Source organism: Capricornis sumatraensis, chromosome 5 (genome assembly GCF_032405125.1).
Source record: "Capricornis sumatraensis isolate serow.1 chromosome 5, serow.2, whole genome shotgun sequence".
NCBI lineage: Eukaryota > Metazoa > Chordata > Mammalia > Artiodactyla > Bovidae > Capricornis > Capricornis sumatraensis.
In genome coordinates, this window is record NC_091073.1 from 33,543,183 (window position 1) to 33,615,271 (window position 72,089).

At 38.1% G+C, this 72,089-nt stretch overlaps 1 protein-coding gene across 1 annotated transcript; it reads right to left on the bottom strand.

Annotated features, from left to right (window-relative positions):
* Positions 1 to 18,595: 18,595 nt before the first annotated feature.
* Positions 18,596 to 44,870, bottom strand: MACC1 (MET transcriptional regulator MACC1). The gene is made up of 4 exons (XM_068973492.1): positions 44,756 to 44,870; positions 41,241 to 43,285; positions 37,391 to 37,579; positions 18,596 to 18,808 (listed from the first exon to the last, which is right to left on the bottom strand). Exons 1-4 carry the CDS (start codon positions 44,868 to 44,870, stop codon positions 18,596 to 18,598), a joined length of 2,562 nt encoding a protein of 853 aa, XP_068829593.1.
* Positions 44,871 to 72,089: the final 27,219 nt, after the last annotated feature.

The window sequence follows — 72,089 nt, forward strand, 5'->3', positions numbered from 1 at the left end:
TGGGCAGAGGTGCTCCCTCAGGAGGGAGTGTTTTGAGCCACTTATTGGGTCCCCCAGTCCTGGGTCCAAACCAGGGAGGATGAGCCACCTAGGCTGGTTGGCTGGGTCTAACAAGAGAGCTATCAGAAGCCTGGACTCCGCTGGTGAGGAGCACATGTGCATGCCATCTTGTGCCTGAGGCAGGCTGGAGATGGCAGACGGAAGACCGCTCCACTGGCTACTTGGTTCCCAGTGAGTGCCCTGCCACATGCCCGAGCCTGAGCAGAACGAAAGCTCCATCCCCACTTACTAATGGAGCAGCTCTACACTATACCTGGGGTGCCAACACAAGAGAAAGAGCCTGGCTGTGGGATACAGAGGCAACTGGACCTTGAGTGCAATCTAGGTAGAATGGGGTTGTAATCATTGGCACAGACTTAGGCAGTGCTTTAAAAGCAATCTGGAATACTGCTGGTGGCCGGTCCACCACAATCTGCCCCCTCATGAATACTGAGAGACCCTGTGGGCCCTGCCTGCAATGTGGCAAGACTCCACAACAGGGCGGGGACAGTGGAGACTGGAGGGCATGACCAGCTGTGAGGGTAAAGAAGACTCAGAGGTAAGGCTGAATGTAAAGCAGGTGAGGGCAACAACTGCTGGTACCTCCACAGATGGCACAGTGCAGGCAGCTTGGACCCCTGTGACTGACACACCGTAGCCCACGAGAGTGCCTGCATCGGCCCCTCAGGCTTCAGCACTGCTCTCCTCTGTGGAAAGAGTTCCACAAAAGGTGGTTAAACAGACACTGAGCAGAGGAGAAGCCCTGCCTCAAACTCAGCTCTGGATCTAGCCACTCCACCTCCAGCCCCACTGCCTATCAAGGTGATGGTACAGGCATAACCTGAGGAAAGACGGACATGCATTCACATCGTATCTAGCTCTTCAACCAAACGTACTTGGCACAAGCAGTCTCTATAAGGACACTCTGAGATAAGGACACCCCTTCATGTCTGCAGTGAGTAACTGTTTTACCTAAATTCATAGAGACAGAGAAAGTTTAGCAATGAAAAGGCAGAGGGACTGGTCTCAATTGAAACAGAAAACCATTGGAAAAAAATAGAAATAATAAAACTAATAAAAATTTAACAGATAAATAATTCAAACCACATCTAATAATAAGAATGCTAACTGAATTAGGGAAAAGAATAAATGAACAAAGAATTTAATAAGGAATTAGAAAATACAAAAGAAGACCCAATCAGAAATGGAGCATTCAGTAACTAAAATGTAAAACCTACTAGCAGGAATGAACAACAGACTAAATGATACAGAAGAACTGCACAAGCGATCTGAAAGTTAGAATAATGGAAACCAGCAATCAGAACAGCAAAAAGAGAAAACAAAAATGAAAACAATTTAAGAGATTTGGGGGATAATATCAAGCAAAGCAATATTTGCATTATAGGGATCCCAGAAGAAGACAGAAACTGGGTGATCGAAAATGTATTTGGTGAAATTATGGGTTCAAAGTTCCCAAACCTGAAGAAGGGAACAGGTATTTAGATCAGGAAGCATAGAGGGTCCCAAATAAAATGAACCACACAGACTCTTACCAATATATATCATAATTAAAATAGCAGAAGTTCAACAGTGAATTCTAAAGGCATCAAGAGAAAAACAAAGTGTCATAAAAAAGGGAACCCCCATAAGTATATCAGCTGATTTTTCTGTAGAAGATTTGCAAACCAGAAGGGAGTGATATGATATATTCAAAGTGCTGAGAGGGAAAAACCTGCTACCTAGGATAATCTGCACAGCAAGATTAGTATTTAGAATAGAAGGAAAGAATTTTTTTTCTCAGGCAAGCCAAAACTAAGAGTTCATCAATACTAAACTGACCCTAAAAGAAATGTTAAAAAATCTTTTCTAAGTAGAAAAGAAGTAAGAATCTATCAGAAAGGGAAAATCCCACTGGGAATGGCGAGTATAGAGTAAGGGCTGAGTATCAACCAATTAAAAAAACTAGTATGAAGATGAAAACACAAAAAGTTGTAAAAGTAACTGTGATTATAACAAACAGTTAAGGGATAAACATGAAGATATACAATATGGCATCAAAGACAAAACATAGGGAAGCAGAGTAAACAAAGTGGATCTTTTAGAATATGTTTGAACTTAAATGGCTACCAGTATAAAACACGTAGATATAATTACAGGTTAACACAGGTGAAATTCATGGTGACCACTACTCAAAAAGCTACAATAGATGCACAAAAACTAAAAAGAAATGAACACATGCATAGTACTAAAGAAAATCATCAAACCACAAGCGAAGAAACAAAGAAAGCTTACAGAGAACTACAAAAACAACCAGAAAACATGCGATAAAGTGTTGTAAATCCCACATCCATGAAAATATGCACAACATTACTAACTATTAGAGAAATGTAAATCAATTCACAACTTTCAGAATGGCTATTATCAAAATGTCTACAAATATAAAAAGTTCATGAGAGTAAAGAAAGGGAACCCTTGTATACGGTTGACGGAAATGTAAAGTGGCACAGACGGTATGGAAAACAGTATGAAGGTTCCTCGAAAGATTAAAAATAGTGCTACCTCATAATCCAGTAATTCCATCGTTGTGTTCAGTTTAGTTCAGTCCAGTCTCTCAGTTGTGTCCAATTCTTTGCGAACCCATGAATCGTACCATGCCAGGCCTCTCTGTCCATCACCAACTCCCAGAGTTCACTCAGACTCACGTCCATCGAGGCAGTGATGCCATCCAGCCATCTCATCCTCGGTTGTCCCCTTCACCTCCTGCCCCCAGTCCCTCCCAGCATCAAAGTCTTTTCCAATGAGTCAACTCTTCGCATGAGGTAGCCAAAGTACTGGAGTTTCAGCTTTAGCATCATTCCTTCCGAAGAAATCCCAGGGTTGATCTCCTTCAGAATGGACTGGTTGGATCTCCTTGCACTCCAAGGGACTCTCAAGAGTCTTCTCCAACATTACAGTTCAAATGCATAAATTCTTCGGCACTCAGCTTTCTTCACAGTCCAACTCTCACATCCATATATGACTACTGGAAAAACCACAGCCTTGACTAGATGGACCTTAGTCGGCAAAGTAATGTCTCTGCTTTTGAATATGCTATCTAGGTTGGTCATAACTTTTCTTCCAAGGAGTAAGCGTCTTTTAATTTCGTGGCTGCAATCACCATCTGCAGTGATTTTGGAGGCCCCAAAAATAAAGTCTGCCAATGTTTCCACTGTTTCTCCATCTATTTCCCATGGAGTGATGGGACCAGATGCCATGATCTTCGTTTTCTGAATGTTGAGCTTTAAGCCAACTTCTTCACTCTCCTCTTTTACTTTCATCAAGAGGCTTTTTAGTTCCTCTTCACTTTCTGCCATAAGGGTGGTGTCATCTGCATATCTGAGGTTATTGATATTTCTCCCAGCAATCTTGATTCCAGCTTGTGCTTCATCCAGCCCAGAGTTTCTCATGATGTACTCTGCATAGAATTAAATAAGCAGGGTGACAATATACAGCCTTGACGTACTCCTTTTCCTGTTTGGAACCAGTCTGTTGTTCCATGTCCAGTTCTAACTGTTGCTTCCTGGCCTGCATACAGACATAGCCTAAAACGAAAACACTAATTCAGAAAGACACATGCACTCCAATGTTCATAGCAGCGTTAATTACAATAGCCACGATATGGAAGCAATCCAAGTGTATGTCAACAGACAAACAGATAAAGAAATGGGGTATTTGTATATTATGGAATATTACTCAGCCCTAAAAGGATGAAATTCTGCATGGATGGACCTTTAGAGTATTATGCTTAGTGAGATATGTCAGACAGAGAAAGGCAATACTGTATGTCATCACTTAATGTGGAATCTAAGAAATAAAACAAATGAATGCATATACCAAAACAGAAACAGACTCACAGATACAAAAAACAAACGAGTGGATACCAATGGGGAGAGAGAAGCTGGGACAGGCACGATAGGGGTACGGGATTAAGAGATACAAACTACTATGTATGAAATAGATAAGCAACAAGGATATATTGTTGCTTATAGCCACAATTCCACATGGAATTATAGCCATTGTTTTGTAATAACTTTAAATGGATTATAATCTTTAGAAATATGGAATCACTATGCTACACACCTGAAACTAACATAATATTGTAAATCAACTATGTGGCTTCCCAGGTGGCTCAGTGGTAAAGAATTCTCCCGCCAATACAGGAGACAAGACTTTGACCCTGGGTTGGGAAGATCCCCTGGAGAAGGAAATGTCAATCTACTCCAGCATTCTCGCCTGGGAAATCCCATGGACAGAGGAGCCTGGCTGGCTACAGTCCATGGGGTTGCAAAAGAGTCAGAGACGACTTAGTGACTATAGTTCAATGAATTAATTGAATGTGCAAATGGTTATGCTTAATACTGGTCTTTATAAACAAAAATAACCACTTTGACAAATATCCTTCCCATATGCTGCTGCTGCTAAGTCACTTGAGTCGTGTCCGACTCTGTGCGACCCCATAGACGGCAGCCTACCAGGCTCCCCCGTCCCTGGGATTCTCCAGGCAAGAACACCTTCCCATATACTGCTCAGTAAATTTGCACTTTTTTTTAACCACTGTATTTTTTTTTTTTACTAAACTAAGTTAATAATTCAGTGCTTTGTGGTCAGAGAAACTGATAATTAAGTAACACACTTACAGGTATCATTCCAAAGATAATCCACATCAGAGTGGCAAGAGTTTTATCAGTTCTGGTCCTCAGCTACAACTGTAGTTAGCAAAGCTTGCATTCATTATCTCTCCCTGTCAACTTTTGCACCTTGTACTTACTTTCAGTTTTGCCCATTTCTCAAGACAATCCGTCTCCAAGTCAGTGACACATTCTTGGTACTTTCCATGTCTCCCTTCAGCTATAAAAATAGCCCATGTCTTTTTCTAACACAGCTTTAAGTATTGTGATTATTTGACCCTATGGTACAAAATGCCTGATAATGATTAAAAGTGTTATCCTTCCCAGTTGCCACTCTTATTTTCAGCAGTATCTTTCAGTGTTTTATACCTAGAGTGACCAACTGTTTCAGTATGCCTGGGACTTTCCTGGTTTCAGCAAAGAAAATTCCAAGTCTCAGGAAACCCCTCAGTTCCAGGCTTGTTTACCCTGATGTTCCTGAAAGGCCTGTGAGAAACAATGGTGGGGAAGACTTTTCACCCTTCACTTTTCTGCTGTTTCCAGCTAGAGATTTTTCTGCCGTTTCTCTCAAATCTCTGCCCAGGATGATGTACTCAACTCCCTCGGCAGTGCAGCATACCTCTTCTTCCCTCCCCACCCACCACACTTGTCAGGACAAATTTCCCAGATTTGCTCATTTTGCTTTCTGGGTGATCTAAGCCTCCCATTATTTTATTTTGCTCAATAAAAGATATTTGCTTTCCCAGGCATATGTGTGTTCACACCAAAAAGTCCAGAATCATGTCATAATCCTTACCCACAACACTATTCTTAGACTCTCTTCATGTTCTGCACCTGTAGAAAGAGCATTCTTTATGTGCAGCACTCAGATCCTAAAATGACAAGAAAGAAGAACCAAGGAAAATCATCTACAGGTATCTTTATCTACACCGATATTTTTCATTAGTTCTGACAAGCAGAATGTGATGCTACATCTTGCTTGAAATAAAAGGACAATGCAGTGAAAAGGTCCAGCTGTCTAGGTGTGCCACCTCACTACAATCTGCTCATTCTGTGACTCTGGAACATCCATCATTTCTCAGGCATCTATGATTTGCCTATGATAGAGAAGCAAGGCGCAACATTTTTATAAGACTCATTGCAGGATTATATAAAATACATTCAAACAAAGTAGCTGATTTCACTAAATTTTAAAAAAAAATCAGTTTTGCTATAGGCTGAATAGTGTCCCCTCCAAATTCATATGTTGAACTCCTAACCCCCCAGGGCTTAAGACTGCGATTGGATTTGGTGATAGGGCACTTTAAAGGGTAATTAAGATAAAATGAAGTTACTAGGATCAGCCTTACTCCAAAACTGGAAGCTATTAGGACACAGACACACGCACCAAGACAAAACCACGTGAAGACACAGAGAAGACAACCATGTGCACAAGACAGGAGATAGGCTAGGATACACCCTTCCCTCACAGCCTCTCAGGAAACCAACCCTGCCAGAGAGTTGATCTTGGATTTCTAGCCTCTAGAACTGGCAGAAAATAAATTTTTGTCGTTTAAGCCACCCATTTTATGGTACTTTGTTATGGGAGTACTAGCAAACTAATAAAATTTTCTAGTAGATAAATACAGAACATACTAAGTGGTCAAAATGAGCTCTCATTAAAAAAAGATTTAGAAACTTGCTCAAGGCAAGAACCCAGGGCATTGGATTAATTACTTACAGGGGTTTGCAGCTCTCACATTAGAACTTGGACTGTTATCCCTAGGCATATAGTAAACTTCTTAGCAGTCCAAATGGAAATAAATAGAAACGTTCTCTAAGAATATGAAAGTAGGACTTTAGATTCTTTTTCTTCCAACCTATCAGTGAAACCTCTTGAAAATAGCTTTAGGAATGTAACATCAAGTGCTCTCTCATCTTCTCCTGAATAACCTTGATCACTAATCTCTTATTTCTCCACAACCCACAGCATTTAACTTCATCCTAAAAAAACATAATATGATATTCCCTCCTGAAGAGCATTTCTCCACTCAAGGTAATTGATGACTATAAGTGAACATATATTAAACACATATTAAACAGAAACTTGTATTAAGAAGATGTTCATAGGCTCTTAAAAATGGGCCAGATGAATTGTGAGTTTTATCTTTATAAAGTTGCTCTGTATACAAAACAAGCAAAGAAATACACCACCCTTGCCCGTGTATCCCTTTTGTATCATTTTGGATTTTTCACTGCTGTCTTAGAATCATCTGATTTACTTTGTTCACGCTGCTGTTCTGCATTTCCCTTGGGCAGCATTTAGAGGTTATTACTGATTCAGAAGTAGAGATAAAGGTCTCCAAAGAAAAGTCAGATGGCTGAGAAAGAGAGAAATACTCCTGACCTTGGACTTGCTTTCATGATTTTCAGGGACTGTTCAAAGGATTTTGCCATCATTCCCCTCCCCCCCACCCCCCCACAGGCAACTGATGCCTGCCACTCAATCTGAACTACAATTTTCTCAGTCAGTCATTCTGGGAATTCCTCCTCTCTCTCTGTCTCCCAGTCAGCTTCTTTCTGGCAGCACTTGAGGTGCATGGACTAAGTTACAGATACTGCTTAAAAGAGAACAATTAGGAGTAATAGGAGAACTGCCCCGAACCTCCCGGGTCAGGTGAACTCAGAATCTTGATGGGGTTTTAGATGGCTCGGCCATGTCACCCATATTTTATAAAGTGGTATGTGAAGGGCAGATTGCTGGTGAGGTTTCACTTACTTAGCATTTGATTTAGTGCAGAAGTTTATAGAAGCGGGCCCATTGCCCAGTCTCGTGAGAAGGGCTCAAATGACTAGAGTCTTGAATTACACTCGAGGGAAAAAATTTTTCCTGGTATAGGAAATAGTGCTGAGGTTATATAACATCACATTTTAAATGGAAAATTGCTGTTGACATCCCCAGCATCCACCTCCTCCCCATTCCAGGAACAAAACTCAATTCTATCTGTTGACTGAAAACTCCCAAATCCAGTGGTTTGAATAGGGTGGCGGTGGGAGTGAAGGAAGGAGCAAAAGACCCAGGTCTGACCAAAGGTTCCCTGGTTACAGCCCTTAGTGATTGACTGAAAGATGAGCACAAAACCGAAAAACTGGCCTCATCAGGACTCTTCTACTGGGGTTATCCGGAAATACTTACTATTGCCCTACCTATCAAAGTCCACTAAGGAAAGCAGAACCATCAGCATTGATATACAATAAGGATTTATTGCAGTGACTTGATTTGATGCATATGTGAGAGCTGGTCAGAGTCTTGGCCTGGCTCTTTCTTCTGTCTGTGGCACCGAGCTTGAAGTTTAAGGTCAGGCTGAGGGAAAGAAAAGATAAATACTTGACTGAGGAACAGCAGGGACAACTAGACTCTCGTTTGTCTGTTACTGGCACAGTTGTTGGTCCCTCTCTGACTCCAAGCCTGCAACCTTGCTGCTGTGGATATTCTGCAGGACAAGTGGCACTCTGGCTGCAGAAGGGCAAGCCAATCACCTGCCCGTCACCAACAGGCTGAGTCGGGAGCTGCCGTGGAGTCATGCCTACATTCACCTTCCAAGAATCACAGTGGCTACTGCTCCACGGTGACCTTCCAAATCGTCCACAGATGACTCTTGTTACCAACCCTAACGGGAAACAGTCAGTTAGGAGAACTCGGGGAAACATCATTTAGTTTAGCCCAGATGACACATTACAAAGCCACCACAGTCTGAAACTAGAACGTGGAGAAATGTGAGACTGGAGCTGCCACAGTCATCAGGTCCCAGGAAGGGAGAGCCCAGAGTTGCTGGGCTGCTTTGTGGAGCCCAAGGATGAAACTAAGATAATCAAAGTCAGAGAAGGGTGAAAAACAGTCAGTTTGATCACACCCTTCGAGCCCAGAATCCTGGAATGCCTGAAACTACCCCTGGGGTTTTCAATTGTGAGAGACAATAAATCCTTTGTGCTTAAACCTGTTCAATAGGTTTTCTGACACCAGCTCCCGAAAGACTGCTAAATGACAGTCTTAACACAGAGCCACTGTATTTGCTCTAGTGAAGTTTCTTAATAGTTTCAAGGAACAGTTTTAAGTAGCATTAAATCCATCCAGAGGAAACCAAGCAATAGTTCATTTGTACCTTATTACTGATCATATAAAGAGAATCAATGAAATATATTTTCCATTTTTAAAAAGACCAGCAAAAAGAAGTTTCCATTGTCCCCGAATAGTCTCCTTTCATTAGACCATAATCAAACTGTTTCCTATCTTCCCTTCACATATTCCTTGCTTTCCACCATGATATAAAGGGGACTAGGTGAGCTCTGAATACACATTTTTCTGGAATAAAAGAGTATATTTTCCTCCTGTAGAATGAATTTTTCTACTATACAAAAAAAAAAAAGAGTATATAATTTTATTGTGCTATTTAACCTAATAAGTGTAAGGTCAACATCATACCAAACTTGTCAGTCACTAATTCTATTTAAATGACTTACTTTTGCAGAATCAGCTTAAGTCAAGCAGTAATATCATGGCTAAGTTTGACTTTCAACTTAAATATAATCATATTTATATAAATATGTTAAATATTTCAGCATATTCCAAGGGTTTAAATGTCAATTTACATATGAGAAACACTGAAAATCTGCTTCCAAGCCCCCAAAAAGAGTCTCAAATGTCTCTAAGAACAAACTTTTAAAAAGTAATTAAAATAAACTTTTAGCAAAGGATGAAATATGATACATTAATGTCAAGGTGAGGTTGCTCAGCTCATCACCTATTGTCAGAGTCACCATCCCTTTAAATGTGAAACTCCTCATTGGAAAGAGACTATCTATCTACCTTAACAACAATGTTTGTGATCACTTTGTAATTCTACAAAGAAAATGGGGCATGAAAATGGGTGTATTGATCACATTAGTTAGAAATGTTTACTTTTTCCCAAATGGGGAAAAATTAATTCAGCAAGACATTTAACAAGTGATGGGTCAGTAAAAAGAAGGCTTTCTCCCAAGAAGTTTTATAGAAACAGTGGATATATTTTGCAAAATCATCTTAACACACAATAAATTTCTCAAATTGTTAATCTTTTTATTCAAATGTGATTACATTTTAGGTGAGATGCAGAGATCTTTAATTAGTTTTCTAATAAAATTCATTTTGAAGCTTTTATGAGTTCATCAACAGTTCACTTTATATATGAAAATGGAGCCATTATATAATCTTTTTTTTTAATTCAAAAACTATTTTTCGATGAAGTAACATAAAAATTTGTTACCCAGAAGTAAGGTTTTCTGGTTTTATAAAAACTCCTTTATTCTTAGAGATGAAGGATGTGTAACACTGTGGTTCTCAAAGGAGCGTCTTTGGACCAGCAGCATCTCTATCACCTGAGAACTTACCAGAAATGCAGATTTTCAGGCAGCACCACAGACCCACTGAATCAGAATTGTGGGGTGGAGCCCAGAAGTTTATGGTCCAACAAGCCCTCCAGGTGATTCTGCAGTTGCTAAAACTGAAGAACCACTGCATAGAGGTTGCTTGGTCGAAGGCCTTTATAATGGGAAGGGAGCATGTTTTGACAGTGTGCTTTCGGTAGCTCTGAGCAAAACCATTGGTGACCTTCTCATACCTCTAGTCTAGTTTGTTCTGAATAGTTGATGGTTTTCAACTATTTAAAATAGTGCATGCTGTGTAACCTGAAACTTCAGGCGATGTGAGTAATAAATGACATAGTATCTGTGCATAGCTTATGTGTGTTATGCCTCACATGCAGGACTTTATGTTAATGTAGATAACTGATATTCAGACTATAAGTTTTAGTTTATAATTTTCCCTCATAGCAAAATAAATCTATAAAACCCATAAAATATCCCATTCATTATACATTCATAATGAGTGAAGTGAGTGAAGTTGCACAGTCGTGTCCGACTCTTTGCGACCCCATGGGCTGTAGCCTACCAGGCTCCTCTGTCCATGGGATTTTCCAGGCAATAGTACTGGAGTGGATTGCCATTTCCTTCTCCAGGGGATCCTCCCGGTCGGGAAGAGTTGGACACGACTGTGCAACTTCACTCACTTCACTTCACTCACTCTCTCATAGCAAAATAAATCTATAAACCCCATAAAATATCCCATTTACTAGCCATTCATAAATATTTAAGCCTAAGAGGACTTTAGAGACTACCCAGTTGGAGCCCCTTATTTTACAGATGAGAAAACTGAAGCCTGGGGAGGCTGAATGACAGGTCAAAAGTCTCTTAGGAAGTGATAGGAAAAAATTAGAAGCCACAGCTGCCATCCCTGGACTAGTATCTTATAGAATAAGCCTTTCATGTTGTACTCACTACTACAACAGCACTGCTTGCTCTGGAATTTTCTCCTTTGCCATAATTATTCAGTTCAGTTCAGTTCAGTTCAGTCACTCAGTCGTGTCTGTCTCTTCGAGACCCCATGAACTGCAGCACAACGGGCCTCCCTATCCATCACCAGCTCCTGGAGTTCACTCAAACTCACGTCCATTGAATCGGTGATGCCATCCAGCCATCTCATCCTCTGTCGTCCCCTTCTCCTCCTGCCTCCAAATCCTCCCAGCATCAGAGTCTTTTCCAGTGAGTCAACTCTTCGCATGAGGTGGCCAACGTACTGGAGTTTCAGCTTTAGCATCATTCCCTCCAAAGAACACCCAGGACTGATTGCCTTTAGAATGGACTGGTTGGATCTCCTTGCAGTCAAAGAGACTCTCAAGAGTCTTCTCCAACACTGCAGTTCAAATGCATCAATTCTTCAGCACTCAGCTTTCTTCACAGTCCAACTCTCACATCCATACATGACTACTGGAAAAACCATAGCCTTGACTAGATGGACCTTTGTTGGTAAAGTGATGTCTCTGCTTTTTAATGTGCTATCTAGGTTGGTCATAACTTTCCTTCCAAGGAGTAAGCATCTTTTAATTTCATGGCTGCAATCACCATCTGCAGTGATTTTGGAGCCCCCAAAAATAAAGTCTGCCAATGTTTCCACTGTTTCCCCATCTAGTTCCCATGAAGTGGTGGGACCAGATGCCATGATCTTCGTTTCCTGAGTATTGAGCTTTAAGCCAACTTTTTCACTCTCTTCTTTCACTTTCATCAAGAGGCTTTTTAGTTCCCTTTCACTTTCTGCCATAAGAGTAGTGTCCTCTGCATATCTGAGGTTATTGATATTTCTCCCGGCAATCTTGATTCCAGCTTGTGCTTCATTCAGCCCAGCGTTTCTCATGACGTACTCTGCATAGAAGTTAAATAAGCAGGGTGACAATATACAGCCTTGACGTATATTTAGAACCAGTCTGTTGTTCCATGTCCAGTTCTAACTGTTGCTTCCTGACCTGCATATAGGTTTCTCAAGAGGCAGGTCAGGTGGTCTGGTATTCCCATCTCTTTTAGAATTTTCCACAGTTTGTTGTGATCCACACAGTCAAAGGCTTTGTCATAGTCAATAAAGCAGAAATAGATGTTTTTCTGGAACTCTCTTGCTTTTTCCATGATCCAGTGGATGTTGGCAATTTGATCTCTGGTTCCTCCGCTTTTTCTAAACCAGCTTGAACATCAGGAAGTTCACGGTTCACGTATTGCTGAAGCCTGGCTTGGAGAATTTTGAGCATTACTTTACTAGCATGTGAGATGAGTGCAACTGTGTGGTAGTTTAAGCATTCTTTGGCATTGCCTTTCTTTGGGATTGGAATGAAAACTGACCTTTTCCAGTCCTGTGGCCACTGCTGAGTTTTCCAAATGTGCTGGCATATTGAGTGCAGCACTTTCACAGCGTCATCTTTCAGGATTTGAAATAGCTCCACTGGAATGCCATCACCTCCACTAGCTTTGTCTGTAGTGATGTTTTCTAAGGCCCGCTTGACTTCACATTCCAGGATGTCTGGCTCTAGGTGAGTGATCACACCGTGATTATCTTGGTTCTGAAGAACTTATTTGTACAGTTCTTCTGTGTATTCTTGCCATCTCTTCTTAATATCTTCTGCTTCTGTTAGGTCCATACCATTTCTGTCCTTCATCGAGCCCATCTTTGCATGAAATGTTCCATTGGTATCTCTGATTTTCTTGAAGAGATCTCTAGTCTTCCTCATTCTGTTGTTTTCCTCTATTTCTTGCTGTGATCACTGAGGAATGCTTTCTTATCTCTTCTTGCTATTCTTTGGAACTCTGCATTCAGATGATTATATCTTTCCTTTTCTCCTTTGCTTTTCACTTCTCTCCTTTACCCAGCTATTTGTAAGGCCTCCCCAGTCAGCCATTTTCCTTTTTTGAATTTCTTTTCCATGGGGATGATCCCTGTCTCTGTACAATGTCACGAACCTCTGTCCATAGTTCATCAGGCACTCTATTAGATCTAGTCCTTTAAATCTATTTCTCACTTCCACTGTATAATCATAAGGGATTTGATTTAGGTCATACCTGAATAGTCTAGTGGTTTTCCCTATTTTCTCTAATTTAAGTCTGAATTTGGCAATAAGTTCATGATCTGACACATAGTCAGCTCTGGTCTTGTTTTTGCTGACTGTATAGAGCTTCTCCATCTTTGGCTGCAAAGAATATAATCAATCTGATTTCGCAAGCGCCCCGGCTGCAAAGGACCTCACAGAAGCGTGGCCAAGAGGAGCTACCCCACATCCTAGGTCAGGGGCAGTGTCCGAGAGGAGCTACCCCGCATCCAAGGCCAGGGGTGGCAATTGAGAGGAGCTACCCCGTGTTCAAGGTCAAAGGCGGGGTCCAAGAGGAGCTACCCCACCTCCGAGGTCAGGAGCGGTAGCCGAGAGCAGCTATCCCGCATCCGAGACCAGGGGCGGGGGCCATGAGTGCCAGGCTGTGACAGCACAGGAGCGGCCCAGAGGAGCTACCCCATGCCTGAGGCCAGGGGCGGCGGCCGAGAAAGGCGACCCCACGTCCAAGGAGTGGTGGCTGCGAGGGTGCAGGAGGGCCGAGAGGAGCTACTCCATGTTTAAGGTCAGGGGTGGCGGCGGTGAGGAGATACCCCTCCTCCAAGGTAAGGAGCAGTGGCTGCACTTTGCTGGAGCAGCTGTAAAGAGATACCCCACGTCCAAGGTAAGAGAAACCCAAGTAAGATGGTAGGTATTGCAAGAGGGCATCAGAGGGCAGACACACTGAAACCATAATCACAGACAACTAGTCAATCTAATCCCACTAGGACCACAGCCTTGTATAACTCAATGAAACTAAGCCATGCCCTGTGGGGCCACCCAAGACGGGCGGGCATGGTGGAGAGGTCTGACAGAATGTGGTCCACTGGAGAAGGGAATGGCAAACCACTTCAGTATTCTTGCCTTGAGAACCCCATGAAAAGTATGAAAAGGCAAAATGATAGGATACTGAAAGGGGAACTCCCCAGGTCGGTAGGTGCCCAATATGCTACTGGAGATCAGTGGAGAAAGAACTCCAGAAAGAATGAAGGGATGGAGCCACAGCAAAAACGATACCCAGTTGCCAAGGTCCAATGCTGTAAAGAGCAATATTGCATAGGAACCTGGAATGTTAGGTCCACGAATCAAGGCAAATTGGAAGTGGTCAAACAGGAGATGGCAAGGTGAACATCGACATTCTAGGACTCAGCAAACTAAAATGGACTGGAATGGGTGAAGTTAACTCAGATGACCATTATATCTACTACTGCGGGCAGGAATCCCTCAGAAGAAATGGAGTAGCCATCATGGTCAACAAAAGAGTCCGAAATGCATTACTTGGATGCAATCTCAAAAACAACAGAATGGTCTCTGTTTGTTCCCAAGGCAAACCATTCAATATCACAGTAATCCAAGTCTATGCCCCAACCAGTAACACTGAAGAAGCTGAAGTTGAACGGTTCTATGAAGACCTACAAGACCTTTTAGAACTAACACCCAAAAAAGATGTCCTTTTCATTATAGGGGACTGGAATGCAAAGTAGGAAGTCAAGAAACTCCTGGAGTAACAGGCAAATTTGGCCTTGGAATACGGAATGAAGCAGGGCAAAGACTAATAGAGTTTTGCCAAGAAAATGCACTGGTCATAGCAAACACCCTCTTCCAACAACACAAGAGAAGACTCTATACATGGACATCAGCAGATTACTAATTATTACCCAGTACTAATTTCTCCATCACTCCTTCATGTACGTGTGTGTGTGTGTGTGTGTGTTAGTTGCTCAGTCGTGTCTGACTCTTTGTGACCCTATGGACTGTAGCCTGCCTGGCTCCTCTGTCCATGGAATTCTCCAGGCAAGAATTCTGGAGTGGGTTGCCATACCCATCTCCAGGAGAACTCCCAACCCAGGGATAGAACCTGGGTCTCCTGCATTGCAGGCAGATTCTTTACCATCTGAGCCACTAGGGAAGCCCCCTTCATGTGTGAACTGACACTATTATTCAGAATTGCAAAGCTACTAGATTTAAAGCTTTCTGGCCTCCATAGGCCTAGAAATGTATAAAAAGAAAAGGTAAAATATGTATGTAAAAGCCACAGATTTCTACAACAGTTAGTGAAATACTGAAATACTGTAGTGTATCCATAAGTCACTTATTTCATGTTGTGGTCTAGAAAATAAGCATGTAAGAAACCAAATTTCAACAATTATGTTATTCTGAAGAAAGTCTTTGGGTTAACCCCACCTCTTTAGAACTCTGGAATTCACTAAATTATACAGCAGCACGCAAAGGAAACTTCATATGGAAGGGGAAGAAGTTTGTAGATATAAAAAGAAAAAAAATCTCTTTAAACAGGAAAAGCCTTCAGAGACATAATTTTTATTATCTCTCTTTCCTTTATAGTGCCTAAAATATTCCTTAGACATGAAAAAATTATAGGAAATATAATTTACAACAGCACAGTATGAAAATTCATTTTGAAACTTCCAATTATGTATTGTATTGTATGATTTTGAATGCATTTCCTTCATTGTATTTACATATAACATATTCAAAGCTATTTAGCAGTAGCAACATTTCTTAGACAAACACCATCCATTAATGTAATGCATTCTGCTCCTTCCAGAGACCTAGTTATCCCCAGTTCCAAAACTTCATGTGGTATTTTCTACATTACAGAACATGGAAGTGTGCTGTACTCATGACTGGCATGAACAGTTAATGACACACTATTACTTGCACCTCCTTAATTGACTTTCATATTAAGGCTTTAACAGAAGGAAGTAGAGGATCTGTGGCTTACATAGAAAAATTACTACATTGCAAGCTGAGCACCAAACAAGAATCTCATCCTAATTCATCATTAGGCGAAAAGCCTGAGGAACTGAAAGAATCAGCTATGCTTTTTCCAGTTCCAAATGCTTGAAGAAGTTTTACATTAATGGCTTTTGATGCTTTTAATGATGTCAAGGATGGGATTTAATTGCCTTATTAATTCTCTTGATTTGCTGCCAAATGTTAAAGGCAATTTGTGATTACCGAGCTAATCTTTTCTGATTATGAAAATCCATTATAGGAAGAAAAATATAAAATTCAGAAAAGTGGAAATGATTTATAAAAATGTTAGAATATATTTAAAAGAACAGAATGTTTGGACATGGGTTTAAAATTCCTCTGAAAGGATTTGTTATGAGATTGTAAGATATCTTTGTGTATATTAATATTTAAACTGTTGTTTCATCCTTAAATTAGAGATAATACTGTTCATTTTTAAAACTCGTCTTAAACTTCCCAACCACAATCACAACACTCTGATGTGATAAACCTGAGTGATTTATTTAATCTTACTACCCTAATCAACTCACAAGATCTCTGTTGTCTCAGATCTTAGAGCCTGGAAAAACCCAGTTATTAATTCCTTATTATCCTTTCCCGAAATTCTCTGGTTTGCTGACATGCTAATAAGATTCCAAGAATGTTCTAAAGAAAGCAAAAGCAAAATCACCACTAAAAATGATTGTGTTCCGAACTTACAGATTGTTTCTTTTTTCTCCCTTCTCCCTGAATTCATTTTCAACTGAAATAAATTCTGTCCTTGAATCTGTGTACATAACTTCTTGGGCAGGCTGTATTCACTTATCATCAAATATAAATATTAAAAGCCTTAAAGATCTTAAATCCTAATTCAAATTACCTTTGCCAGCATACCAAATACCTCAGGGTGGGTGTATTAAAAGCTCTAAAATGATTCTTCTTTTACTTTTTAGCCAAATGGACATGTTTTATTCAGGATTCCTAAATAAAGTCCTTATTCAGCTCATCCACATTACCTTTGAAGACTTCTCTTTCTTTCCTTCACTCCTTCACCCTTCCCAGCCCTTCACCTTGGATACCTGCATCTCCTGAGCTCCCTTCCTGCTTGAGGTCTTCAGTGCATTGAGGAACTGCCCCCTCCACCCTCTCCAGACAAGAAGCAATGTCTGATCCTCCTTCAGGCTCATCATTTCTTTACCAGGGAAAACCTATGTGATCTCCCTGGTCCACATGATCCCACCCACCCCTCCCCTCACCTCTCCCCCCACCCCGCCAGATCTATATCTCTTGGCATTCCAGCCTTTCCTCTGCAGCTGGTATTGCAGATGCCATTTTAAATAAAATTAATTGTATAATTCTTTATTATTGCCTCTATCACTTCAGCAGTACTGAAGTCAGGGGGATCATGCTGTTTTTCTCCCATTATTAACCTCAAACATCTATGCATCTGCCACCAAGTGGGTACACACACTCTGTCAACTGAATGACAATAAATGAGTGACTGTCTAGAGCACATAAACAGAGGCAGGCAGCCAAAGGACTGGACACAGGAGTAAGCACAGACCATCCCTTATCATCTCTCTAACAGTTAGCATTTATACTTGCCTACATTTCTATACAATCTTTGTATTCCAAAAGATTTATAAAACATTCTGAAATACACACACATACACATGATTACATAAACATCTGAGCATGCACACACACACACACAGGTATCAGTGTTTCTGGTAGATAAGATGGCTGCATTCAGCAGCTATAAATCAGGCTTTTAAAAAATAACCCTCCTTCTTAAAAACTCTTTGACAGTTAAAAGAATTACTCTGCATTATGATCCTGAAGAAAAAGTTGAAGGATTAGCTAGACCTCAAGATGGAGGAAGGTGGTAAAAATTCCAGTTGGTGGATGCAGAAAACAGATTTCCAGTCATATCTTCCTTCTGGCACTTTCATGAGATGGTAGAATAGAGCAGACAGCTTAATTAAAAGGAAATAATTACCCAAAGTTTTAATATGCATTGTGTGTGTTTTTTTAAACTATATTCCCATGTGCTGTTTTCTTAAAAAAAAAAAAAAAAAAAAAACAGAGCCAGATTTTGCAAACAGAAAACCTGCTTCACACTGGCAGTATAGCCCTGACTGTCCTCTCCAGTCCTTAGTTTCTTCACATGAAAAATGGGAATAATCCTAACAAATGCCACTGGAAATAAAAGAGATCAGCTAGAGAAAGTATGTAGTCTGGTGCCTGGCCGCAGAGCATTGCTTCCTTCTCCTCTCCCTCTACCTGTCTGCTGGCAAAATTCCAGTGTTTTTATTGAGAGCCTCTGGATTATCTGGGTTTCTGTGTGATGTAATTATGCCGGCAGTCATTTGTTTTAACTAAAAGAAATTAAGCGTAACTTTGAAAGGGAGAAAGAGCTTTTTCTTTCTTTTCTCAACAATAAAGCAGCTTAATGTTTGCATGTGAAAGGGAGACACAAAAATACATATTTGATTATAAAAGCCATCCTTGGATTTTGTGTTAGGCTATGTTTTCACCAGGAAAAACTTTTTTTTTTTCTTAAAACCAATACTTTTATGAGATTCTTTTCCTTTCTCTCTCTCTCACACACACCCCTTTCTCCCTCTACTCCTTCCTCTCAAAACGTATCCTTCATTTCTATACTTCCTCACAAGTGGAGAATGCAGTTGCTCTCAAGACCTCTAAAGAATTTACTAGTATTAAAGCTCCAGTTAAGTCTCGCCACTGTTTGGTCACAGGGTTTTTCATTCTGTCCAAAGCTGATTGTAGGTCTTGTAACACATCTCTGTAGCTGTTTCCATAGTGAGCACTCCAAGTATAAAGAAAATCATAGGCAGGTTTCCACATCATCTATAAAGAAAAAAAATTAGACTAGTTTGTAAATAAGTCAGAGAGGAAAATAGATGCTTTAAAAAGGGGTTAAAAAGGTTCTTAAAATTTGAAAACAGAATACTAATTATTATATATATATATATATATATATATATATATATATATATATATATACACACACATATTTACACACACTTATTTAACGTCACAGATGATGCTCAGTCGCACAGTCAGGTCCAACTCTTTGTGACCCCATGGACTATAGCCTGCAAGGCTACTCTGTCCCTGGAATTTTCCAGGCAAGAATATTGGAGCGGGCTGCCATTTCCTCATCCAGGGGATTTTCCCAACCCAGGGATCAAACCCATGTTTACTGTATCTCCTGCATTGGCAGATGGGTTCCTTACCACTAGTACCACCTGGCAAGCCCAGTATCACAGAAAATATGTTTTAATAACTATCACTCCTGTTATATCCCTGTGTTTCTAAAACTCTAGATTTTAAAAACAGTGACCATAATAGGGCCTTTTTTTCTAGATTCATCTAAATACTGCTCATTTTCTTCATGTGAATTCCTTGTGCAATTCTTTTATTATAACAAATATTACTGATAAACTTTTCACTCTCTGACACAATTTTAAGGTTTAAGTCCTAACTCTTTTATTGTTATATATGTATCTGTGGTGATCTTTACCACACCATATATAACAAGAAGGAGCTAAACAGTATATCTAATGCTTTAAGTCACTGTATTTGAGCAAGTCTCAGTTCAGTTCAGTCACTCAGTCATGCCCAACTCTTAGCAACCCCATGGACTGCAGCACGCCAGGCCTCCCTGTCCATCACCAACTCCTGGAGCTTATTCAAACTCATGTCCATAGAGTCGGTGACACCATCCAACCATCTCATCCTCTGTCGTCCCCTTCTCCTCCTGCCTTCAAACTCTCTCAGCATCAGGGTCTTTTCCAAAGAGTCAGTTCTTTGCATCAGGTGGCCAAAGTATTGGTGCTTCAGCTTCAGCATCAGTCCTTCCAATGAATACTCAGGACTGATTTCCTCTAGGATAGACTGGTTGGATCTCCTTGCAGTCCAAGGGACTCTCAAGAGTATTCTCCAACACCACAGTTCAAAAGCATCAATTCTTCAGTGCTCAGCTTTCTTTAGAGTCCAACTCTTACATCCATACACGACTATTGGAGAAATCATAGTTTTGAGTAGACATACCTTTGTTGACAAAGTAATGCCTCTGCTTTTTAATAGGCTGTCTATGTTGATCATAGCTTTTCTTCCAAGGAGCAAGCATCTTTTAATTTCATTGCTGCAGTCACCATCTGCAGTGATTTTGGAGCCCCCCAAAATAAATTCTCTCACTGTTTCCATTGTTTCCCCATCTATTTTTCATGAGCAAGTCTATAAATAAGTAAAAATGTAGCTTCATGATCAAGTCAAAAGGAACACAGAAATATACTTCTCTACTTAAAAAATAATTTAATGATATATTTTAATAACCAAAAGAAGAATAGATATTCAATACTTCATTGCGCTTTCTCTAAAGCACCTACCCATACCAATGATCTCATTGTTTCCATAGAAATAAATGTAAGTCAAAGAGGAACCTCACAAAAGAGGGTGTATATAATGGTAACCAAGGCAACCAGCCTCAGAGAGAATAGAGACAAAGGCTGACCAAATAAGACAAACTGTAGAAAACACACACAGACACATAGCCAGGTTAAAATACATTTTTTCTAGGATGATAACAAAATGAACCCTGTACTTGTAATCAGAATATTTGGAATATAAACTTTGTTACTTGCTACTTTCTGGGTTCGCTAAACTAATTCATTTGTGATTTTATCACTTGCAAAGTGCAGGAACACAGACTGTGAGTGACATATTATGCAGAGCTGCCCCTTTAAAATAGAGCCTCCATTAATAGTAATATCACGCGAAGCAGGGCCTTGAGATCTAATTGTCACCCTTCACTGATATCGCCATATACTCTACATTGAAGCTAACAGAATGAAAGACCTAAATAAGGAGTTCTGCTATGTTTCATTTCAATCTATATATTAATGAAAGAGTAGGCATCAATACCAAAGTATAATTTTATGTTATTTATTCAACTGGCATTCCTGGGAAGCCATGAACACCTGTATTTTCACCTCTCCAGGCAAAGCTTGATTCTTCAGGATACTGAATGGAAAAAAATTATCAGTTAAACCATATTGATGTGGTCTTGATGCAGCAACAGAAATCACACCATATCTCTGTATGTAAGATTTATCCTCACCAAGCACTGTATCTTCCATCACAGTAAACTGTGAATGAGGTGTTCTCTCATCTACTTTCCTGAACACTCACACTGAAACCAAACTTCCCAAAGTGTAGGTTCCACCAATACTCTGCCATGCAAAATGAGTTGAGGCACAGTAATAGAGCCTTACTGTCAGATTCAGTCTTGCCTATCACTGCTAAGATGCACAGAAACACTAACTGAATAGTTTATTCTGTAGCGGGTATATCTCAGTTCAGTTCTGTTCAGTCGCTCAGTCATGTCCAACTCTTCGTGACCCCATGGACTGCAGCACGCCAGGCCTCCCTGTCCATCACCAACTCCCGGAGCTTATTCAAACCCATGTCCTTTGCATTGGTGATGTCATCCAACTGTCTCATCCTCTGTTGTCCCCTTCTCCTCCTGCCTTCAATCTTTCCCAGCATCAGGGTCTTTTCAAATGAGTCAGTTCTTTGCATCAGGTGGCCAAAGTATTGGAATTTCAGCTTTAGCATCAGTCCTTCCAATGAATATTCAGGGCTGATTTCCTTTAGGATGGACAGGTTGGATCTCCTTGCAGTCCAAGGGACTCTCAGGAGTCTTTTCCAGCACCACAGGTCAAAAGCATCAATTCTTCAGCGCTCAACTTTCTTTACAGTCCAACTCTCACATCCATATATGACTACTGGAAAAACTATAGCTTTAAATAGATAGACCTTTGTTGGTCAAGTAATGTCTCTGCTTTTTAATATGCTGTGTAGGTTGATCATAGCTTTTCTTCCAAGGAGCAAGCATCTTTTAATTTCATGGCTGCAGTCACCACCTGCAGTGATTTTGGAGCCCCCAAAATTAAAGTCTCTCACTGTTTCCATTGTTTCCCCATCTATTTCCCATGAAGTGATGGGACCAGATGCCATGATCTTCATTTTCTAAATGTTGAATTTTAAGCCAACTTTTTCACTCTCCTCTTTCACTTTCAACAAGAGGCTCTTTTGTTCTTCTCTACTTTCTGCCTAAGGGTGGTGTCATCTGTGTATCTGAGGTATTGGTACTTCTTCTGGCAATCTTGATTCCAGCTTGTGCTTCATCCAGCCCAGCATTTCTCATGACGTACTCTGCATATAAGTTAAATAAGCAGGATGACAATATACAGCCTTGACGTACTCCTTTTCCTATTTGGAACCAGTCTGTTGTTCCATGTCCAGTTCTAACTGTTGCTTCCTGACCTACATACTGATTTCTCAAGAGGCAGGTCAGGTGGTCTGGTATTCCCATCTCTTTAAGAATGTGTTGTGATGCACACAGTCAAAGGCTTTGGCATAGTCAATAAAGCAGAAGTAGATGTTTTTCTGGAACTCTTGCTTTTACAATGATCCAGCGTATTTGGCAATTTGATCTCTGGTTCCTCTGCCTTTTCTAAATCCATATCTAAATCTATATCCTATACCTCTGTAAAAGCTTTAAACTTGTAATCTATGTTGAATTCATTTAAAATTCCCTGATGTTCAACTAACTGGTACATTATTTTTCAACTTTTTATATATTGTTTAAAATGCTAATGTTTATAGCTAAAGACATCTAAGACTTTATTTTAAGCCCCCCAGTGACTGAGTCTGATGAAAAGATGTGTTTGATGATACGATAAACAGCAACTGAGAGCATTTCAGTACCGAGATAATGACACGGTATCACAGAGAACAGATGTCTCTTAAGGACAGCGAATGGGTAATTTTCAGGTTGTGCACTACGATGCAGATTCAAAGTATATACCTTCACTAACTTTCTTGAGTAGAAAAGCTCTGTGTCAAGTATCTTGTCACAGTACAGCAGATTGTTATGTACGGAAAACACCTGAGGCATACTCAGTCACAAAGCAGCTCCTTGGTGCTGTCAGAAGCAGGTAATACACCAAGGTGATATGGGAATTAGAAAGTACAGATTCAGAAATCCAGTGGTATATCTACCCACTTACTAAGGCAGCTGCTGCTGCTAAATCACTTCAGTTGTGTCCAAATCTGTGCGACCTCATAGACGGCAGCCCACCAGGCTGCCCCGTCCCTGGGATTCTCCAGGCGAGAACACTGGAGTGGGTTGCCATTTCCTTCTCCAATGCATGAAAGTGAAAAGTGAAAGTGAAGTCGCTCAGTCATGTTTGACTCTTAGCGACCCCAGGGACTGAAGCCTACCAGGCTCCTCCAACCATGGGATTTTCCAGGCAAGAGTACGGGAGTGGGGTGCCAAAGGCAGAGGGCCATATAATCCCTTCAAGTTTGGTAATTTGTACTGATAGCATAACAGTATCACCAGTTTTTGCAATTCAGAGGAATGTGGATAGATTGCTGAGTCCCAGATCCTAATTAGGACCTCTGAAGTGGGAAATGACTTCCCAGGAGTCTCCTGTATTTGTCAGAAATACAAGGAGACATATTGCCCCTACACTCATTAGAAATCCCCTGGAGTCTAAACTATAAGCTACCTAGAAATAGGTATAGTGGTTTTGAACTATAAACACATGGTAAACTTCATGATTTGTACTAAAACATGAGCACATTTTGCATCCTGTTTTCGCTCCTATTTGCTGCGAACTAAACCTGGATATTCCTTCGGTGGAAAATTTGTTCTGCTATATATAATATCATTGGTGGCTCTCAATACAGATGACAGAGAAATACCACTGTGGTACACATTCAATGAAAATGTTTGAAATACATTGTTGTTAGTTGTTTCACTTTTTAAATCAAAATTATTGAGCAACTGCTACAAGGAAAAGGAATAAAATGAATATAGCAGAGCTCTTGTTTTTGGAAGTTTTATAGCATGGAAGGGAGATTGATTCTTGTGGAAACACTGGCCCAATGTATGAACAGACAAGATTTGGTAGTAAATAATAATTTAGAAAAATTCAAAACTACTTGCAGATTGTAATTCAATGTAAGACAAAAAAAAAAAAAATGGCAGTTCCATCAACTGAGAAGCACTATGCTGTAATCAAAGATGAGAATTGATTTCAGAATCCTGGGTTCATATCCAATTTCCTTTTTCTTTTGGAGCGTTCTTGCTTGGAGAATCCCATGAAGAGAGGAGCCTGATGGGTACAGTCTATAGGGTCTCAAAGAACATGACATGACTAAAGCAACTTAGCACCGTATGTCAAGACATGGGATAGTTACAGTAAACTTATCAAATTATCAGAGCTTTTAATTTTTATTCTATAAAACAGTGATAATAATCTCTATGTCTGTGTCCAAAACACCTCATGAAGTGTCTGGCATATAGGATGCATTTAATACTTTTCAATAGGATATGATTTTACTTTTTGGTGAGGGAAAGATAGGCAGTAGGGTTTCAGCCTTACTAAGTTTGAAGTAAACCAGGGGCTATCTGTTATCCCCAATAAGAAACTGAAATAGAGAGACGACCTCTAGGGAGCAGGAAAGGGTTTAGCATAACTCATGCTAAAGTGATGGTGAAAAGAATGAGAGTAGAGGAAAATGCCAAGGAGGAAAATAAAGGTGTAAAAAGTTTAAGCCATAATGAAGTCTACAATTGGGGACCACAATTAAGAAACAGAAGCAATAAAAGGGTGGAGAAAAGCTGGTGTTAGAGTAATAGAAAAATGAAACAGATTGCTTCATGCTGCAAAAGTTAAAGACTAGATAGTATCCCCCAAAGGACATTCAATGGTTTGCTCACACAAATTTATGTTCATGCAGTTTCCCAGTTCCACGTTCAGTGACACACTGGAAGATTAAAGTCATCCATGTTGGAAGAATTTACACCAAGGACAGTGGTAAAAGCTATAAATTAGGGCTTTTCCTCCCTGGACAAACTTGTAAAACTTCTACCGGCATAGCACTCTCTCACTGAAGATGTCTCTCTTCTGTAACTTCTGCTACTTGGAACATCAAGTGATGTGGAAACATGAAAGAAAATGGAAAAAGTTCAGGATTTTGGCAATTAATAGGAATTTGGTAACCTTGGAGGAGGCAGTTTCAAGAGAGTGAAAGGCAGACTGCAGGTATAAGCAGGCGCCAAGGAACTGGAAGCCAAAGGACAAACGGGTCGCACCTGGGATTTGGAAGTTACGGGAAGAGAGACAACGCTAGAAGTGGAGGCAGTGGAAGATAGAACTGCGTTTCAAAGGAAGATAATCTGTAGAAAGTGACATTATATAACTGAAAGGAGAATTTGGTTTGAATCCTAACTTAGCCAGATGGAGAATTTAGGGCTGCTGGGGATTAAAGAGGTAGCAAATGTAACATATTCAAGGAGAAAAGTCAACTTTCTTTAGGCAGAAAAGACATAAACACAGACAAACATTAAAATAATTATGGATTGGGGCAGGTAATTAAGGGGGCAAGTATCAAGAATAATCGAGAAGGGATTAGATCAAAAGCATATGTTGTAGTTATGTACTTGATACACTGATGAGAAATATTAAATTTGAGGATCTATATTTTCCCTCAAAAAGCAAACCTCTGCCAAGCACAGTAAATATAACTTTTTCTATATTAAGATTTGCCTTAACAAAGCATGATAGAAGTCCAGCTTTCATCAATGCAATAGTCTAATCAGTTGTTTGTTGTCCTATATGGTATAGGTATATGACAATAGGGCTCAAATTCTTAAATACTTACACTTTTCTTTCTTCAGCACTTTTTATTGTTTAAAATCATTCCAATTTTCTTAGCAAGTGAATATATGTTATCATAGGCAAAGACAAAAAACATAACTTGCATACATTAATTAACTATGGCCTTTATGTCCATCACTAACTCGATGGACATGAGTTTGAGCAAGCTCCGGGAGTTGGTGATGGACAGGAAAGCCTGGCGTGCTGCAGTCCATGGGGTCACAAAGAGTCAGACACAACTGAGCGGCTGAACTAAACTGAACTGATGGACTTTATGAAATTATATCCAAATAGACATACATAGTAAGACAACAAAGGATTCTAAACTTTATAATAAATTAAAGAGAAAACAAAATTATTTGCTCTGGGAAAGTTTGAATGAATAAAATGAGTAGAATTAACAATTTTCTTTCTAGGATGATCTAAGTTAAAACCTCTAGGATGATCTAAGTTGAATCTAAAAAAATTGGAAATGAGTTGTGGACTGCCAAGAACTCTTCCAGGTTTATGTTATCTTATATCTATTCAGTGGATTAAAAATAGTTCTTCCTCTCTTGCTCAGTGCTATGATCTAAGGAAAGATATTCAGGAACTCTGCACTAATGCTCTGACTAATCAAAAGGACAACATGCTCTTGAAGGTTTGTTTTTGTTGAATTTTTCCTAATGACAAAACAATTTCCTCAGCCTTCTCATCTTTATCATAAGTATTTGACACAGAGGCATCATTCTCATCTCTTTAAGATTTTTTATGTTAACTTCATGGTGTTTATGGGTTCATCTTTGAATAGGAAGCATGAGGCTGATGAAAGCCGAGAGTTGTTAATTTCTCACCTCTGTGCTATGATCTCTTTGTATAAAGGGCAGCAGCATCAGTAAAGCATTTAACCTATGAAGTCTGAGCAGTTTCCAAATCCTCAGAATTTTTATAGTAGGAATATGTCTTTGATTTATCTTTCAGATATTAGAAGACAAATAAAAATGTAAAGGAGCAGTGAAAAAGTAATGTGTGATGCTAAAAGAAATGAAACAGGATAGAGTTTTCCAAATTTAGAGTGCTTGTTCCTAAAAGCCAATCAGATGTATTAGATAATGCAATAGATAATGAAATGCAACATGAACAAAGGCAATTCAAATTGAGCAAAGCATTCCTCATCTTATTTTAGCTCATAAAATATGAATAGTATAAAGAACGCAAGTGGTTTTAACTACCTTGAGATAATTACATTTTGCCACATTAAAGAATTAATAATCCACCTACTTTCCTCATGAAACTGTAGAAGCAATGTTTCATTTTAAGTACAATTATCTGATGTATCAAGGCAAATTTGCCTCATTAGTGATAATTATATGCGTTCTATCTTCAGTGCATCATTTACAATATCCAGGTGGTCCTTCCATCACTTGTAGTCGGTAAATACATAAATATTACTGAAGATGAGGTTGCCATTATCTTCAGAAAAGAAAGGAGGCTAACATATCAGGCATCCTTATTTCCTTAGAAAGGAGACAGCACTTGGACTTGGTTAAAATTTGACCTAAGATTCTCTTGGAAAAGTCTCTTTGGGCAGAGACAGCTGTGTTTGCTCTAGAAATAACCTCTTGAAACTTCAGGGATTAAGCATGGGCTGCCGTCTTCGGGGTCTCACAGAGTCAGACAGGACTGAAGCGACTTAGCAGCAGCAGCAGCAGCAGCAGAGGAAGACAGAAGACCCATTCCTTGCTACTACGTCAAAACAGTCTAACATCTTAGGAAAACCTAGGTAGGAAAACCTAGGTAGGAAACAAGTCCAGGTCACCTGGCTATAAATATGAGGCCATTTCACTAAAGTATTACCACAAATTTTTTCAGTATTAGATTGTTAATAAATACTAATTTAAGTCATAATTAGCTATGCTTTGGTTTTCTGAATTTTTTTGTGATCATTAATAATAAAACTTGATGGAGAAAAATCTAAATTCTAATACAAATATTAGTGTTTATAAATACATTTTAAAATATCTTTGTAATATTTAACCTAATATGACTATTACTTCTATCTGATTTTTAGTGTGCTAATCAGACACATTGTTGTTGTTGTTTAGTCGCTCAGTTGTATCCAACTCTTTGTGACCCCATGGACTGTAGCCCTCCAGGCTCATCTGTCTGTGGAATTTCCCAGGCAGGAATACTGGAGTGAGTTGCCATCTCTTATACCAAGGGATCTTCTTTCCCATGGGTCAAATCCGCATCTCCTGCACTGACAGGTGGTTTCTTTACCACTGAGCCACCTGGGAACCCAATCAGATATATAATGCAGAATTAAACCACATATCACAGGAATAGTGTGTTACCCCATATATTACACTGTGATGTCTTTTTTCTTTATTCTATCATCTCAAAAAAGAAGGAGTGTATATTTTTAGAATTACAGATTATAGCACCAAGCATTATAGTACTCTACAAAATAAACCATGATAGTCTAAATGTTATGTCACTGTGCCAGATCTCTAGTACAAACAATGAACATCTGAGAAATTATTCTAAACACTTTACCACTGGTAGATAAATTTTCATATAATATTTTCTCTTTTTAAAGAAACTATTAATATATTTCTTACTGTAAAACAGCAGCAAACCATTGACATAAGCACCAAGGCTAGACCTGAGCCAGGCCCAGATACAAAACCAGGCAATACCACACTCTATAAGCAGAGTCCATACATTGCAGTGTGAACCAGAAAACCATAAGAGTACAAGGATGTTCCTTTCACTTTTTATAAGAGATATTTTCCAAAGAAAATTAAATGCTGTTAACCCAGTAAGAAAAATCTGATCAGCCAGGTTTTTTTTTTTTCCCTCTCATTTTTTCTGCGCATTACCATTTGCCAGTCTCTCAGAAGAGAAGGTTTAAAATCACTGTGGGGCTGGTGCACTGAGACGACCCAGAGGGATGGTACGGGGAGGGAGGTGGGAGGGGGGTTCAGGATGGGGAACAACACGTGTATACCTGTGGCAGATTCATGTTGATGCATGGCAAAACCAATACAATATTGTACAGTAATTAACCTCCAATTAAAATAAATAAATTTATATTAAGAAAAAATAAAATAAAATCACTGTGGTTTTTCCCTTATCTACATTCTTTCTATGGTTACTCTTGGCTATATTACTTAAAAATTATTATACTTCATTCCCTTTTTCAAAATCACGCATTGTCACACAGTTGTCACATTCACCTATTCCTCTTAGACAAAATAATAAATAACATGTATTTAGCTATTACAATGTGCAAAGCATTGTCCCAAATATTTCACGTTTCAATCCTTCAAACATCTGAAGAATAGGAGAGTATTATTTGCTTCATTTTACAAGAAAAAGTGATTCCTAAAAACAGTCAAGTAATGTGTCCAAGGTCTTAGGCTAATAGCTGGTAGAGCTGGGACAGAAATCCAGACAAGGAATTTTAACCAATGCTCTGGCAGTCATTCAAGACTCTCCAAAATATATCTATGTCCAGCCATATCTCCTCATAATTATTAAAATGACCTCTCTCCTCAAACACTCAGTGGTCTCCTCAGTGGCCTCTAGAAGTCACTGTATCCTGAGCCCTGAAATCTCCTCTAGTCCTCACCAGTTAGTAACATGTTACCTATCCTTCAGGACTAAGATATGCCCTCTGAAAGCTCCTGATTCTTTGATTTTCTTTTATTTAGTTAACTCTGAAAAGAAGTTATCATCAGCAGAGCACAGTGAATAGAACTGTGTGTAAAACAAACCTAGATTTAAATCCTACTTCTGTCACTTATCTGCCACGTAATTCTGGATAGCTAACACAAATGTATTCACTCAGTTTGCATATCTGCAAAAAGAAAATGGTTTCATATTTGCCTTGAAAAGTTTGTTGAAGTAAAGGAGACATTGTAAAGAAAACGCTAATAATGATTGGATGACACACAGTAAACATATAACAACTATTATTCTCATTATTATTTATATTCACTTATTTTAGCATCTAATCATATACGTCTTTGAAATATAACAATGCAAATATTAACAGTTTATCCCAATTCCCACGCCAAATGAAATGTGACTTCAGAGAGAAAAAAATCATATCTTTCATTCTGTGTTTGTTGTAGTTCCTATGTTCCAATGCTGAGAACTGATAATCACAGAAAACATGTGAAGTGTATGGATGATTTAAATACTGAATAAGGATACAGAGGTGAGAGTCTAAAAAAGTAGGAAGAACTCCATATAGAACTTTCATTCAGCTATAAAAATAATAATAAAATTACCTGTTTAAGGATTCCTACTTTACCATTTTAAAGCTAGACCTAAAATAAAGTGCTCTGAACACTGCAGCAGCCAGTTGGAGAAGGAGGAGGGAAAAGATTGCTAGAAGGTAAGACAGAGAATTATCTTCTCACTGATTAAGTGCAGATGGCAAAACATAAATATTGCCTAGTACAACTCTCTATAAGTGAATGGATTCTGAGATGAAAAAATATTACCATTAGGAATGTTGACTTCACTGGACTTTTCTATGGGAGGATGGCCCATTTTGGTAAATCAGACAAGAGATCAGCCTCAGCAGGTTTATTGGTGCCTGTTGAGGTGGAGGTGGAGCCCAGTGGGCACTGCCAGAGGTAGTTTAAAAGGGGAAGTGAACCTTTAGTGTCCTTGGTGAATAAATGTTCATACTGAGTAAGATGGAAAGAGCACAGCCTTTATTGTTAGGCAGGGGACCAATGTGAGACAGTTGCTAAGGAAATCACTTCTGTCATAAATGGTAATAATCTCCAGAAAGTTCAATAAAGAATACCTAGTTTGGGCTGGTGAGTATCTTGACCCCTAAATCCCCAGCATTCTGCTTGTAAAATACAACTGCTTTTAAATATGGACTCATTTTTAAAATGTTTTATTGCTACCTATTTAAAAAAATATAGGCTCAGAAAAACTCAGGAAAAAATTTTACTAACATTCACAGGAAATTTTTCTTTGTATAGTGTAAATATACGCTTTTCTCAAAAGAAATACTCTGAAAAACACGTTTTGCTTATAATCATACTCTAGGTTGTGTAATTTTGCTTTTTATGTAGGAATTGTGACATCATTAGAAAAACTGAATAACTTTTCTTAAAATTTTACTTGGGGCAATGGTTAATTTAAAATTGTTGTTCTCAGACATCTCCAGAGAGAAGCTTTTTGCATCTTATAAAAGAATAAAAAGTGGCCAAAATAAAAATGTGACACTCTTTTGATAATCCATTCTTAAACTGGCTGAGGCGTTGAGACAAATTTTGATAGAATCATGACATGGCTTGAAAAAAAGAAAAAGAAATGAGCTTCTTAAATTCCCCATCCCAACCATAACTCCCAGCTCTGCCACTCAGCCACTATACTGTATTTGAATTGGCGGTCAATGTGTAGGGGTTAAAGTATAAGAACCCCAAAGTCAAAGGTCTGTGCTCCAAACTTGGTTCTGTGAGTCTCTAGTTATGCACATTTGAGCAAGTTACTTAGCCTCCCTACAGCTCAGATAACATTAGTATCCACCCCACAAGTATTTTGTTGAAAGGATTAAATAAGTTAATTTTTGAACTGTTACTGGAATAGGGACTGGCACAGAGTAAGTGCCAGATAACTGTTAGATAAAATAAAAATAGAACAAAGGAAAAAGGGAGAAGTTGAACAGCAAAAAAAAGTAAGTGAAAAGAAGCTGATTGTAGGCATTGGCACACACAGGAGGAAATTTTCTAAATGCATGTCCACTGAGGAAGTGAGATAAAGGAAATAAAAAGCAGCATGGGAACCACAAGAACTTGTTATCTCCTTGCCCCAGTTTCAATACCCTCCCTCTGCATACCCTATCCAGAACTAATAAAAGTATGTTTTGAAATCAACTGCTTAACCTGTAAATTAGTCTCATTGAAGAATCATCTCCTCCTTAAGAAAAAAATATTGTACAGTTTTTTTTCTTTTTTCAGACATGGAAACTAGCACACATTTACCCTTCACAGTACATAGTCTAAAAGGTAAAGAATCTCATAGATTATTTGGAATAGCTTGAAGCCAATATACTATGAATTAGTTTCTAAACATTTAACCATATGCACCAAAGTGATGGGGGCTTCCCGGGTAAAGAAGACAGCGGTAAAGAAGACACCTGAAATGCAGGAGCCGCAGGAGACGTGGGTTCGATCACTGGGTTGGGAAGATCCCTTGGAGGAGGGCATGGCAACCCACTCCAGTATTCTTGCCTGGAGAATCCCATGGATAGAAGAGCCTGGCAGACTACAATCCATAGAGCTGCAAAGAGTCAGACACGACTGAAGCGACTTAGCACAGCAAGCACCAAAAATTGAACAACAGGCCCTAGAAAGACACACAAAGGTTTTCCTTTCTGCTTCTGAGTATTTATCAGCCTCAGGCATAGACTTAGTCATTCGTGATTTGGGCTGTGCTAAAGTAAATAAAGGAAAAGTAGGCTGTTAGCTGGCCTCTATGAAGATTTGCAGGGAGGACAAACTGAAAACAACCACAATTTGAGAGAAGTTGGATATTTAACAAAATTCCTTGATAAAGAACTCTATGTAAAATCTTTTTAAAATCAGAGCTTAGTGAGAAAAAAAAACAAGCCCTGATTTCAACTGGACAACTTTTTTTGGAAATATATATATATATAATAACTGTTTTAGGTTCACAGCAAAATTGAGAGGAAGATGCAAAGATTTCCCATTTATCTCCAGCCTCCACACATGCATAGCCTTCCCCATTATCAACATCCTTCACCACAGTGGTATATTGGATACAACTGATGAATTTACACTGATACATCATAATCACTCAAAGTCCATAGTGTAGGGTTAACACCTAGCTTTGTACATTCAATTGGTCTGGACAAATATAAAATGATATGTATTCATCACTATGGTAAAAATCCTTTGTATTCTGCCTATTTATTCCTCTCTTTCAAACTCTGGCAACCTCTGATCTGTCTCCATAGTTTTAACTTTTCCAGAACATCATATGTTTGGAATCGTACAGTATGTAGCGTTTTCAGATTGGGTTCTTTTCTTTAGTAACGTTATTTGAAGGATCTTCCATGTCTTTTCATAGCTTGATAACTCATTTTTTTATGTGCTGAACAAAACTTCATTGTCATGTAATATTCTATTATACCACGGTGTACTTATCCATTCACATTCACCTACTGAAGGACATCTTGGTTACTTCCAGGTTTTACTAATTATGAATACAGAAGCTTTAACATTCATGTACAGGGTTTTGTGTGGACAAAAGTTTTCAATGCTTTTGAGTAAACACCAAGGAGCATGACTGATGGATCATATACCAAGAGTATGTTTCATTTGCCAGAAACAGCCAAGACACTCCAAAGTGACTGTGTATTTCCACGAGCAATGAATGAGGGTTCCTGTTACTCATATTCTCAATAGCATTTGCTGTGGTCAGTGTTCTGGATTTTGGCTACTCTGATAGGTGTGTGAGTGTGTGCTTGTGCTCAGTTGTATCCGACTCTTTGAGACCCCATGGACTGTAGTCTGCAGACACACACTGCACACACAGGTGACATAGTTACTTCAAAGTAAGAAAATGTTCTCAAGACATTAATACCCAGTTCTATGCTCAAAAAGGAAGCAGAGAATATAGATTATGCCTACTGTCGAGTCATTATCTAACTAGAGAGACAATTTTTCCTTAACTGAAGTATCTTGAAAATGTTTGCACTCATGTGAAACAGAGATACAGGCCATTTTATATGTGCTCATCACTGGAATATTTTTATTTCAGTTCAGTTCAGTTAAGTTGCTCATTTGCAACCCCATGAACTGGAGCATGTCAGGATTCCCTGTCCATCACCAACTCCCGGAGCTTCTCAAACTCATGTCCTTCGAGGCAGTGATGCCATCCAAGCATTCATCATATGTCGTCCCCTTCTCCTCCTGCCTTCAGTCTTGCCCAGCATCAAGGTCTTTTCCAATAAGTCAGTTCGCATCAGGTGGCCAAAGTATTGGAGCTTTATCTTCAGTATCAGTCCTTCCAATGAATTAGTTCAGTTCAGTCGCTCAGTCGTGTCCAATTCTTTGCGACCCCATGAATCGCAGCACGCCAGGCCTCCCTGTCCATCACCATCTCCTGGAGTTCACTCAGACTCACGTCCATCGAGTCAGTGATGCCATCCAGCCATCTCATCCTCGGTCATCCCCTTCTCCTCCTGCCCCCAGTCCCTCCCAGCATCAGGGTCTTTTCCAATGAGTCAACTCTTCACATGAGGTGGCCAAAGTACTGGAGTTTCAGCCTTGGCATCATTCCTTCCAAAGAAATCCCAGGGTTGATCTCCTTCAGAATGGACTGGTTGGATCTCCTTGCAGTCCAAGGGACTCTCAAGAGTCTTCTCCAACACCACAGTTCTAAAGCATCAATTCTTCGGCACTCAGCCTTCTTCACAGTCCAACTCTCATATCCATACATGACCACAGGAAAAACCATAGCCTTGACTAGACGGACCTTAGTCAGCAAAGTAATGTCTCTGCTTTTTAATATACTATCTAGGTTGGTCATAACTTTTCTTCCAAGGAGTAAGCGTCTTTTAATTTCATGGCTGCAGTCACCATCTGCAGTGATTTTGGAGCCCCCCAAAATAAAGTCTGCCAATGTTTCCACTGTTTCCCCATCTATTTCCCATGAAGTGATGGGACCGGATGCCATGATCTTCATTTTCTGAATATTCAGGACTAATTTCCTTTAGGATGGACTGGTTTCATCTTCTTGTGTCCAGGGGACTTTCAAGAGTCTTCTCCAATACCACAGTTCAAAAGCATCAATTTTTCAGTGCTCAGCTTTCTCTATGGTCCAAACCTCACATCCATATATGATTACTGGAAAAACCATAGCTTTGACTAGATGGACCTTTGTTAGCAAAGTAATGTCTCTACTTTCAATACGCTGTCTAGGTTTCTCATAGTGTTTCTCCAAGGAGCAAGTGTCTTTAATTTCATGGCTGTAGTCACCATCTGAAGTGACTTTGGAGCCCAAGAAAACAAAGTCTGTCAGTGTTTCCATTGTTTCCCCATGTATTTGCCATGAAGTGATCAGACTGCCATGGCCTTCATTTTTTGAATGTTGAGTTTTAAGGTACCTTTTTCACTCTCCTCTTTCACTTTCATAAAGAGGCTCTTTAGTTCTTCTTGGCTTTCTGCCATAAGGGTGGCTTCATGTGCGTATCTGAGATTTTTTTATATTTCTCCCAGCAATCTTGATTCCAGCTTGTGCTTCATCCAGCTTGGCATTTTACATGATGCACTCTGCACCCTGTTAAATAAGCAGAGTGATAATATACAGCCTTGATGTACTTCTTTCCCAATTTGGAACCAGTCCATTGTTCCATGTCCAATTCTAACTGTTGCTTCTTAACTTGCATACAGATTTTCCAGGAGGCAGGTCAGGTAGTCTGGCATTCCCATCTCTTTAAGAATTTTCCACAGTCTGTTGTGACCCACACAAAGGCTTTAATGGTGTCAATGAAGCAGAAGTAGATGTTTTTCTGGAATTCTCTTGCTTTTCTGCGATCCAAAGGACGTTAACAATTTGATCTCTGGTTCCTCTGCCTTTTCTAAATCCAGTTTGAACATCTGGAAGTTCTAGGTTCATGTACTGTTGAAGACTAGATCGGAGAATTTTGAGCATTACTTTACTAGCATGTGAGATGAGTAGAATTGTACAGTAGTTTGAACACTCTTTGGCATTGCCTTTCTTTGGGATTGGAATGAAAGCTGACCTTTTCCAGTCCTGCGGCCACTTGTGAGTTTTCCAAATTTGCTGGCATATTGAGTGCAGCAATTTAACAGCATTATTTTCTAGGATTTGAAATAGTTCAGCTGGAATTCCATCACCTCCTCTAGCTTTGTTCATAGTGATGCTTCCTATGATCCACTTGACCTCATAATCCAGGTGGTCTGGCACTAGGTCAGTTATCACACCATCATGGTTATCTGGGTCATTAAGATCTTTTTTGTATAGTTCTTCTGTGTATTCTTCCCACCTCTTAATCTCTTGTGCTTCTGTTAGGTTCATACTGTTTCTGTCTTTTATTGTGCCCATCTTTGCATGAAATGTTCCCTTGGTGTTTCTAATTTTTTTTTGTATTTCTAAATGTTTTGTTCTCTTGGTATTTCAAATTTCTAGTCTTTCCCATTCTGTTGTTTTCCTCTATTTCTTTGTATTTATCACTTAGGAAGGCTCTTTTGTCTCTCCTTGCTATTCTTTGGAATTCTGCATTCAGATGGATATATCTTTACTTTTCTCCTTGCCTTTTGCTTCTCTTTTTTTCTCAGCTCCTTAGACAACCATTTTGCCTTTTTGCATTTCTTTTTCTTGGGGATGGTTTTGATCACAGCCTCCTGTACAGTGTTACAGTGTTCTTCAGGCACTCTTTCTATCAGATCTAATCCCTTTAATCTATTTGTCACTTCTACTGTATAATCATAAGAGATTTGATTTAGTCAATAAAAAAAGACTCATATGTCTTTATGGTAAATAGAGAAAATATTTATATAACTTACACTGAATAGTATACTTTATTTTAATATTAATAAATTTTTTGCATTTTACATATTTGCTTTGTTTTACATGCTGTGAGAAAGGGAATATTTCCTGCCATACCAGCAAACAAGGATTACAGTCATGAGTGATTCCAGCCCTTCAAATGTGAATTCCTGAGTCCTAAGGGTACCCAGGAAGAGTACCTGAGCTCTCTGGCCCATTGAGCCACAATCACTCCCTACAGTGAGCATGCAGGAATTCAGGAAGTGAAAAATGCAGGATGCTGGGCCCAGATGGCTGAGATGCATATTAAAGGAATGATTTCAGTAAGCCCAGACTCTTGTATTTTCCCATACACAGAAAAGTGCTACATTGCTTAACTTGAGATATCTGGTTTTCTGTAATTTACCAAATACTTTTGATGTTCAGACTGCCTGCCCTTTGTTGCAAACTTCTATGTGACTTGACTCTTCCCCCCACTTCCTCAGAGCAGTTCTTTCAGGGCTGCTCAAGATGCTGCCTCCCAGGCTTAACTCCGCAAAATTTCCAAATAAAACATAACTCTCATCTTTTAGTTTGTGACTATATTTTAAGTTGACATCTGTCATTCTGTATTTGATGTCTATAGTTACTGTATGCAAAATTGTGAAGGAGATAGATAACGCACACAGATATCTCTAGCTATTGTTACCAACGACCTCACACCATTTACTCTCTTAAATTTTTTTGTCACCAAACATTATTTACCACCAAAGACTAATTCTATTTTTGAAGCTGATAAATACTTACTATTGTGTCCCTTTTCCTTGTCCTGACTGGGTCCCAACTCCTTCAAAGTTTATCTTTTCTCCGCCTCAAGTTCTTATAGCCCTTCATAACAACTGTCTATCTTATTTGGTCAATTTATTTGATAAAAGGCCATATGCAGTCCAGTAGGAAAAACATCAATATATCTTAAAGGTTCTTAATACCATTAAAGAGTGACGTGTATATTTCAGATAACATCAATGGTTATAGATTCAGTGATTTCAGTGAGTGGATCCTTTAGGACACTCTGTCAATCAGTTAGTATATGCAGTGGACTCTTGACTGCATTTGATTTACTTTGTCTGCAGTTTTTTACTACTTAGATGAACAGAAATCTTACCTCTACAGCCACATCTCCAGATTTTCCTTGGTGAGGAATTTCATATGCCTCCATTTGTCGCTTTGTGAGTCGCACTAACTTTTCAGCTAGTTCCCTCCAGCCTTTCCCAAGCTTGACAGCTGAAGTCAGAATAGCAGCCTCCTGGACAAGATGCACTACTAATCCTTGGCAATCAATCTTCAGCAGAGCCTGCAGCAACAACTACATGTCATAACTTAAAGCAACTAATTTGAACTTTTATCTAGAAATTAAATTTGTTATTACATATTCTAGAAACTGGCATCCTTTTTTTCACCACACATATATATTTGAGTTTTCTAAAATTCAAAGAGTTGATTTACTTTTAAGCGAATCCAACAAGCAAAGTACAGAGGATACAAACTAGACCAGAATTAAGGGGAGTTTCAGGACTAACTTGGTAGCTAATTATAGGGCCTTAAGTAAACCACTTAACTAAAATGTCTCTTAATATCCTTAATTACCAAAGGAGGAAGTTGAATTAACCACTTCCAAAGATACCCTGAGGTTTTAGCAGTTAATAATTTATTAACCCATGATTATTCACTATACAAACAGTAATTACTTTCCTTCCAGAGGACTGGCTATAGGATTTCTAGAGTGAGCACACAGCTGTTGGTAAACATTATTTAATTTTTTAATCAAAATATGATTTAAAACTCCCCAGAATTATATGTATTGCATAAAAATGAGAAACTTGGACAACCTTCAACAAAGCTATTGCTATTAATAACTTAAAAAATTAACTCTCTCCCTTTACCATCAATGTGCTGCTGCTGCTAAGTCGCTTCAGTCGTGTCCGACTCTGTGCGACCCCACAGACAGCAGTCCACTAAGCTCCCCTGTCCCTGGGATTTTCCAGGCAAGAGTACTGGAGTGGGTTGCCATTGCCTTCTCCGTACCATCAATGTAGTTAATGCTAAATTTAAATCACAAGGTATCAAATATAAAACACTTGGGTTTCAACAATGCAAAAAAGAAAAAATTCAGACTTTTTTTTTCTTCCTTAATTAAGCATTGAGCTTTGTCAGTCACCATGCATGTTTCAAACAAGTCTACGAGTTTCTCTTTTGTCTTGAATATATTTTTAAAGTACAAGAGATTTGTCTATATTTCTTTTCTGTTCAAATAAAAATGTTCAGTAGTCCTTCATCATTTAATGGCACTTAAAAGCTTTATCTATCATTATGAAACAATAAGTAAAAATGACTGACTAAGTGAAGCAACTATTAAAGTCCAAGGAATGTTCATTCTTATGGATGCATTAGGAGAACTACCCATGGTCTCTATACATGGACTACATTTATCCGTAAATTTATGGAGAGGAGTTGTGACCTCAGGGAGTAGCAGTGCTGAGACAGCAGGCCCCTGAGGTGCTTTTAGTAAACTGTGGAGTGGGTTTAGTTTATCCCAGTTCCTTGTTTTAAGGAAAATAAATTTGCACTTAAAGTTATAAAACCTAAGCTTAAAATCCAACTTCACAAAGAATAGGAATTTAGATAAATTACAAAATGTCTCTATTTAATGACTTTTAAAGTGGATATTATAGTAATACTACCCCGTCTAACCCCTTAAAATCATTATGAAAGTTGAATCAGATGCTGAAGTGCTTAGAGTGTCAAATTCCAAAATATATAAAGACAGTCTTAATGTCTAGATATGATTGAGGAGATTGTAACCCACAATCTTTATAAGTTCATTTCCAGCTACTCCAAGCTGGAATCCCAAGTATACAATCCAAGAAAAAGGTACTCCTAATTCCATTGACTGTATAGTCCATGGGGTTGTGAGAGTCGGAAGCAACTGAATGACTTTCACTTTCACTTTTCACTATACAAATAAAGTTTCAAGAGGTAGCCTCTATACCATATGCTTCATCATCTTCTGGTTAGATAACTAGGCCTTAGCTCTTTCCTTTCAGAAATTTTGAAGCCTCCACTGAGGCACAACATGAAATTGTAGGAAATACTCACTTAAACGAGCTCTCCACCAGCACTGTCTAGTTAGTCACCAAAGTGACTCAACTATCATACACTAACATAGAGTAAGTGTAACCCAGCTTAAACTTTAAGACCATTTGGTCAATATAACCTTTTCTGCCACAAACAGAAACAAGAAAGCAATTTTCAGTTCAAACTTTCATGGGTCCATGCTGAACACAAGCTATGAGAGGTCATGAGCTATTGTAAAATGTATGTGCAGCTTCAACCAGGTAGATTAGCCAATGACTGTAAATATCCTGGATTAAGTGAAAATGCATCACACCATCATAAAACCACTTATTTAATTGGATATTGGGTTTTAAAAATTCACCCTTCTCAGTATCACTGTAGAATCATAAAAACAATTGAAGAGTTATCTCTGTGTGTGTGTGTGTGTGTGTTAGTCGCTCAGTCATACCTGACTTTTTGCAACCCCATGAACTACAGCCCACCAGACTCCTCTGTCCATGGAATTCTCCAGGCAAGAATACTGGAGTGGGTTGCCATTCCCTTGTCCAGGGGATCTTCCTGACCCTGGGACTGAACCCAGAGCTCCCACACTGCAGGCAGATTCTTTACCATTTGAGCTACCCGGGAAGCCCATAAGCCCATATGTGTATATATATATATATATATGTATATATATATATATATATATATACCATATCATGTTAGCTATTGTTAACATCACAGAATAAACCCCTTGCCAAAAATTTTTTCTCCCATTTTGCACTTCGATTAAAACTTGACTCCTCTACATGAATCTGCCTCACTTTACATGAACCACTCATCTCTTATAGGGCACTTGTTTTGCAATTATAAGATATTTACTACACACCAATACACATACTTAAATATCTTTATATACCTATGTACATTGTTAAAAACTTTTTTCAGGGAAATATAGTGGTTTTATGTGTGGCTTTGGAACCAAAAAGATTTCAAATCCCATCTCTGATACTAACCAACTGGCAGATCTTGGGCAAGTTGCCCAACCTCCCAAGACTCTGTTTCCTCTATTTGAAGACAGAGATACTAACTAGACTTATCCTGTATTGCGATTAAAATGGCCAAATGAAAGAGTATGTATACAGTGCTGGGCACAGTGCCAAATATATAGAGATCCTTAGGAAAGTGGTATATATCATTATTATTATTTATACAGTCACATTTTAGCCATTTTTAGAAATATGCTCTTGATTTTTTTTAAATAAATTACTGAATATCCAAATGTAAGACAAAACAGTTCTTCATGTTTTTTATAATTCTCTGCTGAGCCTTACACTGGGGTAAATGCTATGTTGAAAAAAAACATGATTCTTAGAGTCCTACTAAAACATAAAGAAGAGAATTAGCAATATCACTTTTGGATTGTGATGCACCACATACATAAGACAAATGTTAAATTGCTAAAATTAAGGACATTGGTAGCACATCTAAAAAACACTAAAAAGTGAATCTACAGCAATGCCCAAGTTAAGTAGTTTTGTTTCAGTTTTGTCTTATTTACTTTCATGTAATTGGAACTCCTCTGATATTTTAAGAGCTATCTAAATATTTGAGAGAGGAAAAAAAGGGATCTCTTAATTGTTATGTTTTAGCACAAACAGAATCTTTAATCTTCCATTAAAGGATGATCCTTGGGGGCCTAGTTTCTGGGAAAATCACAATTGAATGTCAAATCTAAGACACTAGTTATATGATCTTGTACACAAAGCTCTGAAGTGACTTCAGTGTACTTGAGACTACTGAGAGTTTTTCAAACTACTCTCATATGTTTACTTATAAATATTGCCAAGTTAATAAAGTTCTCTACGGTAAGTAAATTCCTGTGATCAAGCAATACTCACCACAGTAAGTTCATAAAGAAACTTCCTGGTATTTCTATCTGCATGGCAATCTTCCTTTAACTTCTTTACAATATAAGCAACTTTTTCTGATTCTTTGTCTGCTTGTAGCTGATCAAAGTCTTCTAGTGCCAGATGTGAATAGCCTAGGACATAAGCTAAAACTTTCCAATTATACACTTTTTCTGATACCAAGGTCAAGACAACTGAGTAGATGTAAGTCAGTTTTTTAAGAGGCAGGGTAATTTGTTCAAGAAGATTCCGGGTTGTGAAGACAGTATCTGACGTAGACATTACTTGTTCCTTTGCAATCACCCTGATGTTTTTGCAATGTAGAAGTCCAATCTTACCTCTCAGGACTCCCACATACCATTCTTTCACTTTGGACTGTCCAATGGCTTTTACTTTACCTTCTCCAAGAAGAGCTACTGTGTCCCCTTTGAAATATTCAAGTAAGTATTCAATCTTATTTTGTCTTATCACTGTCTTCTGGGTTATTCCATAGCTGGTAAAGTTCAATTTTTTGTCTTGAAATGTAGGATATTTAACATGCACTGTTGGTAATAAAGGAGAAGATTTGCTTTCCTTCTTCTTCTGCAAATCACTTGGAAGATTTGACAGACTTTTTAGGTTCGGAGCTGGATCAGGTGAAGTTATAAAGAACTGTGTCACTGGCCTACCACTGCACGGCTCCACCTGAACACAGAAAACAAACAAGTGCATTTCTCTGGAGTCAACTAAAGAGAAGAAAAATTGTTGATGAACTACTTGACCTGATTGCAAGTGCTTTTGCTTAACTTCTTTCCTTTTTCTTTCTGCTTTTACTTCAAAATCAGGATCACATGATAAGACAGATATACTTAAATCTTGTGGCTTTTCAAGTAAGAAGGAATGCTTCCCCCAGAGCTGAAACACAACTGGAGATGTGTTGGGTTTCCCACCTTTTTTAATATCAGAGATAGTAAGCTTTCCTGGCATATAACTATGTCCACAAACTGTGAAAACAGCAGTGAAACTGGGGTGGATATATTTGGGTCCATAAATTCCAACTGAAATGGTTTTGTGGATATAATCCCAAATGGTGGCAGCTGGTGATTGAGTACCTTTAGTTTGTGTGGCAACCACTAGATACATCACTTGACTCAAGTCTACTAGCTTGACCTGGACGATGTCTTTATAAATGTAGCAGTTGTTTAATACTTTGAAAGGGCCTTCTTTATCCAGACTGTGTAAACACACTATTTCTGCCATGACTTGGCTGAAAGGATCCTTTTTCACTTCAGCCCCAATTTTCATCTCAAGCAAAATGGCTTCCATCGTGTTGAGGTTACCTAACATGATTTCCAACAGTGGGCTTATGGTGCATGAAAGATCATGGTTAAGCTTTTGTGGAGGATCTAGAAAAGCTCTTAGAGATACCTCTTGGAATTCCCCCACAGCTACATGGCCTTGGGGCACATGAACAGTGATATCTGATTCAGGTAACTGTACTGACCCTCCTTGGTGGTTTAATTTGCAAACGACTGTAGTCTCTGCAACTTGTGTTTGGGCCCATCCAGGACTCTGATTAATTGTACTCAAATCTAGGCAGGAACGGGCAAGGTGGCGCTGACTTAACCAAGCCATTTTATAAGCCTCTCGATCATTTTGAAGCCATTCTAAGTCTTGTTCTAAGATCTGGTCAAAGTTATGTATATTCTGATGGGCATGTGCTGTGTCATCCAAAATGTCCAAAAGTTCTGAAACACTTTTAGATCTTCCAGATTTTCTTGAGGAAGACTGCCTAAGCAACCGATGCACATCAAGCTCATCACCAGAGGAATCAAAAGAGTTTCCAGTTTCTATTTCTCTAAAAAAAAGAAGAGGATCTTCCTTCAAGATAGAAATATTATCTCTCTTCTGGTTATTTCTTAGCTGAGTTATATCATCCAAAAATGGGTTAGATGCAGACAGTTCATTCCAGAATGGATTTGTAGCATTGGAAGCATTATTGCCATGAAGTGTGAAATCCTCTGGCCAATCAAGAGGCAAACCTGGATCTGGACGTTCTTGTTATTTAAACCAAAATAAAGCAAAACAAAAATGAAATGGCATTCTGAGATACAACCAAGATTAAGTTTTACTATAGCTTAAAAATTGAAGAATTTTTATTTGTCTTTGATCTCCAGTCTAAGTACTAGAAAATCAATGTTAATTTCGGTCAAATTTTCATGTTGAGAGGAAAGAGAAATTGTTTGACCAGGTTATTCTGACTCTATGTAACATTATTTTATCTTAATACACTATGATTTATAAACAAAAATATTTAGAAATTTCAATAATAATCATTTAACACATATTTGTGAAAATGACCCAGACTACATACATTTATGCCATGTTTAATATGTCATTTTCATAAATGAGTACCTCTGAATAAACAGAATAATTTAGTCTATTATCCAGATTTTTCTAAATATACAGTGGTTGGTCTCATTACATCTAGATTATTTATTTAACATTCTTTCCTGATAATATTCAATATGTGAAAAATATCAAATATATCTATAAACAGCTAAAATTTTTTTAAAAAATAACAAACTAGACAAGCATGGATTCCTTAGAATATTTTCTGAAAATTTCATGTTGATAAATTTTAACAGGTTGAATTTTTTTTCATGAAAAGTGAACATTTCATGAAAATAAGCACAGAAAAAATAGACCACCATTAGATTTACTACTTGAAGGAATTCTTTGAGCTTTTTAAAGTTTAAAATGGCAAAGAACAGTCTTATTACCACCACAAAAGGGAAATACGCTGTTACTTTGGAAAGTGGATATTTTAAGAATCAGCAACACATTCAAATACTTGTATATCAACTATAATGAATTTCTATATATCTCAAAAATACTGAATATTTATGTTTAGAGCAAATTATATTTGATCACTTTTTCAATAAATATTGATAATGATTCTGTGGACTTTGTAAAATTGTGGCTGCTTTAGAGAAAATGAAAGCTAAAATAGAAAAAATGAGTTCAAGTAAGCTTTCAGACATTTTTGTTATATATAGAACTATATATTGATTGAAATTAGTTTTAAGTGTCATATATTAAAAATGTTAAGATATATTTTGAAAAACAATTGCTGCATTTCTTTTATTTTCACAATTTTCTTTAAATCCAGGACATTCAAACTCTCTTAAAACCAACATTTCCTCTGAGAATCTATTCAATTCTTTTATACTGGAATTGTTGGCCCACTGCAACCTACAGATGTCTCTTTAACCTCAAAATTCACTGTATTTACTGAATATACTGCTCATTTAATAAAGAACTTTGTCTCCTTATAATACTTATCATTACCTGTTTTATTTTGACTATTTTATTGTTCACATCTTTTTAATGATAGTGTAAGTATTTCAATGATAAAGTTGTGATTTTACAGTTCTCTTAATTGTTTGTAATACTTTTCAGAAGTAGTCCCCCAATAATTAGTCATGATGGATTAAAAAAAATTCAATAATTATAAATTGCTATACCTGTAATATCACAATTTCTTGAGGATTTTCGGGCTTCCATGTCAAACAGATTTCCTTCAGACATACTTCGTGAAATTCCTCCTGACCAAAAATGGGCTTTTTCATTGGTTAACATTATTCCATCTACAAAGTAAACAATATATAGGCATATATATGTTATATATATATATATATATGTATATTTCTTATAAGATAATATAAGCAGGTTGGCATAGAAACCAAACTCAAAGAAATCCACAGATTTAAATAGAAAACTACATATAAAAATACTCTTCATAGATCCTCTACTTCTGGTAGGATGCTTGACAGATATCCTGATACAGCTATTAATACTCCATTGAAAAACACTCAGATCCTGGATTAATAGCAACAAACAAACCTAGAAATGCATTAGGGATACTATACTATACAAAATGTAATAATGAAAAACTCAAGGATAACAAAAAGAATAGTAAGTTGAAACTCCACTAAATAGGCATGTCTTGTTTGATGACTAAAAAACTAAAAAAATCATTTAACTAGATATCCTCTCCAAATCCTCCTATAAATTCAATGCAGTTCCAGAAAAATCACATATTACATACATGTTTGTAACTTAGGCTGTTTTGAAAATTATGAAGAAAAGCAAAGAACTATTCAAGACAATCCAGAAGGACATAATAGAAGTGATATGTGATACCAGATATCATAATTTATTAGAAATAAGTGCTAAGTAAGACAATGTGGATTGGAATAGAAATATACTAAGGACACACAATATCCCCAGAAGTAGTATCACCCTCAAACAAGAACTTAATATTTATATATGATGGAGATAGTCAGGCAGAGCAGTGTGGAAATAGATAATTCAGTTAACAGTGATGGTACAATTGATGGTTCATGCTGAAAAAAATTACATTGATCATATGCAAAAATTTATTCTAAGAGATTTAAAGACTGAAAAGCAAAATTTTAAAAGTAGAGTCTAAGGATTTATCTTGATGCTGTTTAGAAACAATTTTTAAGCAAAGCACAAACACAAAGCAAACCATAAAAAAAAAAAAAAGATATCCTATATATCAAAGTACATTGTTCACAGAAAGTAAAAACACAAGCCATAAACCTGGAGAAGATATTTTCATTATATATGACTGAAGATGAAAAAAGGATTGGATTCCAACATATATTGAAGACTTCTACAAAACAATCATCAAAATAAGACATTACTAAAAAACTTGAAACAATATCTGAATAAGCATTTATCACAAAAAGCAAAAATAATCAGTCCCTAAATATATTAAGATTGAAGGCAAGAGGAGAATGTTGTTCAGTTGCTAAGTTATGTCTGACTCTTTGCAACCCCATGGAGTTTAGCACATCTGGCTTCCTTGTCCATCATCATCTCCCGTAGCTTGCTCAAACTTATGTTCGTTGAGTCAGTGTTGCCATCCAACCATCTCATCCTCTGTCGTCCCCTTCTCCTCATGCCTTCAATCTTTTCCAGCATCAAGGTCTTTTCTAATGAGTCAGTTCTTCACATCAGGTGGCCAAAGTATTGGAGCTTCAGCATCAGTCCTTCCAAAGAATATTCTGAATTTATTTCCTTCAGGATTGACTGGTTTGATCTCCTTGCTACCCAAGGGACTCTCAGGAGTCTTCTCCAACACCACAGTTCAAAAGCATCAATTCTTCGGCGCTCAGCTTTCTTTATGGTCCAACTCTCACATCCATACATGACTACTGGAAAAACCATAGCTTTGACTAGATGGGCCTTTGCTGGCAAAGTAATGTCTCTGCTTTTTAATATGCTGTCTATGTTGGTCACAGCTTTTCTTCCAAGGAGCAAGCATCTTTTAATTTCATGGCTGCAGGTACCACCTGCAGTGATTTTGGAACCCAATAAAATAAAGTCTGTCAGTGTTTCCATTGTTTCCCATCTAAGTGATGGGACAAGATGCCATGATGTTAGTTTTTTAAATACTGAGTTTTAAGCCAGCTTTTTTATTGTGTCCTTTCACCATCATCAAGAGGTTCTTTAGTTCCTCTTCACTTTCTGACATAAGGATGGTGTCATTTGCATATATGAGGTTATTGATATTTTCCCCAGCAATCTTGATTCCAGCTTGCAATTCATCCAGTCCAGCATTTTGCATGATGTACTCTGCATATAAGTTAAATGAGCAGAGTGACAGTATACAGCCTTGACATACTTCTTTCCCATTTTGGAACCAGTCTGTTGTTCCATGTCCAGTTCTAACTGTCGCTATTTTTTTATTTATTTATTTTTTATTGAAGGATAATTTCTCTACAGAATTTTGCTGTTTTCTGTGAAACCTCAACATGAATCAGCCATAGGTATACATATATTCTCTTCCTTTTGAACCTCCCTCCCATCTCCCTCTCCATCCCACCACTTTTCTCGACACAGAGTCCCTGTTTGAGTTTCCTGAGCCATATAGCAAATTCCAATTGGCTATCTATTTTACATATGGTAATGTAAGTTTCCAAGTTACTCTTTCTATACATCTTATCCTTTCCTCCTCACTTCCCGTGTCCATAAGTCTATTCTCTATGTCTGTTTCTCCACTGTTGCCCTGTAAATAAATTCTTCAGTACCATTTTTCTAGATTCCATATATATGCGTTAGAATATGGCATTTCTCTTTCTGACTTACTTCAGTCTGTATAATAGATTCTAGGTTCATCCACCTCATTAAAACTGATTCAAATGCATTCCTTTTCGTGGCTGAGTAATATTCCATTGTCTATATGACCACAACTTCTTTAGCCATTCATCTGTCGATGGACATCTAGGTTGCTTCCATATTCTAGCTATTGTAAATAATGCTGCAATGAACAATAGGATACATGTGTCTTTTTCAATTTTTATTTCCTCAGGGTATATGCCTAGGAGTGGGATTGCTGGGTCATATGGTGGTTTTGTTGATAGTTTTTTAAGGAATCTCTATATCGTCCTCCATAGTGGCTGTATCAATTTACATTTCCACCAACAGTGCAAGCGTGTTCCCATTTCTCCATACCTTCTCCAGATTTATTGTTTGTAGGCTTTCTGATCATGGCCATTCTGACTGGAGTGAGGTGATATCTCACTGTAATTTTGATTTGCATTTCTCTAAGATCAACCCTGGGATTTCTTTGGAAGGAATGATGCTAAAGCTGAAACTCCAGTACTTTGGCCACCTCATGCAAAGAGTTGACTCATTGGAAAAGACTTTGATGCTGGGAGGGATTGGGGGCAGGAGAAGAAGGGGACGACAGAGGATGAGATGGCTGGATGGCATCACTGACTCGATGGATGCGAGTCTGGGTGAACTCTGGGAGTTGGTGATGGACAGGGAGGCCTGGCGTGCTGCGATTCATGGGGTCTCGAAGAGACGGACACGACTGAGCGACTGAACTGAACTGAACTGAACAATGAGCGACATTGAGCATCTTTTCATGTGTTTGTTAGCCATTTGGATGTCTTCTTTGGAGAAATGCCTGTTTGGGTCTTTTTCCCACTTTTTGATTGGGTTGTTTGTTTTTCTGGTATGAGTTGTATGAGCTGCTTGTATATTTTGGATATTAATCCTTTGTCAGTTGTTTCATTTGCTATTATTTTCTCCCATTCTCAGGGTGTCTTTTCTCCTTGCTTAGAGTTTATTTGCTGTCCAAAAGGTTTTAAGTTTAATCAGGTCCCACTTGTTTACTTTTGTTTTTATTTCCATTATTTTAGGAAGTGGGTCATAGAAGATCTTGCCTTGATTATGTCATCAACTGTTCTGCCTATGTTTTCCTCTAAGAGTTTTATAGTTTTTGGTCTTACATTTAGGTCTTTAATCCATTCTGAGTTTATCTTTGTGTATGGTGTTAGGAAGTGTTCTAATTTCATTCTTTTACATGTAGCTGTTCAGTTTTCCCAGCACCATTTATTGAACAGGCTGTCTTTGCCGCATGATATATTCTTGCCTCCTTTGTCAAAAATAAGGTACCCATAGGTGCATGGGTTTATTTCTGGGCTTTCTATCTTATCCATTGGTGTTTATTTCTGTTTTTGGCCAGGGCCATACTGTCTTGATGACTGTAGCTTTGTAGCATAATCTGAAGTCAGGAAGGTTGATTCCTCCAGCTCCATTCTTTCACAAGACTGCTTTGGCGATTCTGGGTCTTTTGCATTTCCATATGAACTGTGAAATTTTTTGTTCTAGTTCTAGTTCTGTGAAAAATGCCAATGGTAAATTGATAAGGATCACATTGAATCTGTAGATTGTGTTGGGGAGTATAGTCATTTTCACAATATTGATTCTTTCTACCCAGGGACATGGAATATCTCTCCATCTGTTTATGTCATCTTTGATATCTTTTAATAGTGACTTATACTTTTTTGTATCCAGTTCTTTTATCTCCTTAGGTAGGTTTATTCCTAGATATTTAATTCTTTTTGTTGCAATGGTGAATGGGATTGATTCCTTGATTTCTCTTTCTGATTATTCATTGTTAGTATATAGAATTGCAAGTGATTTCTGTGTATTGATTTTGTATCCTGAAACTTTGCTAAATTCACTGATTAGCTCTAGTAATTTTCTGAAACTATCTTTAGGGTTTTCTATGTACAGTATCATGTCATTTGCAAACAGTGAGAGCTTTATTTCTTCTTTTCTGATATGGATTCCTTTTATTTATTTGTCATCACTGTTTGCTGTAGCTAGGAATTCCAGAACTATGTTGAATAATACTGGCAAAAGTGGACACCCTTGTCTTATTCCTGATCTTAAGGGGAATGCTTTCAGTTTTTCACCATTAAGAATAATGTTTGCTGTAGGCTTATCATATATGGTCTTTACTATGTTGAGGTAGGTTCCTTCTATGCCCATTATTTGAAGAGTTTTAATCATAAATGGGTGCTGAATTTTGTCAAAGGTTTTTTCTGCATCTATAGAAATTATCATGTGGTTTTTATCTTCTAACTTGTTGGAAGATGGTGTATCACATTGATTTGCATATATCAAAGAATCCTTGCATTCCTGGAATAAATCCAACTTGATCATGGTGTACAAGCTTTTTGATGTGTTGCTGAATTCTGTTTGCTAAAATTTTGTTGAGGATTTTTGCATCTATGTTCATCAATGATATTGGCCTGTACTTTTGTTTTTGTGTGTTGTTATTGTCTGGTTTTGGTATCAAGGTGATGGCTTGGAAGTGTTCCTTCTTCTGCAATTTTTTGAAAGAGTTTCAGAAGGATAGGCATTCAGTTCAGTTCAGTAGCTCAGTCGTGTCCAACTCTTTGCGACCCCATGAATCGCAGCATGCCAGGCCTCCCTGTCCATCACCATCTCCTGGAGTTCACTCAGACTCACATTCATCGAGTCCGTGATGCCATCCAGCCATCTCATCCTCGGTCGTCCCCTTCACCTCCTGCCCCTAATCCCTCCCAGCATCAGAGTCTTTTCCAATGAGTCAACTCTTCCCATGAGGTAGCCAAAGTACTGGAGCTTCAGCTTTAGCATCATTCCTTCCAAAGAAATCCCAGGGCTGATCTCCTTCAGAATGGACTGGTTGGATCTCCTTGCACTCCAAGGGACTCTCAAGAGTCTTCTCCAAAACCACAGCTCAAAAGCATCAATTCTTCAGCACTCAGCCTTCTTCACAGTCCAACTCTCACATCCATACATGACCACAAGAAAAACCATAGCCTTGACTAGACGGATCTTAGTCAGCAAAGTAATGTCTCTGCTTTTTAATATACTATCTAGGTTGGTCATAACTTTCCTTCCAAGGAGTAAGCGTCTTTTAATTTCATGGCTGCAGTCACCATCTGCACTGATTTTGGAGCCCCAAAAAATAAAGTCTGACACTGTTTCTACTTTTTCCCCATCTATTTCCCATGAAGTGATGGGACCAGATGCCATGACCTTCGTTTTCTGAATGTTGAGCTTTAAGCCAACTTCTTCACTCTCCTCTTCACTTTCTTCCATAAGGGTGGTGTCATCTGCATATCTGAGGTTATTGATATTTCTCCCAGCAATCTTGATTCCAGCTTGTGTTTCTTTCAGTCCAGCATTTCTCATGATGTACTCTGCATATAAGTTAAATAAGCAGGGTGACAAATTACAGCCTTGACGTACTCCTTTTAGGTGATGGCTTGGAAGTGTTCCTTCCTCTGCAATTTCTTGAAAGAATTTTAGAAGGATAGGCATTAGCTCTTCTCTAAATGTTTGACAGAACTCTCCTGTGAAGCTATCTGATCCTGGGCTTTTGTTTTTGAGAGATTTTTGATCACAGCTTCAATTTCAGTGCTTCTAATAGGTTTGTTCATAATTTCTATTTCTTCCTGGTTCAGTCTCGGAAGATTGAACTTTTCTAAGAATCTGTCCATTTCTTACAGTTTGTCTATTTTATTGCCATATAGTTGTTCATAATGGTCTCTTATAAGCCTTTGTATTTCTGCATTGTTTCTTGTAACCTCTCTTTTTTCATTTCTAATGTTGTTGATTTGATTCTTCTCTCTTTTTTTCTTGATGACTCTGGCTAAAGACTTTTCAATTTTGTTTATCTTCTCAAAGAACCAGCTTTTAGTTTTATTAATCATTACTATTGTTTCTTTCATTACTTTTTCATTTATTTCCCCTTGGATCTTTATGATTTCTTTCCTTCTATTATTTTTTTTCTTTCTGTTCTTCTTTTTCCAGTTGTTTCAGGTTTAAAGTTAGGTTGTCTATTCGATGTTTTATTTTACCCTTGAGGCAGTATTGTATTGTTATAAACTTCCCTCCTAGAAGTGCTTTTGTTACATCCAATAGGTTTTGAGTTGTTTTTTCATTGTCATTTGCTTCTAAAATTTTTTTGATTTCTCATTTGATTTCTTCAGTAACCTGTTGGATTATTTAGAAATGTGTTGTTTAATCTCCATATGTTTGTGTTTCCTACAGTTTTTTTTTTCTTGTAATTGATATATAGTCCCATAGCATTATGGTCTGAGAAGATGCTTGATGCAATTTCAATTTTCTTAAATTTACTGAGGTTTGATTTGTGACCCAAGATGTGGTCTATCCTGGAGAATGTTCCACGTGCACTTGAAAAGAAGGTGTATTCTTCTGCATTTGGATAGAATGTCCTGAAGATATCAATGAGATCCACCTCATCCAATGTATCACGTAAGACTTCCATTTCCTTATTAATTTTCTGTTTTGATGATCTGTCCATTGGTGTGAGTGGGGTGTTAAGATCTCCTACTATTATTGTGTTACTGTCAATTTCTCCTTTTATGTCTGTTAGTGCTTTACTCATGTATTGAGGTGCTCCTATGTTGGGTGCACAGTTATTTACAATTGTTATGTCTTTCTCTTGGATTGATCCCTTGATCATTATGCAGTATCCTTCCTTTTCTCTTGTAATCTTCTTTAAGGTCTATTTTGTCTGCTACGAAGATTGCTACTCCAGCTTTCTTTTGCTTCCTATTTGCATGGAATGTATTTTTCCATCCTCTCACTTTCAGTCTATATGTGTCTTGAAGTCTGAAGTGGGTTTCTTGCAGATGGCATATATATGGGTCTTCTTTTTGTATCCATTCAGCCAACCTGTGTCTTTTGGTTGGAGCATTTACTCCATTTACATTTAAAGTAATTATTTATATATATATATATGTGTATATATATATATATATATATATATATATATTCCTATTGCCATTTAAAGTAATTATACATATATATATATTCCTATTGCCATTTTCTTAATTGTTCAGGGTAGATTTTGTAAATCTGTTTTCTCTTCTTGTATTTCTTGACTATATAAGTCCCTTTAACATTTGCTGTAAAGCTGGCTTGGTGGTACTGAATTCTCTTGTCTAAATTTGCTTGTCTGAAAAACTTTTTATTTCTCCATCAAATTTGAATGAGATCCTTGCCAAGTACATTTTTCCTTGCCAGGTAGATTTTTCCCTTTCAATACTTTAAATATATCCTGCCATTTCCTTCTGGCCTGCAGTTTCTGCTGAAAGATCAGCTGTTAAGTGTATGGGGTTTCCCTTATGTGTTACTTGTTGCTTTTCATATTCTTTCTTTGTGTTTAGTCTTTGTTAGTTCGATTAGTATGTGTTTTGGCGTCTTTCTCCTTGGGTTTATCCTGTGTGGGACTCTTTGTGCCTCTTGGACTTGATGGACTATTTTCTTTTCCATGTTGTGGACATTTTAACTATAATCTCTTAAAATTTTTCTCATACCTTTTTCCTCTTCTTTTTCTGGGACACCTATAATTTGAATGTTGGTGTGTTTGACATTGTCCCAGAGGTCTCTGAAATGGTCCTCAGTTCTTTTCATTCTTTTTACTTTATTCGGCTCTTCAGAAGTTATTTCCACCATTTTATCTTCCACCTCACTGATTCGTTCTTCTGCTTCAGACAGTCTGTTATTGATCCCTGCTAGAGTATTTTTCATTTCAGTAATTGTGCTGTTTGTCTCTGTGTGTTTATTCTTTAATTCTTCTAATTCTTTGTTAATTGTTTCTTGCATTTTCTCCATTTTGTTTTCAAGGTGTTTGATCATCTTTACTATCATTATTCTGAATTGTTTTTCAGATAGTTTCCCTATTTCCTCTTCATTTATTTAGACTTCTGTGTTTCTAGTTTGTTCCTTCACTTGTGCAGTATTTCTCTGCCTTTTCATTATTTTTTTTTAAGTTATTGTGTTTGAGGTCTCCTTTTCCTAGGCTTCAAAGAAAATTGAATTCTTTCCTTGAAGAAGGTTGAATTCTTTCTTCCTTTTGGTTTCTGCCCTCCTATGGTTGCTCCAGTGGTTTGTGTAAGCTTTGTATAGGGTGAGATTTGTGCTGAGATTTTGTCTGTTTGATTGTTTATTTGTTTTTCCTCTGATGGGCAAGGCTGAGTGAGGTGGTACTCCTGTCTGTTGATGATTTGGTTTGTATTCTTGTTTTGTTTGTTGTTCAGATGAGGTGTCCCGCACAGGCTGCTACTGGTGGTTGGGTGATGCCAGGTCTTGTATTCAAGTGATTTCCTTTGTGTGAGTTCTCACTATTTGATACTCCCCAGGGTTAGTTCTCTGGTAGTCTAGGGTCTTGGAGTCAGTGCTCCCACTCCAAAGGCTCAGGGCTTGATATCTGCTCAGGAACAAAGATTTCACAAGTGGTTTGTTATGGCATTAAATGAGACTAAAATAAATATCCCAAAACAAGAAACCAATGATGAACTCCAGATAAATGGCAGTTACAAAATCAGGCAAATAATAATTAAAATAATGGGATATACAGATACACCCATGAACAAAGTCAAAGCAGCCCAACAAAAATAAAGTACAGTAGATTGATGCAGAGAACAAAGGAAATCAAAAATTATATTTATCAGTTAAGAACAAAACTAACTAAAGCACAGATTGGAAAACAAAACTAAAGCAAGGTGCTTAGTGGGAAATAAAGAAATGAAAACAAAGCTAACAAATATGTTGAGAGAAAAGGAAAGAAAGAAAAGAAAGAACAGATATGCAAAATTAAATAGAGGTAGATTTGTATATATTAAAGATTAACTGCAAGAGGAAAAGAATAGTAGGAAAGGAAAATAAAGGAATAAATGTAGAAAAAATATAATAGGTTTAAAAAAATTAAAAATTAAAATTATAAAAAAGAGAAAAAAAGAAAAATCAGAAGAAGAAAAAAGAAAAAAAATAAAGGAAAACCCCACAGAACTGCCAATGCCCAATGAAGAGGCAGAGGTTTATAACAACAATTAAAAGTGTAACTGAATATACACATATACATATATACCCATAAGCAAAATCAAAACAGTCCAGCAAAAATAAAGTACAAATAGATTGGCCCCGTGAACAAAGGAAACCAAAAATTACATCCACCAGAACGAAACTAAAGCACAAACTGGAAGACAAAACTAAAGGAAGGTGCCAATTGGGGAATGAAGCAATCAAAATAAAACTAACAAATCTGTTGAGAGGAAAGGAGAGAAGGAAAGGAAAGAAAAAGTAGATATGCAAAGTTAAATAGAGGTGGGTAAAGAAGATTTATATATGTTAAAGATTAACTGCAAGAGGAAGAGAACAGTAGGAAAAGCAAACAAAGGAATAAATGCAGAAAAAAATAATAATAGGCTTAAAAATTAAAATTTAAAAAAGAGAAAAGAAAAATAAAAAAGGAAACCTCCACAGCTGCAAAAGCCCAATGTACAGGCAGAGGTTTATAACAATAAAAATGTGACTAAAAAAAAAAGCTCAAAAGCTTAATTGGATTTCTTAGTGCCAATAAAATCAACAACTACAACAGAAGGGGGAAAAAGGGAAAAAAAAAAAGAAAAAATATTGAAAAGAATCTACAGAACAACTCAAAAAATAAGAATAGTAAATGTTTTTCTTGAGTCACTGCTGTCAGAGTCCTTTCCCTTGCTGCAAGTCACAGTCCACTTCACCTCCCTAGGATGCCCTCCAACACTGTGCTGATCTCTGGACCTGCTGTGGGGGCAGCTCAGATTTTAATCTGGTCCTACTCCTGTGTGTCTTGCCTTCAATGTCCACAGCTATCAGAGCTACTGCATTTTCTTTTGTGGGAGCTCTCAATGGCCTTTTATATAACCCATAGACACAAAGTCTGCCCAGTTGATCATGTGGATTTAATCTGCAGCTTGTACAGCTGTTTTGAAAATTTGGGGTCTTCTTCCTTAGCCACACTGCCCCTGGGTTTCAATTGTGGTTTTATTTCCACCTCTGCATGCAGGTCGCCCACTGGGGTTTAGCTCCTGAGGCTGCCCTTGAGGACCTGGGTTTGCCTTTGTGAGGGCCAGGTGCAGAGGTGGTGCAGCTGCTTGGTTCCCAGGGGTTCTGGCAGCACCAGGTACTCAAAGGGGCTGACAGCAAGGGCAGCAGGAAATATAGTGCTCTAGAAGAGTACGGCAACCAGTATTGGCCAATACTCTTTAGTATTTTTGCCTGGAGAACCCCCTCTCTGAAAGAGAAGTCTGGCAGGCCACAATCCACAGGGTCGCAGAGTCAGACACAACCGAAGCAACCCTGCGTGCATAGACGCAAGAATTTTTTTTGCCTCTGGCAGCTCTGCCCCAGTGAGAGTCGAGTGTGAAACTGGAGCAGCTGCTTGGCTTGCAGGGACCCTGGTGGAGCCAAGTGTGCAGGGACATGCACTGCCTCTGCTGCAGGAGTTATGGCCCTATCAGGGTCTTTTTTTGAGCCTCTTGTAGCTGGCAATCAGAAGGCCTCTTTGGTCAGTCTTTGTAGCTCCGCCCTTTCAGGCACATAGAGGGGCCCCCCTGACTGGGGTTTACTCTGTAGATTGGCGCATCAGTTACTTAAAGGAGCACCCTGGTGGGGTCCTACTCTGTAGTTCAGTGCGTCAGGTGTTTGATGGGCCAGCCTCTCTATTGTTCAGCTGCCGGTGGTGGTGTGTGGAGAGAGAAAGGCTATGGTGATGTTTCTACCCACTACATGTGACTCAGCAGCATTGCCTTGCTTCCATGGCTGCCTGGCTTTCCTCCACAGGCATTTCCCACCATGATCTCCTCCTTCACATCCCCTCAATCTGTCTCTCTGGAGTCAAAGCAGCCCTCGCCCTGGGATTGCCCCACAATCCCTAAACTCCAGCTCCCAGCCACTGTGCCTTCCAGGGGACCAGCGCTCCTGTCCAGGGTACATATGGCTGCAGCATATGATTCTCATTCCATTTAGGCTGCCACAGAACAGCTGTTTCACTCTCAGCCTTAAATGTTTGTCCTCTGACTCAGTCAATTACCCCGACATGGGGATCAGACCCCTGCTTCAGTTCCCCATCCACAGAGGGCAGGCCCAGTCCTACTAACATTCCTGTTTTTCCCCCTAGTTCCTTATTCCTACAGAGTTTTGCGTGATTCTATATATTCTTTTCCACTGGTCAGGTACTCCTGTCCCCTCTCACCTGGTGTTCTCCATGCACTTCTGTGTCTGAAGGTGTATTCCTATTTGTATCTGTGGAGAGAGATGTACTCCACATCCATCTATTCCTCTGCCACCCTGTTCTCTAACTGTTGCTTCTTGACCTGCATGCAGGTTTCTCAGGAGGCAGGTAAGGTGGTCTAGTATTCCCATCTCTTGAAGAAATTTCCACAGTTGTTGTGATCCACAGAGTCAAAGGCTTTAGTGCAGTCAATGCCGCAGATGTTCTTTTCTGGAATTTTCTTGCTTTTTCTATGACCCAACAGATGTTGGCAATTTGATCTCTGGTTCTTCTACCTTTTCTAAATCTAGGTTGAATATCCAGAAATTCTCAGTTCAAGTACTGGTGAAGCTTAGCTTGGAGAATTTTGAGCATTATTTTGCTAGTGTGTGAGATAAGTGCAATTGTGCAGTAGTTTGAACATTCTTTGGCATTGTCTTTCTTTGGGATTGAAATGAAAACTGACCTTTTCCAGTCCTGTGGCCACTTGTGAGTTTTCCAAATTTTCTGGCATATTCAGTGCAGCACTTTAACAGCATCATCTTTTAGGACTTGAAACAGCTCAGATGGAATTCCATCACCTTCTCTAGCTTTGTTTATGGTGATTGTTCCTAAGGCCCACTTGACTTCACACTCCAGGATGTCTGGCTCTAAGTGAATGATCACACCATCGTGGTTATCTGGGTCATTATGACCTTTTTTGTATAGTTCTTCTGTGTATTCTTGCCACCTCTGGTTAATATCAAATAAATATATTAAATATGCTCAATTTATCAGCAATCAGGGAAACATAATCAGGGATGCCACATGAGATACAATTATCAACCATGAAATTTGGAAAAGTTTTAAAATCTGGCAACACTAATTATTGGAAAAGATGAGGAGCACAGCAAACTTATATACTTCTAGTGGAAGCGTCAAAAGCACAACCACTTAGAAATCAATCTAGTATTATCTAGGAAAGATGCTTACGGGGTGCGTGTGTGTGTGTGCGCGCGCACCCACTCAGTCCTGTCCAACTCTTTGTGGCCCTATAGACTGTAGCCTGCCAGGCTCCTCTGCCTATGGGATTTCCCAGACAAAAATGGGGTGCCATTTTCTATTCCAGGGATCTTTCCCACCCGGGCCTCATGTGTTGCAGGTGCATTCTTTACCACTAGCGCCACCTGGGATGCTGGTACCTAGCAATTTTAATTCCAGTTATTTGTTTCTAGTAAACCTTGCATATGTGCATTAGAAGAAATATATAAAAATGTTTTTTATGTATTTATCAAAAAACTAGAATCAATCAAAATATCCTTTGCTATATAAGTTAATAAACTGTGGTGTTATAATACAATGGAGTATCATGCAACTATGAAAACATGAATTAGAAGTAAAAGTATCAGTATGTACTAACTGTAGACATGGCATTGCTGAGCTTCAGCTTTCTTTACATATATGTTTTCTCTGAGACCTATGACAACACTGAAAAATAGGTATATTAAATCAGATTTCATAGAGTCCAAAAGTGAATCTTAGCCATGGGACATAAGTAACCTACAAGATCAAATAGCTGGTGAGTGGCTGACCAGTCATAATTACCCATGCACATTACAGCTATCCCATACACTCCATAATGCAAGCTGCCATATACCCCTTCTCAGACTCAAGATTCTCAACATTCTATTCTGAGCCTATCCCACCTTGCAGTTCCAGTTTCCACTGTTGCTTAACCTTGCTTCCTGTTGTCCACTTGTTAACCACACCTCCTTTACCTCTCACTTGTCTTTCTTGCCATACATTACTTTCAAGTTCTTGACATTTTATTTCAAAAACTTTTTTTAAGAAATAAAAAGCCTTTTCTGATATAAAAGAAAAAAATTAAAAAGGAGAAAGGAAAATAGGGGAGGAAGGAAAAGAAAAGAAAAAGGACCTTCCCTGCCAGTCCACTGGTTAAGACTCCCTCCATGCTCCCAATGGAGGGGAAGCAGGTCCAATCCCTGACTGGGCAGCTAAGACCCCACATATTGTGTGGCACGGCCAAAGGAAAGGAAAGTGGAGAAAGAAAAGGAAAAAGCGGTCATATTTTCCAAACATGGTGTATAAGCAAATGCAAAAATTATCTCATTAAAATATGGTGCAATAGCAGTTTTTTTTTCTAACAAGTAAAGCCACATGGAAAGTTTCGGTGAAAAGCAGAATTTTGCATGCATTTTATACTGAACCTCGTTTCTTGGCAGATTCTCAAAATTCTCTGCTTGATTTTGCCAAATGTAATGCCCAATACTAAAATCCTTAGAACACTTTGAAATAGTGTAGCCAAAACTTTAAAACAGGAAAACTAAGTTCATATCCTTCGGTAAAATTAAGCAAGTTAAAATGGGGGAAAATACTTAAATATAAAAAGTATTTTTCAAAAAGATAAAGTACATTTTAAAAGGAAAATCAGTTTAGACAGAAATCTACCTAAACTCTTTAATTTCTTACAGAAAAAAGACAGAAAGGAATAATTTATACCAAGGATTATTTAGCAGCAAATAACCCTTGCTGTAAAACATAATTATAACCCAATGGAGTACAGTGAGAATATCTCAACCATGTAAGAACCAGGAACGATGCCTTATGACATTATGCTCCTGTAGGATCATCACTCCTCACAAAGGAACAAGGTGGCTGTGCTGGAATTTTCTGTAGAGTAGTCCTCTTCTCCAGTCACCTAAGAAGATCTTCACTGTCATTTAAGCCAGTAGTTGTAAAATGCAGCCCCACTAGAATGACATGGAAGGTCTGAACAAACACCAAACAAAATGGTTTGCTGGAGCCACCCCATCAGTGCTTCTAATCTATTAACAGAAGGGCTGGGGTTGCACTTGAGAATTTGGTTTTCTAAGGAAGTGGCCAAGTGATAGGATGCAGTGGTTCTGGGGACGCAGAGGACACATTTTAAGAATCACATTCTAAAAACCACCCTGCTGATTTCTTTCCCAGTAGATTTCTCCTATCTTCTGGCTGTTCCCACTACCCCTCAACAGATCTTTCTTCTTGTAATTTTTTTCTGTATGAACACACACACAGGATTACACACATACATACACACACATACACACATGCACACACACCTCACTGGACTTTCTCCTAAATCTGGAATTCTTTTCCTATAAATACAGGGACAGGCAATATAAGGGAAAAGCTCTTGACTGGAAGGAATATGGTGCCGGCATGCAGAGGGTAGTGCATGTTTACACAGGTGCAAATAGCACTAGACACATTTATCATTTATTTCCTTGTGTTTTCTTCCAGTTAAACTTTACACTCAGTTGCAATTGCTGTCAGAAACAGGAAATTTTAAACTTCATCTAAAGAAGCGTGAGTCAGTATTTTTTGGAATGAGTAAGCAGGAAAAGAACAATCTAGTACTTTACTAACTTAACTGGGGACATGCTCTTGCCAGTATGCTTTTACAACACAATCATTCTGACTCTACATGATCTACCTTTTTCTTTCTTAAAGAACCAATGAGTAAAGTTTTGACCTTCATTTATTTTACTGTTTCAATTAGGCCTGAAGTGACTTAGAAAATTTACCAATTGTATAATTTAGTAAAAGATTACAGATTTTTTTCAGAAGGGGGGCAGTATTTCCAAGAGTAACCTGGGAAGCAGTTATCACTTAAAAGAATTACTCCTTTAAAATGCATTCATTTGAAGTTGTTATGTTTATGCTAGTCATTATACAGGGAAGATTACTATTTTTAGCCACCAAGTAGGTTCAAAGTATTTTCCAACTTATGCTTGAATATCTCAGGTCTCCTGTATATTTCTATGATCTCTACTGCATTTAATTCTTGACCTATGTGATATTAAAAATACTTCCATCTAGGCTATAACTCTTATAGGTGACAGTACATGCTAAAATGTCAGAAGAGCAATTATTGGATTAGCGGACTTCACTCCCAAAAGGCCAAACCTACCTAAATAACTTTGCATTTTCCTGAAAATGCAACTGGTATAAAAAGTCTCAGTGGAACACAAAAGAACTATAAGCAAAAGAAATAACTGTGATGATGCTTACCTGCTGTGATTTCACTGGATGTTTTCATCATGCGTATGGCCTCACTGGATATTAACCCCAGGGCACCTTCTGATTGTATACTGGCAATCTTTTATCGGTATATATTCTTACCATTAGTCATTAAACCATGACTAATGGTTTAACGTTTTTGGACGTTTGGTTTTGAGTGTTACCTCTGGTAATCATGATCAAAGATTTAAAAGACCTGACAGGGAAAATATCAGCAGTCACTTTTCCTAAGAAAAATAGCTTTAGGCTCTTCTCCAGGGAGGGCAGCAGGGACCCTGGTGCATTAGGCAGTATTAGTAATAGACAATCATTTCTATGATGTCTCCGATTGTTGTGACTCAAAACATTCTATCAATACATCATATTGTTAATATAACCATGTCAAGATTTCCATCATGTCCTTTTTATCTTACCACCCTTCCATCACTGGCAGAGCTGAAGTTTTGGTAAATTACAATAATTATGCAGGATAACATCATATTTGCAAGTACAAATCAGAAACAGAGAAAGAGTAGAATGGAAATTGTATTATGTTCAGTTTCATGATGTAGCCAAGAAACCTTCCTAGGAACCATAGTCTGAAACAGAAAGTGTAAAGGACTCTAAACAAATACACAAAAGGAATACTTCAGACCTGAAAAATAATAAAACATATCCATAATAAGTGGAAAAGGAAATAGTAACCCACTCCAATGTCCTTGACTGGAAAATATCATGGATAGAGGAGCCTGGTGGGTTATAGTCCACGGCATCACAAGAGTCAGACACGACTTAGAGACTAAACAACAGCAACAATTCATAATAAGAGCTATTATTATTATTATCCTCAATGCCATGCATGAATGTTCTCATTTGTAACTTGCAACAACACTAGAAAGTTGGTTCTAAAGATAAGGGAATTGAGCTTTGGGAGTTTATTTGCCCAAAATTATGTAGGTACTAAACAGCAAAGCCATTGTTTGAACTTAGGGATAAATGATTCTAGAGAACAAGCTTTTGAACCCTACACTATGCTTCCTATCCATTGGTCAGAACAAGGAAGTAAGATGAGAGGCTATGCCCAGGCTTGTTGCTGGAGAGTATCATCAAGTCACAATCTTGCAGAGATTGTGCAATCTTGCAAAAGATCGTCACCAAGTTAGCAGGACCCACAAGAAGAATGTATCAACCAGGGTCCCATTCTCAGCAGGGTCTCATGCTTGGTCTAATACTCTGCTGTTGCCATCTTGAAGTACTATGTTTGAACAAGGGCTTCCATATTTTCATTTTGCACTGGGCATTGCAAATTATGGAGTGGCTCATGCAGTTGGCAACTTTCAGCCTTCAGAACTAATGCAAGTGACTGCAGTTACAAGTGACCATGAAGAAAAGAGAAAAGCATTATTTTAGACAAAGAATGCTCATTTTGCAGACGGTAAAACTGAGCTGAAGAGAGGTTAAATGAGTTGCCCAGGATACCAGGATCATCACTGGTAGGGGCAAGAATCAAACTCTCACCTCCTGATTTGAACTCTGTGAGAAGAAGAGTAGGAGAATATTTCTAGCCATTTCCATGAGTTCTATAAGAACAACACATAGATCTTTTAAACTTCTGATGCTATATGATGTCAAAAGTAACAATGGCTTAGATTTTAAGACTTTGAACCAAAAATAATAAAAAGTTTAATTCAAGGAGAATAAAATAAAGTGGTCTCCAGCCTCATGCACTGTACCTCCTAGCAAACAAGGACTTTTTAGGTAGGACATTTAGCTAAAGCAAGAGAAGATCACTTCCTTGGCAAAGTTAGTTCTACTCATCCTGACTTTATCTCATTCTTGCAACATCCTGTCTTTCACTTCAGAGAGCAGAACTATGTAACCAACACTTAAAAAATGGTAAGAAACCTTTCAAAAGTTCAGAAGCTAATCCATGGAGAGAGAAGTGTTTCAGAGAGTATTATATACTTCTTATAAATATTCATTATAAATCATCAGTATTTAATATTGACCTAAGCACATAATTGATAATCAGTAAACATTTGTTTTATTAATTTGAAGTCCTTTCAGTATGTTCATTTTAAGAGTGTTGTGTGTTTTTGTGTGTGTGTGTGTATGCATACACACACTTTGGTTTAAAAAAGAATTTGAAAATGTTTACAAATACTCAAATAGCACAATGCAGTTACCCAACAAGTAAGTGTGTGCTGTTCTTCAGTAAAAAATAAAATATATAAGCAAATAAATTAGGGTGATACTTGCAGAGAGTTGGTAGGAAAATAAAAATAAATAATTTTACCAACATCATGCCATACGTTCCAGTATATTATTAGCAATAGACCAAAAATTTGTCTCTCCACTTTCTCATAGAGACTACAATAAGGAAAACATTCCTAGTTACAGCTACGCAGTGAGCATTTGATACAAACAAACCACTTACCGGAAGCATCAACATCACTGGGAGTGTTGGGGACCTTGTAACTGCTAGGAAGGACATCTTTGGCCCACCCTTTAGTGTATGTTGAACAGTGTGAGTCTCTGTCATGGAGTTCTCTCTTAACATGTGCTGATGGCATCTCTCCCAGGGCAATTCTGTCAAATTGGATAGAGAGCAGGGGTTCCAGCTAAGCAGCTATTTATTTCCCCATCCTAATAGAAGAATGTTAGGTTACAAAAGGGCAGCACAGATCATCGGGTCCAGTAAAGCCCACTCTACTTAGTTTCTCTCAACTGAGTTTCTGTTTACACATTTCAACCCACACAAATTTATATGCTCCAGTTCTTGATGAGGTTCCAGAGAAGCATTATCTCTTGATCCAAACAATCGGCTAAGCTAAAGATGGGATTCACTCCCACTTGTGCAATTAAGAGGAGTGGCTAAATCGCAGACCTGAACAGACCACTCTACCTCTGCATATTACAGTTAGGCCATCGGCTGAAATCTTCCTGAGATCATAGCTATGTTAATGCTCCCACATAGAAACACGGATACTAACCTTCTGAGTCATAGAACAAAGTTAGTACTTTTACTGTGGAAAACATTTAATGAAGGTGTTTTCAAATGTCTGTTGCTACCATATACTATTCCTAGTAATATGTCTCTCAAGTTTAACTGCCAGTATATGTTCAATACAGGATACAGGATGCTTGGAGCTGGTGCATGGGGATGATCCAGAGAGATGATATGGGGTGGAAGGTGGGAAGGGGATTCAGGATTGGGAGCTTGTATACACCCGTGGTGGATTCATGTCAATGTATGGCAAAACCAATACAGTATTGTAAAGTAAAATAAAGTAAAAAAATAAATAAATAAATAAATAACAACAACAAGAAGAAATATATCTTCCTTATGCACACACACAATTTTTCTTGATTTCAAAAAAATTGAAGACTGCTTACAAATACTCAAATAATACAATGCACTTAAACAAGTAAGTATATATCATTCTTCAGTTTTAAAAAAATGAAAACAAAACAAGTGAATAAATTAAGGTGACACTTTCAGAGAGCTGGTAGGTAACTGAACAAGTTTAACTGTTGCATGAGCTCCTGGATATGATTTGGACTGTCTAAATGACCTTAAGCAATATTTTTTTGCATTGTTTAGTGCAAGAGAAGTCTCTCAGCTTGTATTTTTCAAAAGGTACAGAGGTCAAGTACTGATTCTGAAAGGGTGGAGCTAAAGTAGAATTATTGTGATTAAGGGGGCTGAACCTGTAGGTCTTTGACTTGCACAGCCCTTTTCAGCACCCTGAGACTAACGCTGTATTTGTTTTCTTTTACGTTTTATACCCTGTAAAACTCTACCACTTTATAGAGTACTTGACATTATGAGATCTCAGTAGTTTTCCCCTATCAGCAGTGTTTGTTTCTGTTTTTATGTGTAAATGCATTTCTGCAAAATACAAAGAATTGAGGCTTTGAAGTTAGAATTCTCTTGTTTTGGACCCCTGGGTATAAACTAAGGAAAGTTACTAAACATTCTGTGACTCTGTTTATCATCGGTAAAAAGGAAGACTAATAATAAGTATTGTTGTTGTTATTGTTATTAATGAGCCCACATTGATAGTGCTGCTTTAATAGTCAAAGTACTATATAAAGAGTGTCAGGACCAGTTGATTCTCTTTCTTTTCCTCTGATCCCTCCTTCCTATTATTCGTGTGCATATAGAAATAATTTCTCCAACTAGGCCTATTCCAGAAGCTTCTCCTATTATTCAGATGGTTTGAGACCCTGACCTCAGCCCCTAAGGGAAAATAAATAATTGCTGGTCAGTTGTCTTTGGGGACCCTATCTCCTATCCATCATTCTTCTTAGAACATTTTAACAGGTATTTGCATTACTCCTGTCAAAAACAGTGGCGGGCTCATGACAACAGAGGAACTGGGGTGCAAGAGAAAGAATGCAGACTGAGCATCACTTTCTTGATAACAAAGTATAAAAATATTTTAAAAGTTGTTTTAGTGGTATGTGAATTATATATCAATAAAGCTGCAGAATTTTTGGTAGAAAAGTTGTTGTAAAGATTAAACTGAATAGCATAAATCCTGAATTAATACCAATTACTGCTGAAAATGATAGCTCTTATTTTTCTCATATCTGTGAAAAAAATCACATCAGTTCTGTTGGTCTTAGCATAAGTAATGAGTAGCTACTGACAAAGATACTTAAGAAATATTGGAAAAGAGGAACCCGAAAAAGTACTTTGGAAGTTTAACTGCTTTCAACATGATTGATTATTCAACTATGATCATTTTACCTCTCTAAGGAGAGTAATTGAAAAATTACTGTATTTTTTTCTAACTTGTTTTTCTCAGTCCTTTTGCAACAAAATCTAATGCTTTTTAGCCAATACTTGCCCCATTGTTACTGAACTGAATTAATCATAAGATTCCCCAAATTCTTTGCCAGGAAAGAAAACACCCTCTGACAAATCTTTTGTGTATACTCAGTCTTCCTAGGTTTGAACTTAAAATGCTAGTGTAAATCATTTACATATCTAAAGTCTACCTTCTTGACAGAAAGACAGTACAAAGGTTCAGCTGCTATTAAATGATAACGGCATGAACACTGATGTAAAAAAGGCTTATAGTGGATCACTAATAAGAAATGCTGAGTCCTACTCAAAGGCATGAATAACAGGAAAACACAGCTGCCTGAATGAATATATGGGTTACAATTTATGAGGGTTTGCCCAGGACTGTCCTGTTTTGAAACTAAAACCTCTCAGTCCAGGGAAACCAGGATGGTTGTCACTGTAATTACAGTATGCTGTTTAGTTGCTAAGTCGTGTCTAACTTTTGTGACCCCATGGACAATAGCCTGCCAGGCTCCTCTGTTCATGGGATTCTCCAGGCAAGAATATTAGAGTGAGTTGCCATTTCTTTCTCCAGTAATTATACTATATTAGAGTAATTACACTATATTAGACAAACACATGGTCCCACATAGATGATGTGAAATAGTCAATATACATTCCTTCTATCTGCAAATATTTTTAAATATTTAAAATCATCATGAGGAAAAAAGTAAACATAGCCACAACTGGAGCCATCAGGAATGGCAAATTTTAATGTTTAAATTAGACTTTGTTGGTTCTATTTTCATGTGTTAAATTCTAATAGAAATAGCAAATTAAATACAAAGGAAACCATCCAGAATGGGATGAATAGACTTTTCCATCACTGTCCTTTTTACTTCATTAAATAAGACTGAAAAATTGAACTCTCTCACTTCCCCCAAAAGAAATTCGAACATTTCCAGAAGGAACTCTTCCTTTCCCTTCCTCCACCTCTCCCCTTTCATTTAAAGCTCTTGGAACACTCAAGATAAAGGGCTGCGTTTCCCTCTACTGAGACCCTCACTGCTCTGTGAGAGTTCGTGGATTCCGTGTGTTCAGCTGAGGAAACCGGAAGGAGGCTCAGATTTGTGCCCACAGCGCCACCTGGTGCCAGGTCGGGGTCCTCCTAGACTGCTGCTTGGGAGCTTTGTGAGGGTCTTGCTTCCAGCCCCCGACTGACTACCCTAACTAGTTTAGTGTAAAATGGAGATTTGCAGCTATTCTTCTGCATCATCAACCATGGAACTTAAAAACAAATAAACAAAAAAACACTGATGTCCAGAACTTGTTACAAGAGTCTGGAGAAACGTCCCAGAAGATTCCGATGCACAACAAACATTGAGAGCCACTGAATCATAATTAAAGGTGATGAGAATATATTGTAGACTATTAGAATATTATCATATATATGAGAATATATATGTTGACTATATTTGTTTAATTTTGGACAAGCATAAAATATACACCATAAAACATTGGAAGCTCAAGATGCCCATCTCTACAAGTCAAACCTTCTGGGGCAAAAACACTTATTGGGACATTGTAAGAGACATGGGATTTCAAGGTGATAAAACAACATGTAGGATTCTCTCTTCCCTGTAAGTGGCATGGCCCTTCCTGGTATAGCCCAGGGATCATTTCTAAGACCAGTGCTACTTTAGGTTTTAAGGACAAATACTCTCTCCCTTATCAGGCTTTGTTGGGGCTTATGTATTCCTCTTTTCTTTCTCTTAGTACTATAAGATCTATATGGAGACACTTTTGGATACCAAGGTAATATAAAAGCCTGTTTTTAGCATAAACCTTGGTTATGTTGGGCCAAAAGAGTTTTCTTATGTTCAGGGTAACATTTTCTAGCTTACCACATACATACATATAGATATATCCCCAAAAAGCATCTCCCTAGTTAACATTTCCCAGTAAAAGCTTTCCAGCTTTTATTACACAAATTTTACATAACATGTGAACCTCTCATTAGGACCTATTGGCAGCCTCTCTAGGAAAAATATGTTTATTTCTCCTAAATTCAAAGTAATATTTTTAGCTAAAAACCTAAAGTTTCATGGATCAAAGCCATGTCATGACAAAGGGGCTTGTATAACTCAATGAAGCTATAAGACATGCCCTGCAGAGCTATCCAAGATGGATGGGTCATAGTGAAGAGCTCTGACAAAACATGGTCCCCTTCATGGACCACAGACTTGCTGTGGCAAAGGGGTCTGCATAACTCAATAAAGCTATGAGCCATGCCATGCAGGGCAAAACAAGATGGACAGGTCATCGTGAAGAGTTCTCAAAAACATGGTCTACTAGAGGAGAGAATGGTAAACCACTCCAGTATTCGTGCCACAAGAACCCCATAAAAAATATGAAAAGGCAAAAAGATATGACACCAGAAGATGAGCCCCCACTGGTTAGAAGGTGCCTAATATGCTACTAGGGAAGAGTGGAGAAACAACTCCAGAAAGAATGAAGAAGCTGGGCCAAAGTTAAAGTGACGGCCAGTCGTGGATGTGTCTGGTGGTGAAAGTAAAGTTTGATGCTAGAAAGAACAATATTGAATAGGAATCTGGAATGTTAGATCCATGAATCAAGGTAAATTGGATGTGGTCAAGGAGATGGCAAGAGTGAACATTGACATCTTAGGAATCAGAGAACTAAAATGGACAGAAAAGGGTGAATATAATTGGATGACCATTATATCTACAGCTGTGGGCAAGAATTCCTTAGAAGAAATGGAGTAGGCCCCAAAGTCAATAAAAGAGTCTAAAATGCAGTACTTGGGTGCAATCTCAAAAATGACAGAATGATTTTGGTTTGCTTCCAAGGCAAACCATTCAGCATCACAGTAATCCAAGTCTATGCCTCAAACACTAATGCTGAAGAAGCTGAAGTTGACCAGTTCTATGACAAAACCTTTGAAGAATAAAACTGAAAAAAAAGTGTACTTTTCATTACAGGGGAATGAAATAGAAAAGTAAGAAGTCAAGAGATACCTGGAGTAATAGGCAAGTTTGCCTTTGGAGTATAAAATGAAGCAGAGCAAAGCCTAACAAAGTTTGTCAAGAGAATGCATTGGTCACAGCAAACACCCATTTCCAACAACACAAGAGACAACTCTACACAGGGACATCACCAAATAGTCAATACCAAAATAAGACTGATTGTATTCTTTGCAGCCAAAGATGGAGAAGCTCTATACAGTCAGCAAAAACAAGACCTGGAGCTGATTGTGGCTCAGATCATCAGCTCTTTATTGCAAATTCATGCTCAAATTGAAGAAACTAGGGAAAACTACTAGGCCATTAAGGTATGACCTAAGTCAAATTGCTTACAGCCAAACTGAAGAAACTAGGGAAAACCACTAGGCCATTAAGGTATGACCTAAGTCAAATTGCTTACAGGAGGCAATGACCAAAACCATCCCCAAGAAAAAGAAATGCAAGAAGGCAACATCGTTGTCTGAGGAGTCTTTACAAATAGCTGAGGAAAGAAGAAAAGTGAAAGGCAAGGGAGAAAGGGAAAAATATACCCAACTGAACACAGAGTTCTAGAGAATAGGAAGGCGAGATAGATAAGAAGCCCTTCTTAAATGAACAATGCAAAGAAACAGAGAAAAACAATAGCATGGGAAAGACTAGAGATCTCTTCAAGAAAACTGGAGAGATCAAGGGAATATTTCCTAAAAGGGTAGGCTTGATAAAGGACAGAAATGGTAAGGATCTAACAGAAGCAGAAAAGATTAAGAAGAGGTGGCAAGAATACATAGAAGAACTATACAAAAATGTTCTTAATTACCTGAATAACCATGATGGTGTGACTACTCACCTACAGCCATACATCCTAGAGTGCAAATTCAAGTGGGCCTTAGGAAGAATTATTACAAACAAATCTAGTGGAGGTGATGGAATTCCAGGTGAGCTATTTAAAATTCTAAAAAGATGATGCTGTTAAAGTGCTGCACTGAATATGCAAGCAATATTGGAAAAGTAAGAAGTGGCCACAGGACTGGAAAAGGTCAATTTTCATTCCAATTTCAAAGAAGGGCAATGACAAAGAATGCTCAAACTACCATACAATTGTGCTTATTTTACATGCTATTAAATTTATGCTCAAAATTCTTCAAACTAGGCTTTGGCAGCACATGAACTAGAACTTCCAGATGTGTAAGTTGGATTTAGAAAAGCAAGAGGAACCAGAGATCTAAATGCCAACATTCGTCAGATCATAGAAAAAACAAGAGAATTCCAGAAAAGCATCTACTTCTTCTTCATTGCCTATGCAAAGCCTTTGACTGTGTGGATTACATCAAACTGTAGAAAATTCTTAAAGGGATAGGAGTACCAGACCACCTTCCCTGTCTCCTGAGAAACCTGTATATGGGTCAAGAAGCAATAGTTAGAACCAGACATGGAACAACAGACAGTTTCAAAATGGGAAAAGGAGTACAATAAGGCTATTGCCATCCTGTTTATTTAGCTTCTATGCAGAGTACATCATGTGAAATGTGGGCTGGATGAATAACAACTGGAATCAAGATTGCCGGAAGAAATATCAACAACCTCAGATATGCAGATGATACCACTCTAATGGCAGAAAGTGAAGAGGAATTATGGAGTTTCTTGATGAAGATGAAAGAGGAGAGTAAAAAACTTGGCTTAAAACTCAACATTAAAGAAACTGAAATCATGGAATCTGGTCCCATCACTGCGTGGCAAAAGAAGGAGAAAAAGTGGAATCAGTGGCAGACTTTGTTTTCTCAGGCTCCAAAGTCACTGCAGACAGTGACTGCAGCCCTGAAATTAAAAATCTTGCCCCTTGGAAGGAAAGCTATGACCAACCTAGACAGCATATTAAAAAGCAGAGACATCACTCTGCCAACAAAAATCCACAGTCAAAGCTATGGTTTTTCAAGTAGTCATGTACAGATGTGAGAGTTGGACCATAAAGAAGGCTGAGTGCTGAAGAATTGATGCTTTCAAACTGTGGAGCTGGAGAACACTCTTGAGCGTCTCCTGGACAGCAAGGAGATCAAACTGATCAATCCTGAAGAAAATCAACCCTGAATATTAATTGGAAGGACTCGTGCTGACGCTGAAGCTTCAATACTTTGGCCACCTGATGTGAAGAGCTGACTCATTGGAAAAGACCCTGATGCTGGGAAAGATTGAGGGCAAGAGGAGAAGGGAGAAGCAGAGCACGAGATCATTAGATAGCATCACTGATTCAATGGACATGAATTTGAGCAACTTTCAGGACATAGTGAAGGACAGGAAAGCTTGGCATGCTGCAGTCCATGGGGTTGGAAAGAATCAGACAGGAGTTAGTGACTGAATAGCAACAGCAAAGTTTCTTTTCAAATTCAACCAATAGAACATCAGAATCATAAGCAGTCACTGCAAAATAAAGATAGTATAAATAAAGGGGTTATGAATTTTTAAGCTACTGGAACTAAGCAGTATTTTGTTATACATCTATATTAACTACATAGTATTTCATGCACATGTGTTTTAGTAGTTTTCTGTTACATTTGTAGGAAAGAAGTTCAGGATTTTGTGTGATATATAATACATTTTAATTTTTTTCATTTTAAAATTTGGAAATACACAAACAATATTTGAAATTAAAGGACAAATTACTAACATTATGCATGAAATTGTTCTATCCAGTTTTACTTATTAGGAAATTTTTAAGCTACTTTTTCAAGCTTACTCTATCCTTACAGTTATTTTACACCTGTTTGATTTATAAATTTCTGCTGGAGATATCATAAAATTGCCAAACACATTTTTAAATTGTCAAATTTTCTTGAAATTTCGTCAGTTTTTTCTTCATAAGGCTAGAGGCTTTATTGTTAAGACTAGATACATTTCTGCTGCTGCTGTTTAGTTGCTACGTCATGTCCAGCTCTTTGTGACCCCATGGACTGTAGCCAGCCACGCTCCTGTCCATGTGATTTCCCAGGCAAGAATACTGGTGTGGGTTGCCATTCCCTTCTCCAGGGGATCTTCACAACCCAGGAACTGAACCCATGACTCTTTTGTCACAAGCAGATTGTTTACCACTGTGTCACCAGGGAAGCAGTAGTTATGTTTCTTTAATGGATTTTCTCTTTATTTTTCTCTAGCATTTCTCTTTATCACTATAAATGTTTTTAGACCTAAATTTTATTTTATGTGGTATTAATACTGCCTACCAACATACTTTTCATTATTGTATTTCACAATTTAAGGCACTTTTTTACACAGTTTGAAATCTTAGAAATCAAAATGCATAAACAATTATTAGAGTTGAGATGACTTTCTGTTTTCTGATATTATATATCATAAGGGTGTGTTTTAAAATGGAATGGTGCCTGAAACTCAAGGAAATTCAGTATTTGTGTGACATCTTTTTCTCTTTATTTCAACATTTTTGATTGATTATTAGGTATGCTACCATAAACAGCTAACAGATGAAGTTTTAAGAATTCACATTGATTGTTAATCTATGTCTTTAAATAGTTGAATTCTATCATTTTATAGTCATTTAAAAGTCATCA

What these genes read in the sequence shown, in the direction of transcription:
- MACC1 (XM_068973492.1), bottom strand. Translation starts at nt 44,870, where the DNA reads ATGTTAACCAATGAAAAAGCCCATTTTTGGTCAGGAGGAATTTCACGA. An exon ending in TTCTTTATGAACTTACTGTG is followed by an intron (nt 37,580 to 41,240) that starts GTGAGTATTGCT and finishes TTGTTGCTGCAG; the next exon opens with GCTCTGCTGAAGATTGATTG. An exon ending in CTGGAGATGTGGCTGTAGAG is followed by an intron (nt 18,809 to 37,390) that starts GTAAGATTTCTG and finishes TTTTCTTTATAG; the next exon opens with ATGATGTGGAAACCTGCCTA.